We start from the raw sequence: 72,089 nt of genomic DNA, 5'->3' as shown, positions 1-72,089 counted from the left end.
ATGATATTCCTGTGCATGAAAACCAGGTTATTGCCCAAGGAATTGGGGATGCCCTGATATTTATATAATGGATTAGAAAAGCAGCTATTACAAATTATTAATTTTGCCCTTTCAACCATGAGTAGAAACTCTGAGTACTTTCCCAGCTCCAAGTTTCTTCTCCATCTTGAGATGACTGAAACTAAAGAGATCAAACACTCAGGGTTTCGGTTGATCTGGCATTTTTCAGGTGCCTCATGCTGTACACATGCAACCATGACTCACTTTTTGAAAATACTCTGGGATGGGAAGTACTTTCAAACCTCAGCCTGAATTCTGGAATACTAGCAGGGAACACTGCCTTCTCTTTCTTCACTCACCCTGGAGAAAGCAGGAAAAGTTTGCCTTCTGACCTGGGTGATACTGGATTGCTTAAGAGCTTCAAAATCCTGTCTGTGCCTTAGAGAAGTCTTTTTATCTTGTCTCAGCTGTGCCTCAACTCAGCCTCACCAGGCTGCCAAAGAACTGCCTGGGTTGTTGGCATCCCTGCTGCCAGTGCCCCAGTCTTGAGGACCCCGTTTGTCTCCCCAGCCCTGCTTTCTGGTGGCCTCTGCGCTCGCACTTCCACGGGGAACATTTATCCAAGGAAATTCACCAGAGCTAGAAATTACCCCATACTAGCTAGCAGTATTACCCCAGATCCTCTTACATTGCATTAGAGAGTTAGGCTGGATAAAAATCTTCCCTTAGAATCAGAAAAACAGGTACATTTTTATGCAAATATTTGGCCAAACAAAAGAATTACCAATTACCTTAGGAAGTACCAAAAGTACAAAAATAAGTGTCATCTTATTTTTTCAACACTGAACTTTGATAAACTTTGCTTAGCTCTCACAGAACTCCCCATACTTCTAACTTTTCACCAGCTAAGATTTTGAAGGTCATCCTTAAATCATCTCAACCATTCAAACAATTACCATGTTAGCACATATGATTCACAGCATGCAAGTTTGCAAATAACATATATGTTGATGTAAGTATTTATTCTGTATGGGATTTAAAATTCAAAACTATCTACGCATTTGAAAATGATAAAATTAATAATAGGACATGTGCAGTCATTTCTGTTTGCATAATAATTGACCCATAAAAAAAGAAAATTATAACCAAATTGAGTCAACAGTTTTGTACTAAATATTATTTTGTCACAAAATTGAGACAAATGTAAATATTCAGGCATTGCTAGATACAAGTACATGGCAGAAAACAAATAGCCTTGCTGTCAATGTTTACAATTCCTGTAACTTCACATACAATTAGTATTAATATAGAAACAACAGGCCAGGTCTCTAGCTGGTGTAAATCAGTGCAGTCCCATGGAAAAATTGCCTCAGAAAATTCATATTGCTGTAAACAATCTCGCATTGAGAAGTACAAGTAGAACTTTACAACAAGTACAAATAGAACTTTACAGTCCCTCTTTTAAAGCCCAAAATTTGTCATAACTTAACTTTGCACTGCTATGTATTACAAATAGTATAGAAATTGTTGGCAGAGTGAAATTTTCAACAAATTTTTTATCATAGCAAATAAAATAGCCAGTAGGGAAGTATTTCAACAGACCTTGTAATCAGATCTTATAATCTTTTGCAAATAGAGTTTTCATCCCAGAAATTCAATGGGATTGATCACAAAAATATTGAAGTGCCTTACAAACATACTCTTACAAAACATCTATCTTTTTATGGAAGATAGAACAGATGTAGAGACACAGGGATTTGTACAAGGTGACACCAAATGCATGACATAAATAAGAAATGAACTAGAATTTGTTGGGTTCCCATCCAGAGTCCGAAAAAGGACCACAGATTTCTGTCTCCAGCGAAAGTCAAGTTCTCATTTCTTTATAATTTCCAGTGACTCCATCATGTTAATTAGAATAGTTAATTGTGCTAGCAGAAAAAAAAGCCGCATTTATGGGCTCTGATATAATGCACTCTTACCACAGTGGTGAGAGACTTTCAAAGCTGATTTCCCATTCTCTCCCTTTTTGGAAGGGATTTGCACAAATACAATTTTTCCTCCATTTATACTCTAAATGAGGACACGACTAAATGCCTGTCTCACCAAACACTCTTTTTCCAATCATGATCTGTTTCCTATGCCCCAGGCATTCACAAAAAGTAAAGGAAGTTTGGACTATGCAGTCATTTACTCGCATGGACTTTTCAAAGGGTCTGCACTGTTGCTACAAAATGTTAGCTGTCCCTGAAGAAAACCAAAGCATTCCTGAACAATGATTCAACAGAGTGCTTTTTGCTACCTGAGGATGTTGTGAAGAATGTCTCTGCTGAGGGTTTTTGCAGGATCGTTGAGAGTGAGGCCCTCAGCTGGCCCTGAGAACACGTGGGGAAATCCCAGACCCACCATCTTTCTGTAACCATCTAAATGCTCAGAGCATCTTACATAGCATGGGCTTAGAAAGAATTGACATTTTAAACCTGGGTTTTTAACAGATGAGTTTTAAAACCTTGCATCAATGGTCTAACTGCAAAACAGAGGTTAAACTCAAAACAAAGAAACTCCTTGCTAAACAAGATGCCAAAGCTGTAAAGAACAGAGTGATAACTTTCCTCTTGATTCTTCACCAATAGAAGTCTCAGTATCTTCCTTATCATCCCACTGAATGTCAAAAATCAGTAATTTTTTTTTTAGGAATGAAATTATTATAAAATACATGGGTTTAAAGAAACCCCACCAAGCTCCCACTCTGAGAGTGACAGTATTTTTAGTCTTGACTGCTGTATCAGGAATTTTCAGCAGTAAGAATTCATATTTCTTCTCATTCTGTGAAATAAAAAAGGCTTACAATTCCGTGAAATGTAATGTACAGGTTTAATAGGATTGTACTCTTGCCTAATGTCACAGTAACAAATAAATGCAATAGAGAGTTGCTGACACAATAGAAAACTGCTAGTTCAACACAAATGAGTCTCTGTAAATAAATCTGAAGTAATTTCTCTATACATCTTGGCTACTGCTTTAAGCTCTGCTTACAGGAAGGGGTGAGGGTGTGGGGGGGAGCCTTACAGCAACTTCCTCAGTGTTGCATATTGCAACTCAAGGAAAGAGTGACCTGGTGGTTTGACACCAAAATACCTTGTTTAGGCACAAACTCCCCATTGCAGCCCACGTGTTAAAAAGCACAGAATGGCACATCCTGATCTGATGGAAAAGGGACTATAGAGGTACAGTGGTACTGCCACGCACTGAGCCACAGTCACATACTCAGAGCTGTTGCCAAAGGGTTGACAGCACATAACCCAGGTACAATAAATGAAAGCAACACCTTACCTCCATAGTCAGCAGGCTTTGGCTCTTTCTGACACCATTTCCTTTCTGGCACAGGCTTTCTTCTGACTGGCAGACCCTGCAACAGTTATACTGGGAAAATACACATTACTCCTACCCCAACCACTTTCCATCCTGCTTATGCTGAGTCTTTCCAGTGCTGCCAGTTTTAACATGACATCATGTCTACCACATGTTGACGAGTCAAGGGGAAAACATAACATAACATAACATAACATAACATAACATAACATAACATATAACATAACATACAAGCTGACAGGATTGTATGTTATGCATTGTATAAAACCATGAGAGAGCCTTATCTTCAATAAAAATAAAGGAAGGGGGAAAAAAAGACAAAAAAAAAGGCAAACCAACAAAACCCCAAACAAAACCACAAAAGTTGCTGTTGTTAGTATGGAATGGTAACAGATAAAATAACTGTCACCCTTTTCTCTCACCTTTCCTTATATTGGCATGTTTCTTATTCTAATTTTCTCATTAGTCCCATATGGGATACAGTTCTAAGTAGTATGTAACATTAAGCAAATTGTATACTATAATATTTTTCAATTCAAGGCGTCAGCACTCTATCCACTCAAAATGTTGTGCTAACAGCACAGATAGAAATCACCTTTTCTTTTTCAATATGCACGAGCACTCATTAAATAAGATGGCAAGTAACTCTTCCTAAGGGATACGTAAGTGTGCCAGGAAGATTTGGCATTTGCTTCAGCACAATATAATAGCTTACACACACACTGGATGGTTTATTCCAGTTATTTATTATAAACTCTATCATATAGTCATAGATTGCCTCCTGATATTCAAAAATCTTGTAATTGTTTTTGTCAAGGAAATCCTCTTATATACTGCTATCATGACTTTCCTTCTGTGGAAGGTTGGCCCTGGCCACGCACTCCTTTCTCACTACTCCTCCTCAAGAGGACAGAGATGGAAAGATATGATGGGAAAGTTTACCAAAAATTATCAATAAAATTATCAATGTTCATGGGTAAAACAGACTTGATTTGGAAAAAAGTAATTTTTTCATTAAAAATAAATTATTTAGTTATTAATTATTTATTGCCAGCTAAAATAAAATTGAAAGGTGAAGAACAAACGCAAAAAAAGTAAAAGACTCTCACCCTCTGATTCCCATTCTTAACTTCATTCCTTCATTTCCAACTCTCCTAGCCCCACCAGGGTCTCTCCAGTGGCTGCAGGGGACACAACTGGAGCAACTCTACCCTCCTCTCACTTTGATGATCAGGAAGCTGCTTCTCACACTTCCTTCTCCTCACCCCAGTGTTTTGCCAGTGCTTCCCACTCAAACACGTTTTGGCCTTTCTTAAATAAAAAACCAAAAAGCAACAACCCCTTGCCAGCAATCTTCAATGTTCTGCTTTCAGTTAATGGCCATTATGGAATATGACATGTAGGAAATAAGGAGCTGCAGGAGGACCTGGTCCTTGCACTGTTTATTGACAATCTCCCTGGGTGGTTTGATGTAGCAGATGCTACTTTTCCCCCCTTTCTTGGTCTATTTTTGTTTGGAAAACTTGAAGCTGATTGCACGTATGCTTGAAGTTTAGTTATGCAGATTTGGAAAAGTCTAAACATGTAAATGGGTTTCATGGATATTACCAAGTAGGCACCAAATATTTATTCTAACCATTGGATTTCTATGCACAAATGTTTAGCTGATACAAACAAAGGGACTCAATTGGTCAGATTCTCTTTAGGTTATGAAAGGAGTTTGTCTTTGTTTCTGTCCTGGTTTAATTATCTTTCTCGGTCCAGATGCCTTCATTGAGCTGCGTCTGCAAAATATTTCTCGGATGAGGTATGACTAAATCTTTCCTGTGATACGCCCCCGTGGCCAAGACCCAGGCAAGATGAACACCTTCACTGCTCTTCCTGAGGTACAAGTTGTGAATGCTCAGCACCCTAAACTGTTTTATAGGCAGGTTTGCATATCTCAGTGGTGCAAAATTTCACAACAGAAGAAACTGCTCGTGGATTGCTCCTCAGAACAGAAATATACTTACATACATGTATCCTTAATACTTCATGGGGTTAGACATGAAGTAGGAGACAAGAAGGGACAGGACATTAATACTCCTTGCAGGAATGGATGAGAAGGAGGAAGCAAATGCTGGCTAAAGCATCTGAGAGGACTTTGTAGGGCTGAGCTGGCAGTATCGTGCTGGTAGGGTGGCCAAAAACCTTCTCCACACAGGGAAAACACAGAGGGCAGCAACCAGAAGGAGGAGACAGAAGGACAACCAAAGGGGTCCCTACAGTGAGTTACCTCCTGGAAGAAAATATTTCTGACTGATCTCAGTTTTCCAGAGGACAGCAATTAGGACCATTCAGAAAGCAAGACAAAGTATCATCAAGGATCACAAACGACAATAAAAGTGTCAGAACTGGCTTGAAAGACAGGCTCCCAAGGTCATCTCACTCTGATTCTGAGTCACCATTTCATGTGACTCAAGGGTCTATGATTTCCACTGAACAAATGGATGCACACAGTCCATGTTTTAATGCCAGGAGGCAACTGCTCTTCTTATATAACAGTCTTTTTATTCTGGAGGGAAGGCAGGGCAGGAATATTTAATTGATATTTTTAATAAGAGGGATCATTCTGATATGAAAATATTTTTTCAAAGGTTTGTACATTTTCCAAATTACACCAGGAATTAGAATGACACATGATTTAGAATGATACATGTTTTATTTTGGTATCTCCTGGTCAGCCAAATGTAAGCAGCTGCATTTTCTTTCTTCCTGTGCTGTGTACACTGACCTGAGGGCTTACATTTTTCCAACTCCATATACAATGGAGAAACTGATGGTAGGAGTGTTGGCAACACTCACGTTTTTAAGTCTGGAACAAGTGATCTATCTATGGAACTAAGTCACAACTCAATTGGAGAAGTACTAAGCAGTAATATTCATTGGTAAGGAGCAGTACCAATTAGCAATTGGTAGTATTTATAGTAGTAGTAATTAGGCAGTACCTAAATTAGCAATTAGGACAATAAAATTTTGAGCAAAGCAAACAGAATTTGACCAGAATTGAAGATTTCATTTAAAAAATTATCAGTATTCATGTTGTACCACAGCACATCCCTCCATGGTGAGTCCACCAATAGTGCATTTGATGTCTGTCACACTGGTATTTTTAGATTAGAGTACTTTTTCCTTTTGGTGGGTCACACTCTTGTTTGCAGTGGTTAGTTCATCTTTTTTTATCCTCTTAAATTTCAGGAGGGAAATTCTGTACTCTAACCTGTTTCTGTAACACTGAATTACTAATAAACAGGAAGAAACTCTTAAGAACATATGTAATAAGATGCACTTTGGTTGCTACTAATGGCTGTTCGTTTAATGCAGACTTATGTATATATAATCATGGCATTTACTGTATCTTTAATAGTTACAGACATCAGAGACTTCAGAACTCAGAAAGAAAATTTGTGTCCAGAGTCTTCAGCTACCTGTGTGGCTGAGATCTGGCTGGATTATACACAGTGAATTTAAAATAAGAAGGTAATCCCTCACAGATTGAGTCAGACAAGCATTATGATTGGAGCTTTTTGCATTACCTTACACAGAACCAACTGCTATCTTATCATCTACTGATTGATGTTTTTGTCTCCATGGCCATAACTTTCTTTTCCTTTTCCAAAATTAATCCTTATAGAAAAAATGCTTCTTCTCATAATACTTTTGAATGCAGTTTTCTATAGCCAGGATGGCATTATATAGTTTACCCAGATGGTCTGAATAATACTGAATGATTCAAGCCACTCTAATTGCATACAATTTTGTTGTAGAAGTTATTTCGTAGGAAAAAAAAAAGTAACTCATTCAATTACATTTTTTTTTCCTTTCAGAAACAGACCTACTAAAAATTGGGACAAGAATTTAAAAATTAACCAGTAAATGTGGGTGCAGAGCAATACCCCAGAGAATTCACTCTCCTGGATGCACCCTGGCTGGGCAGACTGTTGAAATCATTGCTTAACACAGTCAGACAATGGTTTTAAATTGTGGTTTATGTGCAACAACATAGTAAGCAGCTATCTGATATGCCTACTCTGTTCTATGTTAAACATATTTAAGGCTGAAAATTACTCCATTTTTCACCCAAAAAAAAGAGAAAATTTGCTATTTCTTGCAAAAGTCTCCTTTCTTATTTTTTTTTTAACTAAAGATTTCGATTTTGAAATATCTGGGGTACTGATATTTCTGACTTCATTTCCCATGGGAAACCAATGGATTCCATAATTCATTGCAGCAGCTCAGCAAGAGGTGAAAATTATATGCAATGTAATCTGTTGGGGGAGAATCACACAGCAAGAACAATGGTGGGATAAAAATCCAAAATATAACTCTCATGAGCACTGTGGAAGTATTTTTCAAATAAAAGTATTCAGTTTTCAATTTTTGGTAAAAAGGAAACATATTCTAAAGAGCAGCTGCCTACTTGAGTCTGGTTAACTCCTGTGTAACTGCAACAGCAGACACAGACACCGGTTCATTTGTCTGTGTAATGTCTGCATACACAAACATGGCTTTTTTTTTATTATTATTTTTCAGTGTTGTGGCAGATTATGGCACTTTCAAAACATGTATCTTGTTAGCCAATACAAAGGGTGGTAGGAAAGACATAAACCCACTAAATCCTTCAACCGACTTAGCTTAATGGTAGTAAACAGAGGTCACCATTAAAATCCATCTGATTTTATTTTCCACTTACAACATATTCTGTAGATCAGTCGTGGACTATAAGACTCAATGGCCCCATCCACAGGAGGAAGGATGACTCCACATTTAGGGCATTAGACCTGAGTTTAAGAGACTTGGCTTCAATTTCCAGTTCTCCTATGGAATCTTGGGCAAATTATTTAATCTGTTGGTTCCTATCTCCCATCTGGGAACACAAGAATGCTTCTTTCATCGCTCTTGTGGTTTATTCACTTAAAAAACTCTTAGGGTCAGGAAGTGGCCTACAGTGGATGTCTGGGTGCAGGCTCAGCACTGTAGAAATCCAACCCTGCTTGAGGAACCACTGCGAGACCACAACAATAGCAACAATAATTTATATCCCAGGGGTATAAATACACATGCAGGTTAGCTGGAGCATGTGTTTAAGCTCTAAGTGAAGGCAGGCCCACCAGCCAAAATGGCATATGCAGTGCCTTTGAGGAAATCCCAGATTGGCCATAGCTGTGAGATAAGTCATGCTCCATTTTAGCCTTTTGCAGCACTTGTTGGAGCAGCAGCAGGGTGATGCTACCTGTCACCTGCAGGCTTGCGAAGCCTTGCTGTCTACTGTCTTCACCTGCTATTCAGAGAGCACTTGACAGACAGGAGCTGAGCAGTGTTTCACCCTGTGGGGTTCGTGACAGCCACAGTGTCTGTCAACACATTCTATCACTCTCTGCTTATTCAGACATTTTTTTTCCTTTTTCCTTTCTCTCTCTCTCTCCTTTTTTTTTTTCCTGATGTATTCATCACTAGGCTGCAGACACCTAGTTAATCCATTTAGAACCTATCAGCTCTGTTCATCGGCTCATAAACTCATTACCTCGGAGGCGCTGTGCTCAGAGACACAGGTGCCAGACCAGTGCACAAAACCCAATTGAGTTATGTAGCAGGCAGCAAGGCCCTCGGATTCATGATTCTGCCTGCATGGGGAATTGCACGCGTTATGTGGCAGCAGCCACTTTATTAAATATCGATTTAAATCACAGCCTTTAATCAAATCTGATAGAAGACCTTTCTCACCTCCTGTCTCTCCTCCCCCTCCCCATGTCTTCTCAATGCTTCCCCCTCTCCCCCTGCCCTCCCCAGTCCTCTCCTGTCTTACACAGGTCTGCCTGATGACAGCAAAGCTCAGGAATGAATAGTTAGCAAGTAGTTCAACAGCAAACCCTTATCAACAGTAATGAGACATTTGCGATAATCGAGTGATGAAATGTAAATGGGCAGTAATGAGCACAATTACATCCACTGGGGAACCATCAAAGCTGCTTCTTTCCTTGCAGATAGATGAGCTCTCTCACTGTCTCTGCCCATTGCTGCCTCCACTCTGAGCACAGTATGGATGCTGCGGGACCAGTGGGAAGGGAGGTGGCACTGGGAAGAGCAGGATCTGGTGGTGCCTTGTTGGAGGAGCCTGCTGTCCAGGTAGAAGCCAGGCTCCTTCTGTGCTTATTCCACCTTTGATGGTTAGCCTTCGCCTCTTTCTCCCCCACCCTCCCCCTGCCCTCTCCTCCCTCCCGGTCCTTAGGGATGATTTGATTTGCTGCAATGTTTGAAAACTGCCTCATTGTGCTAACAAGATTAACTCGAGCCTATGTCTGTTTGATACACTGGAAATGTGCAGGGTGACTCAGACTGGCTTTCAGCTGGAAAGAGCCAAGAAATGGGACGGTTGCCAGGGAACAGGCCCGACGGCAGATTATGTCATCCTCGCCGGCAAGGGACCAGTGGGGAAGAACACCAACATGTTCAGGAAAGGGGGGAACTCGGCGTTTCCGTAATCCAGCCAGGAAACATTAACAGATCCCAGAAACTGCTCACCCGGAAATAAACACATCAAACTGCGTAATCTGGCCCAGTTACTCAGTTTATCCTGGATAATTTGTGCAACTAAATAGTACTGGAGAAAAGGCAAAGGCACAGGCTTAAAAAGTTGGGTTGCAAGGAAGCTCATGAAAAATACTCTTGTGTCTGCTGTGCATTCACCAAGCTGCTCTTGACTCTTTACTTCCTGGATCTCAGGGGTAAACTGCGGCATTTAACCGAATTGTCAGTGTCCTTATTTCCCTGTTTCCCATGTTATCAATGGGGAATTATCACAGGAGTTTGTTTAAGAAGTGATCAGCTAAGGGAGGCTTATCAGTTGTGACTTCTTTTTCTTCAAAGTCACAGTAAAGCTTCTGGCGTGCCTAAGCTCTGACAGGCTGGCCAAAGTTACATTTCTGATACTTCCTTGCACTAAAATCCTCTTTAATTATACATTCATTGTATCCTATGAAGAATTCCTATGCAGAGAAATCTCCTCCCTGTGGATCACACTCTTGAAAGCCAGGCATAGGGCAGATGGTCTATGAAGAGCACACTGCAGGACTTTTGACCCTTGGCAGATCTGCAGAGAAGAGACAGTGTCACGTTCGGCATGGCCGGAAACATGCCAGCCCACTGTAGGTGCAGAAAGGGGCCACTGGCAGAGCTGGAGGCAAGGAAGAGAAGCTCACCAGTGACTGTGAACTGAATTTATACACTGTAAAGACATGGGTCTCATTTACAATAACACCATTTCATACACTGACTGAAAAGGGCAGGCTGTGTACTTTTTGTTTTAAAAGCATACACATTTTGCATAATTTAAATGGCTGCAAAGTCTCTGGGATGACTAGAAACTCTCACAGAGCTAAATAGTAAAGCATGCACTGGAACAAATTAATACTGGTAGATAGGGAGTAATGAAATAGAAAAGGGTGAATCTTTGGATTGTAATAGGTAGGATCTGAATGAAAACAAGGTTTGTAAACAGAGAATACAGGCCAGAGAGCAACAGGATCAGGGCAGGAAAAAAACTTGAGAGGAGACTGGCAATATTCACTAAGTGTTTTCATCAAACAAAGTCAGAGTAGCAGACTAAAGCTGAACATTCTGAAGGCTACAAGAATGAAACAGTTTTCAAATACAACTGAGTTTTTCTCTCAGTTCTCCCTTTCCAGCTCAGAACATGTCACTTTGTGGCAACGAATTCCATCAGTTACCACTTGTGCCAAACAAGATGGCCTCAAATTGAGCCAGGCGATATTTAGATTGGATTTAGGAAAAATTTCAAGGAAAAGGCTGTCAAGCATTGGAAAAGGCTTCCCAAGGAAGTGGTTGAGTCACCAGGCCTGGTGGTATTTAAAAGACGTGTGGGTGTGGCACTGAGAGACCTGGTTTAGCGGTGACTTGGCAGTGCTGGGTAAACGGTTGGATTCTGTGATCTGAACGATCTTTTCCAACCTAATTTATTCTATGATTCTAAGAAATACTCCCTCTCATTACACTTTAATCTGCTGCCTTTTAATTTCAGAGAACATTCCCCACTTTCTGTGTCAGAAGTGGCTCCAAATGACCAATCACTGTGCAGAAACCACATGAGCAATCCAAACCTTGGCAAATGAATTGCATCGACTCATCTGGGGACTAATTACCTAGTTTCTGCATCTGGAAATAGATGACCAACGCATGGGTTTAGGAAAGATCCCACGGATGATGCAGCCTGGTGTGGTAGTTCACCCACCCACCTGCTCTCAAACCAGGAAGCAGCTCAACCCTGGACAGTGAGAGGGATCAGGATGGTCACCCCTGCTGGCTGCCACAGAAGATCCTCATGATGTCCTAATGAGTTACTTAATATTATAGACTTCTATCACCCCCAGTGTTTTTGACTGCACTATTTTTGATGCACATTGCATTTAGAAATACACTGGGATCTTTTATTTGTTGGAGATGCAATAGCTGTTAAATTGTATTAGTTATTGACCTTAGCAGCAATAAACTGTAGCAAGAGTAGTCTGTGGTAAACACTGCTAAATCATAATCAGCTGGCATAATGTTGGCATTCTGACCATTGGTACCGTGCTCTGTAAAGTGCATTTGATCACAGTATATAAAACTGTGAGAATACTGTATACAGTTTTGGAATGGACTGGGTTTAAAGACGTATTCAACCAATTTATCATTTAACTTACAGCTTCACAAAAGCTATTAAACAACACGGTGAGCCTGGAGGCCACACATATGCTACAGCCCTGGAAATGTAAAGAAGTTCATTTGAATCCCTTAATAATGACCTTGACCTATCGAACAAGGTGTACTTCTTGTCAACAATTCATCTCACTCTTGACCCTGGCAAAATGCCTAACCTTTGAATACTTCTGGTGGGGGAGGAAAGGCTTGGGGTGTTTTTTTCCTTTCCCCTGGTGAAATGGGCCAATTTTTTTCACTGTTTAGCAAAATCTGGAACACAGATCATTAGAATGCTTTTGGCAGCTAATTTGAACATCAGTGACTCAACTTTGAGAAGGAAGCCTTTTTCTGCCCTAAAGAATCTCAGAGAGTTTTCAGACTACAGTAATTGAAAAATCCCTAAACACTCACTCACAGAGGAGATACACATTACTGCAGGAACAGTCTACAAATTGTAAAGTATTCAATTTACATTCTCAGTACCTCAGGGCAGTTGTGAAGAATTTATATCTTCAGAAACCTTTGAACTAACAAAAGATAACATTTCACAGCAAAGTCTACTTGCATAAAAGTTTTTTAACTCCCTTCATTCTTATTCTGAAGGAAGTGTCTTTTGCACTTCTGGAACCGCGGCTCGACACAGGTATCTGAGATGTTAAAAAGGAGATGGAAATGGAAATAGAGGTGTTAAAAAAATTTAATGGACATCCTGCATCTCATTTAGAACATGAGTTCATTATTCACCAGTCCACACATGATGTATTCTTGCTCTGAACTTGATGTCTTTTTAAATGATACTTTGGTTTGATCAATGTGCGAAGATTCTTAGTTATATTAAGGACCTTTATGCAAAGGGCTTTATAAAGTGCAGGTAACTGGCACAGCTACACCCTGCGTGGGGGCAAGCTACACCTCGGTGAGAGCAAGAGGACATCTTTTTGTCCCTCTGAACATCAGCTGGGGCTGTGTATAGTGCCACATCTAATGCAGTACACTGGCTATATCACCCCTCGGTTTACATTTGGTCTTCATCTGCTTGGAGACACTGCATTTAAAAACAAATTTTGATGACACTTCAGTAAGACTGAAGGGAGAGTTTTTGTCTTTAGGAAGTGTTTTTGTATTTATTTTTTTTTTTCATAGGGTCAATACATAGATTATATCACTTGGATCTCTATCAGCAAGCCAACACTTTCAGAGGTTCCATTGTGAACCACACAAAAACTTGTATATTAATTAAGGTACCTCAAAGTACCTCAAAGGCTTCATAGAATACCTTCAAGCACAAGTTTAATGTTGTGCTCAAGTCACACAGAAGAGAGGGTTAACATCCAGCTGACACTTGAGTCAAGAAGAAGACAGAGACTCATAAGTCGAAAGGGTTCAAGCTCACAGAATCAGGTCCTCCTTCTGTGGAGAAAATTGGTAATAGAAACAGGCATTGCATTTGCTAGCTAGGAAATGATCTTTCTCTTCCTCTGCCCCTTTTCTTGATCAAAGAACACTCAACATAATTACCAATCTAATGACATCCTTTTGCCTGACTTTTTTTTTCTAATTTCTACAGAAAAAAGAGAAGAGAAGAAGGACAAAAAAAATTTGCTTCAAGCCAGCCTTAAATCTGTGATTACCATATTCATGTCCAACACTAAGCATTATGTGGAAACATTAATGAAAGTTTTAAAATGCAATCATTGGTTAAAGTTTTTTTCCCCTTCTCTATAAAGAAATTGATAAATGTTTCTATTAACTAATAACCCAGGAATCAACAGTCTTATAAAACTGGTTTATTCAGCCCAGAAAATTAGGCAATCCATCATGACTGATTTGCTCACATTTTCCCCTGCAAATAAGTGAGATGAAAACTTTAAAACCAATAAGATAATGCACTTAACAAATTCAGCTGAGAGAGATGGATAAACTAAGATGCCACTGGCATCAGTTAAGGAAAATCTGTCGTGTTTCCAATTATTTGAGCAGATTTTGTATCCCAATTTGCTGCCAGACTGCCTGCATCCCCCACTCCCCTCTTTCAAACCAAATCATCTGATCTTAAATCAGAACAAGCTCATCATATCACACTATGGAAGGCCAACAGGGGATAAATGACACCAGATGTTATATGAGTTTTCTTTTAGGCTTTCATTTCAGACTTACTGCATTCCCCATGCTGCTTTTTACTTGTCAAAAACTAAAATGTGCTTTGATAGATAACAACCCTATTTTCTTCACTGCCTGAGCTTAGAGAATACCATTAAGTATTGATATTGATGGTGCTTAACTAGGGAATGCAACCTGGGACCACAGAAAGCAGGATCCTGGGATCCTGAGATATCTTTCGGTCCCACAGATACATTTTCTGTGAGTCCCAGGGTTTTTCTGTTGTTGCTGTTGGGGGTGGTGTCAGGATACACGCTGTGTGATTTTACAACACAAAATGTGAGCACTCAGACAGGAAGAGCAAGGAGGGGCAGGCAGGCTCAGAAACATAACTCTTAGGCCCATCTGCTGCTGCTGTCTGAGCTGCTGAGGGAGTCACTATCATACCAGAAGACTAAAAATGAACTTCTGAAGCTGAACTGAGGCCCGCTGGTGCAAAATCCAAGGCACATCATTTTAATTTACGTTGCTTATGGTTTTCCAGAGTCGTTGTGTGCCCAGACCAGTAGTGAAAAAACTGGGAAATGGCAGAAACAAAGAACAGCAAGGGGAGAACGAGGCATGCAGAGGAGATGACGCACACGGCTGCAGGGCACACGGTACCCAAGCAGCCTAGGTCTGAGCAGAGAAGCTGCTCTGTAAGTGAGAAACCTTGTGATTCTACCAAGGTGTAGGCATTTTAAAATCCAGCCCGGCCATGCAATGTAGTAGCTGTGGTCTCAGGCTTACAATGGCTGGCTAGAGCTGCAAAGAACCTGATATAAAGAAAATGTGAACCACCTTGGTAAAGGGCAAAGGAATAAATTAATATATGTCAGTCTCAATTATGAAAGAAAAAGCCATTTCTTTCAGAAGGGTCGTAAATGATTGTCTTTAGGTGCATTTATAAAGCTACACCAGCCTTTCACAACTGCCACAAATATTTTATTAAGAAAATCCCTGAATACTGAGTGCATTTTAACTCTCAAACCCACCATGACTGGTGACATCACATCATAGTGGTGTTTCCCATCAAAATGGGTACAGGTCTTTCCCAGTTGGGCAGCAACGAATGTTTGTATGGAGGCACTACCATGGCTTTGAGTACCTTAGTCTACTGCCTGGGAGTAGCTCATTTGTCTCATGGGTGTGAGAGGTGGCAACTTAACCTCATTCCAATACACCTTGCAGGTGCAGTGAGGGAGAATATTCACACATACTCTGACTGCAGCTGATGACAAGCAGCTTGCTCTACAGTGCACTGAAGTGAACAGGGTCAAGCCTCCAGAGAAAAGGAAGAGATAAGGGTACAATTAGCATGAATGACAGCAGCAGGAGCTATCCTTTGCAGGTCAGAAATGCTCAATCACAGATTCTGAAGCAGAATTCAACTCCATTTAAATATCAGAATAACTTTCACCCTTTACGGCTTTGTGCTGCACTGGTGCTCTGCTGCTGCCTGTGCATTTCTGCCATCATGAGTCCACTTACTACCACTGATAGCATCACCCTTGAAACTCATGCAAAATATGCTTGGTGAACAAAATACACCGGTAAGCCAGTAGCTGTCAGAATCCATGATTTACAGCATTAAAGAGCATCAGTTTGGTTTGGCTGACACTCTGCAATATCTACCTACCACAGCACCACTTGATACTAAGAACAAGCCGGTTTCTGCTCCCACCCCAGCAAACCTTTACAGGAAAGTAGAAATCCTCACCAACTGACTCCTGCAGTGAAGTGATAATGCAAAACGCCCAGGGAATGGGGAAGGGGCCTGACAGCAGATACATCAACATGTTTAGGCACATTGGTCTAGAGATCAGTGCCCTTTGGAGCCTGCTTTCATTCAAAGACCTAGGCGAAACATGGTGTGAAGAAAGGAGACAACAGCAACTGCTAAGTCTGTTGTGACAACAAAAGAAACATCACTGAATATCCCACAGCAGGAACATTGTGCCAGCCTTGACTTACTGCAGCCATTTGTACCACTGTAGGACATCTAGTGGCAAAGAGCAGCTTGAGCTGGTATCTTTATGGTCATCTCCTAGCATTTTTCAGTTTGAAGGGGAGCATCATAGCACTGGTTCATCCAGTTTCTTAAGTGTATTTTATGTCTTTCATAGAAAGCTAGCAGAACAGGGTAGAAGGTGACAAGTTGAGTACTACACTAAAAGCAATTAACAGTGGAAGTCATTTAGGCAAAATGATGACTAAATCCATCATCTATTCAAAGTATTGCCCCCCAAAAATATGGTGGAATAACCTTTTCATCTTTTCTAAACGTCTGATTGTTATAATCACAATCAGATTTGCTAGGTATCAGATGAAAGGAAAGATCTCCAACCATCCCATGCTCTCTCAATGCTAATTTATCTTCCTTCCAAGCATCTGCTCACATGCCTTGTGGAAGAGGGACAAATTGCTGCTTTTGGATCCTTGGTTACAAGCAAAAAACCCTGTGACTCAGCAATCCTCCAGCATCATCAGGAAGGGTCATCCCTACAGTCACCAGAAATATAAAACCTGTGGCCCCCTAGCAGCCAAGTGTGGTTCGGAATGGGCCATGTGGGGAGACACACAAGAGATGCCACCTCTGCTTCCCCTCCATGTCAGAACAGAACAAAATGGGCTTGGAAGTGGATTGTCCCGCACACAGGCACTTGGTGTTTTCAGTCAGCCTGAGCTGGCTCTCTTGGCTCCTCTGGGCATTCTTCCTGTAAGGGTTTTCTCCGTGTACGAATTTCTCTGGTGGAAATTTCTGCCTAAGATGAAGATTTTAAGTGAAATTGGAAAAAGTTATCTGTGGAAAGTGTTTCTGAAACCTCTGTTGGTGGGCAGACACCATGGAAAGCTCATTCCACAAACGAGGAAAGGAAATTGACCCTCATAACTGTGAAATCAAAACAGTTTGAGCTGCAGTAGCAAATGCTGACAACAGACTGCTCTCAACCAAACTCCAGGCTGAATATTACAAGCAGAAATCAGGCAGCTAACACTTTGGCATGACAAATTGATTTAAGAAAATCAACACTCTGATGACATATAAGTCATGAAAGAAGAGCAAAAGTAATCAAATCAATGTATGTAATCAATTCATTGTATGATATGCAACACAGCTAAATCCTACCTATCCTTTTCTTAGGCCACCAAAACAGTAAAATCTCCATGCTCTGTCACTGGCCTGCCTGCTTGTGGGAGCAAGCTCTTAATTTAGTTCTTGCATACATTCTGCTCTTACTGCAGAGCTATTTCCTTTTACATTTGCTCAGATCTAGGACATGCCATTTTCTGGACCAAAGATAAAAGAAACAATACTGCAATACCACAGCATTAAGCCTCTTAAAATAAAAGTCTGAGAATTAACAGCAGCTGCATAGGTATCTTTGGAGATCACAGGAGCAACTCCAAATTTCCCGGCATACAATTGTGTGAATGTTTGCCTTCTCATATCTTTCCAGTTGAGAATGAGGCAGCCAAGTAACGGGATTTGAATGCATATTGGCTTGCTGCCTCTGCTGTTTTGATTTGCAGACTGGCCAAGCAGAACGCAATTAGTGGTTATTGACACCTTTACAGGAAACACTCATAAGGGAAATGGGAAATTGAAAATGTCCTTTAAAAGATGGAAGCAAAATACTGCATCAAAGCTTGCTGGTAAATAAGACGAGCCCAGAAAAGTGCTCAGTCAGAGTATTTGTATTTCTGTATCATTTAGGAAAATCCTATTATGGCTTTAGCCACAGAGACATCCCTGGTGTGCAAGATAGAGGCAGTTCATAAAATACATAGCATTTTCAGCTTGAAAATAGGGCAACCTATTGCTTTCTGTAGATGGCTATGTTACACCCCAGTTCCCATCAATAGAACATAATCTCATTGCAGCAGGCAATACTCAATATCAATGAAACACTGGTATTGTAGGCATTTGCAGACTGCCAGTACCTAAAGGACAGAAAGGCTTTGTGTTTTTACAAGGGCCAATATCTCTGGAACACATTTATGAAACAAGGCAGCACACCAAGGAGGCAAATGAGTTATATGCGTGTGTCCACAGAGCTGTCTGCAGGCGTTCGTTTGCTCTTTCTCCCCTCTCTTTCTCTCTCTTCTGGTACTTTGCACTGTCCCTAGCTTACATTTTCTAAGTTTCACTAGCAATGTCAGTTATGCAATTAGTCCCCTGCCAATTAATGCCAAATAAGGTGCCTGCTGTCAGCGATCCCTAGCTCTGCAGAGTGTATGGTAATAATCTGTAACCAGGATAATGCTCTAAGGAGTCTGCATTGTTCTCTGAATGGGGAGAAAAAAAAGAAGGAAAGAAAAAGAGAGAGAAAAAGTATGTTGCACGTTCACTTATGCCATCAGTAGTCAGTGCAAAAATAAAATAAGTTTTGTTGTGCAGTTATCCCAATGATTAAAATATAATAGGCTAATGAGATTACAAAGCTGATTGTGAACAAGACCAATTGTGTTAATTGGAGGCTCCTGAATGGCAATTTGAGCTGCTGCCGCTGCTGAGTTTTGAAATATAATCAGTTTTACTAATTTTATCTGATTTCTTAATGAAGCTTGCCTTGAGCAATTGTTCTATGTGTTCTTTAGCAAACAGCGTGTGTCATAACTGCTGACATTAATCTTGATTACTTTAGTTAAAATAAATAGTTATACTTGGGCGGCTTTCAGAAAATATATCAGAGCAAATGTAATGTTAGGAAGAGATGAAGTTTTACTTATATTTGTTGTTTTTCCTATATTGTATTTGCAAAGTCTCAACTGTGAAACATCTTTCTTGTGTGACCTGATCTCTTTCAGACTCCCCTTTTGCCTGGCCTTCCGAAAGCATTTTTGACTTCAATAGAAAGAGGGATAAAGGCAGTGTCATTATTACAGAAAAATCTTTACTAAGACGGAAAAAAAAATCACTAACAAAACCCATCTCAGAAAAAAAAATGCAAAAAGCTTTTTCGTGCATGAATCTCAAAGTTGGCACACACATTCTCACCACCTCATGGTCCAGCTGCTAGTACTAACACTTGAGCCTTATAGAAATGCTCTGTCTCATATAGCTTATTTATTTTTATGGAGGATTAATATACTTGGGATGGCTCTTTGGAGCTTTCACGGTGAATTTGATGGGATGCTGTACCATATTGCTGCTTACAAAGGGACACATAAACATTAACAAAAAAATAAAGAGTAGAAAAAGGGAAATGAAAATATAAGTGCAGTCTGAATTAATGGTAAATATAGCTAGAGATTGTTCATATTTCAGAACTCCTATTATATTATGGCCTTGCCTTTGCAGTGATAATCCTTTCGTAATTAAGATAATGGCTAACTAGTCTGATAGGTATTATACATCTTTTTGTGCCAGTATGTTTATATGACAACATAATTTGCATGTACTTATTACTGGACTATAAAATCTGTGGATTTTATATGTAGTTACATTGATTAGGTACTTGGATGATAAATAGAAACCATTTGGGGAAAGATGATATAGGATATATTAAACATTTATTTCACCCCCTCTTTATAGCTAGCACTGGTTTGTTAAATTAAAAGTGTTTAGTCTGGCCTGAATAGTAATCTATGTCCAATTCAGATCTAAATATGTATAATAAACAGTCTAGCTTTTAATCCATATGCATGTAGTAATTTCTTTAGTCACGAGGTTTTAGAAAGAATTTAGGTGTTTTTTCTCTAAGACGTTTTCTGGAACAGGGGAGGGTCATGGCCAGAACTGCAAGGATGGAAAGGAGCTTCAGCACAGCACTGCCAAGGACTACTCTGAGTACCAAATAGCAGCAGCACTTTCTACTCACAGACATAGTGGGTCAAAGTCTGGATTTCCCATTCAAACCCTGCTTCCACAGTGCTTACATTCACTTCTGCTTTAAACACCACAGTTAGAAAAGGTGTTGTCTTTTTATGGACGGCTTTGACTTTTATGGAGAAGCTGACACCAGACATACAGTGTTTTTACTCCCTGCCCCTGAAAGTACTGCCTTTTATTTAAAACTGTTCCCCATCCTGGTTAAAAATAGAGCCAAAAATTTCGTGGAGAAAAAAAAAATCTCGAAAAACCCATGTTTCCAGAATGACCGTTCCTTGAAATAACTGTAATTTGTAATCATGATTCATAACCATGATTCAGGCCCTCACCCAAAAGGCAGTGTCCCCATCAGCCTAGGTCCCTCAAACACCAAACAACCTTTTCCAGACACGGTTTAAGTCTCCAGTGAGTAGGCTCATGGCTTCTTTAGAAGGCCTGCTTCACTTAAGGAGTAAAAAATATACGTGAATTTGAATTTGTGTATTCTCACTTCTTCTTAATAAATATGAAAATTTATATTTAATGAGAATCTACTTTTACCCCTCTCTGCCTTCCTTAATGAGAGCTAATTGAATAGAACAATCTGCATTTGGCAGGACACATCACGAGGGCTTGTCTATACTTAGAAATTTACTGAGATAACTAATCTGAAATGGTTGAGAAATATCCCTACAGCTTTTCTGCCCAAATAGCTGTTTCAGAGCAATTATTTCAAATGAGCTATTTTTGTAAATTTCAAGTGTATACAAGTCTCCAGTCTAATATCTGGCTGGCATTACATGCCCAACTAGCTTTTATGGATCAACCTATTTGATCTGGTGAGTAAGTCACACTGTAGGAACAAAAAAAAAAAGTAACTTTGGCTCTGATTTGCCTTTTTGCTAATGCATGACATGATAAAAAAAGAGCATTTCTGCCAGTGATAGTTTAACTATATATGACCTGGATATTGATTCTACAGTACCAGGGGCAAATTCTAGCCCCATATACTTTAAAGGTACCATACAGGCTACTTTTTATAGAAAACTTTCACCTTTTCATTTCTGATTAGGACTCAATAGTTTATTTCTCAAGTGCTTTCCCTGCAATTTAGAGACAGCTAGGCTGCTGTAACTTTCAGAGGTACCTTAGTGTGTGATAAGCCTTATTTTAGGTCCTTGCTGTGCTCAGTCTAACAATGGCTACGAAGTTTCAAAGCTCACCAGTGCTTCTTTGGGGTCTGGCAGCACACCAAAGCGGCAGACTCTGCTAAAACAGCCTGGATTCGGCAGATGTGGATTGATCCTTTCTTGTTCTGTGTGAGAAGCATTTCCCTCAGCATGACCACTGCTTTAATCTCGTATTTTAAACATAAACAGAATGGCAGATTTTACAGTATAATCTGTTAGGCACAGCAGCCGTTTAGAAGAATGAATCATTAACCTAGAAGCTATGTTTAAGTAAAAAGAACAGACAACAAGAAAGGGGGAGAGAGGGAGAGGGAGAGAGATTGGTTTTGTTCATGATTTAACACACAACTGTGATCCACTCGCCTCTAAAATGCATTGCTGGAGAAGAAATAAACCTCACTATAAGCAGGGCAGGAAAAAGTGTCAATACAAAAGAGCTTGAGGAGCATGGGGAGAGAGGGGGAGGAAAAATTAATTTTACAATTTTCTCTCCTGCTGTATTTTTGAAATGTAACACATACTTTTATGGTAATAATGTTCTTGTTGCCATGCTGGTGTAAAGAGACAGAAGAGAAAGCATGTTGAGAAAGGCAATGTCTCTCATTAGAGCAACTGATACAAGTGGGAAAAAAACAAAGAGGAAACAAAGATGTTCTCGTTTTCCTTGTATTCAAGTCAAGCCATTTAATAAAAACTTTCATTCCCATACAACACCAGGCCATTTCTGTTTAGAGGATAACTAAACTGCAGCTAATGCTGATATATTAAACAATTGGCAGAGAGAGAATTTCTAAGACATTTTCTCATTTATACTACTCTCCATCTTGTATCAGACTGGGCAGATTAAATGTAATTTTCACCCTTGTTCAAGTTTATTTTACATTGCAATGTTATCAGTGTAAGAAAGAATCAGACCTTTTGCTCTTACACTACTCCTGAAGGTGGCTTAGAGACTCAAATGTGAAACTGATACTACTCATTTACCCTCTCCTTTAATAAATTTTCCTCTCATGTATGAGTATAAACGTGTGTAAATGTATTGACATCACAGGTGCATAGGTGGACCAGGACAATCTGTTAACATTGCTGTAAGGTATTTATGTTTGTTCATCACGTGTACACATGAGGCTTTCCTCCCCCTTGATTACAACAAGAAGGGTGTTAGATTGACCCACTATTATCTTTAACCTTCTCGCTGTGTGTTGCATTTTCAAATTTGACCCCCTAAGAAGAAAGCATGGAAGAAAAGGAGGCCTTTCCACTTGTGGTTGGGGTATTTTCCAGCATATTACTTAAATCCTTTGTGTAATTTGAACTTGTTCAAGTTACACAATTGTTCACTGTACAAGTTACCAATCAAGTTACCAGTTGCTCACTGCAGTTGGTATTCCCAAATGCACATGTAGCCCATGGGACCAGCAGGTTTTTTCAGCCATTTCTTGGGAATTGTTTTACATACCTGAGTCACCAGAAATGACTGAGCTAGATCAAATTTGGGCGAGAGCGAGGTCATCCACTTGGGTGGCTGCTCTCATGTGTCCTAATATAATTTGATGATGCAGTGAAAGAACATGTTACTGTGACAAGATACATCAAAAGGAAGAGAAATATGTGTTCAGGGAGATGATGTCACCAGAAAAGCTTAGGCATGGCCAAGTGCATGTATTTACAGGGAGCTACCTGAAGAAATGTAGCTACCTGAAAGGCAGTTACCATGGCTGCCTGTAAATGACATCCTGCTGACCTGCCTGTGATGGGGGGACCATCATCAGATGGATTTCCTATTTGCTTGGGAGAATGAGCAATAACTCTTTTTTTTTTCTATTCTTCATTCAAACTAAGGCATTTGTAAACAAGAAGCAAACTCAGACCAGATGGGATCTTAATTTTCATGATGCAAAGACCAAATTGTTATTTAATCCTTCCAAATTGATTTACTGTGTCAGGCATCTCTTCTGTTGCTAATGGTAGGAACTAAAGAATTTGGGGGTTTATCACCCCATCCCACAACACAGACTGGCTTACTTCCCAGTTCTTATAATTTCTTTCACAAGCAGAAAGATAAAGCCACAGATCAATCATATTCTGGGCATTAGAAGTCTTTCACAGATGACATGCATGCCTTTACCTTCCCATCCTCCTTCAAGGCATCTCTACATTTTAGAAAAAAAGGTGGTATTATGATCCTTTCCTCTAGTTCTTCAGAATTACTTTTTTTATATGCTGCAACATTTTCATTTCTGAGATGCCTTGCTAACCTTTTCCTTTTTATCCTTAATTTCTCAAGTGGATTTGATGAAAACAGACAGCTGTTATTTTTTCAGGCAATATTTACTTAAATTATAAATCTACATATAGTATACATTTAGATTTTTATTTCACAAGAAAATATTGCCTCAGTCTGCACCTATATGTAGGTAAGGTGTCTTTGCATTTAGATTTTTTTTCTTCTATAGCTAGTACTTATATCTTTCCACATTTTCTTATATACTTCAGTTTCTTTTTATTAAGTTTTTAACATATTTTTCATGCATGACTGTGGCTTCCTCTGTAAGCTTTTAAGATATAAAGGAAGGTTATTTTACAACAAATAAGAATTAGCTAATTTCACAAAACAGAAGGGATAAAACCCCAAAAGATTAAGGTGGGCCCAAAGTCTAAAATTTCCCTACAGATGCAGAATAGCACTTACACAGATACATAGTTTTAACTGTATGAATAGTACCACTTAAATCTAGGACAGGTAAGCTGTATTTAGAACAGTTTTTAAGCACTGTTCTGACCAACTGGGGTTATAAATAGTTTGGCAATCACGCATAACATGACTAACAACCACGGATAGGGAAAAAAGTGGACTAAAGAGCTATCCTGGTCGTCTGTAGAGTGATTTTATTCCTGATGCCTTCTCTCAGTTGGACAAGCTGTAGTCAAAACACACTACTGCAGCAGAAGTGAGACACCTTGCTGGGAACCCAGCTTGAGACCTTGGTCAGGTTGCTTCCTCCCCTTCCTTTTCCTCCAGACTTAAATCAAAACTCACGGAGTCAGGAAAAGATTAACACGTTTGGAGCTTGGGAGCAGAAAGATTGACTCATTCTTGTTTATGGTGCTGTCTGGTTTGTGATTTGGAGCACAAGAGAGGTACCCAGCTAGATTTTTCAAGGACATGCCAAGCATGAAGTGATTCCAGGCTTCAACCTTCCTCATGGCATTATATGAAACTGTGCAATTCCTTGAAGAAAAATATTTATAGAATTCACAGCAGTTTTTCATCAGCTGAAACCTGCTTGCTGTCCTCTAAACAGTTTTATATTGGAGGAGGGGTTTTGATAGTTATCTAAATGAGGTATGGACCTCACAGGTTGTTCATAGATAAACAGTGAGGACAGCTGGGTACAGAGATTAATACAAAGGTGTGATCTGGTGGCAAAATGAAAGGCAAGAGTTTTCTGTAGATTGTAGATCCCAAAGTTCTCCTTTATCTTTCTTCAGAAAAACTTCTGATCTTGTGGAAAAGTAACAAAAAATTAACAGTTCTTTCTTTCAACATCCTGTAATCTTAAGGTACCTGTCACCTCAATGCTGCACAGATCTACTTGATCCCTGTGTCTTTAAAATGCTTATGTATTTTACTGCTGCTAGCCTCTTTCAGCTAGTTTGGGGAGCCAGCTGGATTATTCGCCTTGTGGAACAACAAAGTTGTTAATTTAATTCCACTCCAAACTTTTGCCATACTGGTAATGTGCATACATGGGAGAACACCTTTTACCTTTCAGATTTCACACCAAATGTAATAATTGACCTGTTTTCCTGACATGGAAAAGCTAAATGCATATATTTCCTCTGTTATTCATTCTGTGCCATTTCTTTTGATTTAAAGAAAGTTAGCAGTGACAGGAACTAATGAAAATTCTTTTGCATTTTGATAAATACAGTAGTCCTCTATCTTCAAAGTACAACTTTCAGATCTGCAGACTTCACGCTTGAGTAAGAAACTTATTTTTTTATTACTTTTGCATATGTATTTTTATCTCTGCAAGGTTGTGAAGATTGGAAGCAGTGTTAGTCTCACACTGAGGTTTTAAAAAGAATTCAAAACACTATCATGCGAAATCACTAATAAAGAAATAAAAAATAAATTCAGCAATTTTTTACTTCAGTTTAGAATTTTTGACTGCAGAAATTTTGTTTGCAGGAATTATAAACGTTTTTATCTTGATTTCAATGTATTCAATTAGTTCTTCTCAATGAAAAATTAAATTGGCATTCAAAAACAATTAGAAGCTTAAAAAAAGTCTTGGCTTTTTCTTTATGTTATAATGCATACAGCAGATATGAAATTAAGTGACAACAATATCTGTTTAAGTAAATATATTTTTTCCTTCTACACATCCATTGGGTTTAGGACAGATTTATTTACTTAGGGAGAGCTATTTTAAAGTGTTTTTTCCTTAAATTGTTTAAAGATTTTGTGAGGTGTTTATAAATATTTTCTAACACAAATACCAAAACTAAAATAGTATTCACCTAATGAAAAAGACTTACACCACTCACCATATTCTAACGTTCTGTAATGTAAAAAAAGAAGAAGTTAAATTATATTAAACTAAAACCCTGGCTAATTGAATGGGCAAAGATATAAAATATCTTACTGATCAGCAACAAATACACAAAGTGAGCAGCTTACTTAGTAGGATGCATTTAGTCACATATTTTAGAGTTTACCAACCAACTGAAAAAGGGAAAGCTTTCTAAAGGGCACAAAAATGACAAATGCAAACAAAAGCACAAGATAACGTAAACCAAGTTAACCTCCTTGAAGATTTAAATAATGATTAAAACAAACAATTTAAATCCTCAGATTAAAATTTAAATCCTCAAATTAAATCAGATCAGTGAAAGCTTTGGGTTTGTAAACTTTTCACAAGTATCACAGTGAGACCCTAATGTACGCCTGCAGTACCAGTGATGGTTCATCACAACTGCTCTCACTTTGGAGCTCTCTCCTGATAATCAAGCTTGACAGGCACCCATAGAGTTTAAGGAATGTGCAATCCTAGAGATTTTCAAGCTGTGACCCACTTTGGGGTGATAGGCGACACAAGGCTGGGAGCAGCACTACTACCATTGCTGCTGGCACCCAGAGAGACGCCTGCCCCTGCTCAGCCCTAAAATCACTGACCGGTGACAGTGACCAGCCCCCAGCCCTCCGAGCAGAGAAACAAGACAAAAGAAGTTTCTCCCAGGGTCTGTAGTGACCAGTCTTACAAAGATGACTGTGAAATTCAGGTTTAGAGCTATTGGCTGGACTTCTCACACTCCTCGCCCAGGATCTCCTCATAACTGGAAGGCAGCAAGTATCACAGAAAATATCAACTGGATTTTGATTGGACAATAACTAACCAGTATTTAGCCTTTCTCGAATATTTCTATTCTCGTAGGGGGCTGCTACAATGGCTGCATCGAGGGAACTTGGAGGTAATGGCATCCCCAGATTTTGTGCCTTACTTTCTCTTCTGTTTCAAGCCAGCCACTCCGCTGCAAGTTGAATTTCTCTAGCAAAGAGTGAGACCTTGTTGTAATAAAGTTAACCATGGGGTAGTTCTGGTGGAGATAGAGGCAATTTCTTTGATGCTCTAGATGTCTAACCTGCAACGTGCTGATGACGAGCTGTTTGGAAATTCCTTTTTACTATAAACCCACCAATTTTAACTCATTGCTTGTCTTGCTACACTTGAAAACTGAGAAAGAACACAATTCAGATCTCATAAAAGCCTCCAGTCAAGGGGCAGGTTTGATAGCTGACTATACAATAGAAGAAGTCTGTCTGGTTTTATTTCTGGTAGATGAAGTCACTTTTTGAGAAACTGGATCTATAAAACTGCAGGGCATGATACAACGATGATAAATGCATAGAAGCTTTCATATTTATTAATTGCACATATAATAAGATAGAAACCAGCCAGAGTAGTTTTCTAAATTGGGATCAAGGTTTTTTAAAGCAGCAGCTCTTTCAGCTGCAGATCCTCGTACAAAACCCACCAGTGAAGGTTCTGAGCATCAAGAGATTGAATACTGTGTGTTTGAGACAAGGTAACAAGACTATCATGTGAAGTGCATAGCTGCTTTAAATTATCTTGCTTATATAAACAAAGATGGACATTAAAAACAAAAAGGTAAGAAGTGACACTTCTAAAGTCTTTTCCCAAACCTGCCAATAAAAAACAACTTCTAGAGATCATTTCCTCAGAAATTACGTGCAAGTTTCCATTTACTGTTCTGAAACATGAATGACAAATGGCACAAAATCGCCTTTATTCCTAGCTTAGAAGGCAGAAACTGAGGCACTGAGAATTTATGTAGTTTCTTCAGAACTGAAAAAGGACTTGGGCATACAACTCCTGTCCTTGCTCTCAAGATCCTCCATTCATTTTCAGAAGTGGGAGATGTTACTATAATGACTATATTGAATCCCTTAGAGTGAAAGGCAAGTCCCCTCCCACATGATTTTGTTGATATTATTTATTAAATTCCTTCTTGTGGGTGTCAACAGGGCATTTAAAAACCAAAATGTATAAAGGAAAAGCTATGCCACATGGCAGGTATAAAAAGCAACAGTTCTAAGGATTCATGCAAATATTAAAATGTACCTCCTACAGTTAACCTACTGTTATTCATGTTTTTTGTTACACTGCCCAGAGGTGTTTCATTGTTTCCTACAAAAGGGATATTTGAATTTATTCTTTTTCTTTTATCCCAGTAATTAGTCATGACTGACATTTAGAGATATGCAGGGCTAGATACCCCAATGCATTTTCTTTTGTTGTTCCTTGAATTAGACTTAGTGCTAAAAGAAAACATTTCCCTGCGCCCCTTCCCTGTATTTTTAAATTAATGTCATCCAAATGGCATTGCCACTCAAATCTTACAACAAAATTCCTCACATGCTGATAGTGCAATGTGGGAATCTCTAAAATTGTCTCCCGTAGGTTCGAATTCAGCCCCTGAAGGTTCACTTGAGTTTAATTTCACTAATCACACAGGGACAGTTATTTTTTGCTCTTGCTCAGCTTCTCTTTCACTTGCGAGCATGCACACACACACACACACACACACACACACTCACTCATGCTGCATCCTTCCCTTTCTGTTGCACTTAAGTCCAGATTCGCTCTGACCATTCCCGCTCACAAGCAGAGAGCGACACAGCACCACAGTGCCCAAAGGCCATAGGTGGGTCCTTTGCTTCAAGCCAATTTATTCACATTTGCGATGGTAAGATTGATTTTTATCCTGCATTTCAGAGTTTATTTAACTGATTTCAGAAATTGCCACAGAGGTGGGGGCAGAGATCGTCTTCAAGGTTGTTGTCACCTGGAATTTTATGTCCTTCATTTTCTTTCAATCTGTATGCCTGTCACATCGGCTTAACTGTGAGTAGCGTACTAGCCAGTACCTCTGGCATACTGTATATTAATAGAATATTGATATAGCCCAAATACTGTTGTGGGATTCATCATTTGGTAAATCCTCTGCCGTCTGCAGTTTTACAGAGCCGTTTAATTAGCAATTTTACAACCTCCTATTCTCTCATTAAATTAATTAATAATTAAGTTCAAATATAGGCATCTTTAATGTCATAATTATATTTCAGTTTTATGGTCACCAGAGTTTAGCTCATTAGGCAAGGTAGTCATAAACCATAGCTCTATTTAGGGGCTGAGGCACTGATGTTCAGGTAGCTGGCTTCTGTGTGGTTTTTTTATCCTTCTCACTTTCTCCTCTTCTTCCCCTGTCCCCCTCCTCTGCTCAGTGATTCTCCATCTCCCCTCCCTCTCATTGCTCTCTGCTAACATTGACCTTTTTTTCCTGTGGCAGCTCTTTCTCATTCATATGTCATGTTAAAAAAAATCCCTGTCACACACCCTCACAGCCCTCCCCTCTCTGTTACTCTCTCTGAAGTGGTGCAGCAATGCTGACCTGCTGTGGGTCCTGCGTCCTTGCAAGCCCTAGGGACCATCACCTCCAGTGCTGAGCACCCAGCAGGAGCAAATTTTGTGTATCATCCTACTGGGGATGTTGTATTCCTTTTTGACTGTGAGATTTACCAAAGCACAGGATGTAGTAATGACATTTCACACAGTATGATACGTTGTGCGTTTTTTTGTATGTAGTGGATTTATTTCAGTCATTATCACTGATTAAACCAGCTTAGTTGAAAAGGCAAAACAAAACTTGGCTTTGAAATTGTTCTTATTTAATTTTGTTTGTGCTCACATAACCCAGGACAGCACTAATTATCTCTTTAGTGTAGCTCATATTTCTAATGTAATTCATATGTAAATTGTAATTTAAATCATATGGGAATGTTTGTGCTCCTTGCATATTCTCAGTAAAGAGCACAAACAGTGAATTAAAACTGTTTGGAAATGAAAACTTTATGTTGCCTTTTTTGAACTGTCTTTGATTTCTTTCGGCTTGCTTTTTCTCTAATGAATCATGATTCAATTGGATGGCTAAGGCCAGTGCATTTAATCTCCTCTCTCTGTATTTGTGCAGCTTGCTCACTGGCCTGCTTTTCCTTCTGAATTTGGAAGGCAAGGGGGAGCTTTCTGCATGCTCACTATCTTTGAAAAAGACATCATTAGGTGGTTATTGTTATTACTAAATAATATTTTTTATGACTAGAGAACCTACAAGCATAGCACGGTACTATTTGTGCTGCTTTGCTACTCAAACAGAGCTGTTCCAGAATGTTCTTTCTGGTAGCATATCTGAATGATATTAGGTTAAAATTTTAATCCCAACCCAAACTTTCAGTCTAGTGACCTTATCTTTTAATTTTTTTTTTTTTTTCTTTTTGCCTAATGCGATATTACAGTCCTCTCTAAAAGCCGCTGCTGTCCAAAACGAAGCAATCTTTTGACAGGGCAAGCCAAAATTTATTTGTGTGAGTAGAGCACAGCACAGTTAAAGTTGTTCACAGACTTCTGAAGCTTCAGGACAGGTTTGCTTGCTGGATGAGGGAATGATGCTCTGGTACACTCCAGCACCAAACAGAGCTAAGGTGGGTGCCAGAAAGGTGAGGGTGAAATCCTGAAGAGTCATGAGCAGCAGGTGCAACCATGCTACCAGCTCCTGCAGAAGACAAGATGAAGCAAAAGACCTGAAGGAAACAGGAAGGGTAAAAAGTTCCAAAAGAAGAATAATTAAACCTAAACAGCCAGCAAGTTAGTGAATGATGATGTCAGCTACAACTTTCTTCTTTGGAACTGCCCTTTACATTTCCTACACAAAACTGAACTCACCAGATAAGGGAGATAATGAATGCCTGTTTCTCATCCTGCCAACAAAGGTCTTTGCCAGGCCCATGCCAAAAGAAGTTGTCTGTGCTGCATGAACAGACACCTGTACCAGGCCCAATGTCATGGCTTTGCCCCAGCAAATTGTGACCTGACCTGCCACTGGCCATACAAGACTGTGTGTGCTTCCCCAGGTTTGGTGCAGGGGACTCGCGACATGACGGTCCTAGAAGCCTCTTCCCATGGACAACTGCTGCTCAGGCTGCTATGCAAAGCCTTCAAAGGGGAAAAACCCTAAACTCTCTGCCAGCCTCTCTGTTGTTTGTGGATATTGTTGTGGCCAGAAGAGAGATAGGGCTCTGAGGACACACATTTGTGTGTCAGTCCCTGCTGCTGTAATTCTGAGCTCTGGGACAGGTGACCCTGCTCACCAGTGGGAAAGTTTGCATGTGCCAGAAAGAGTAGAGGGGTCGCACCAGTGAACAGAAACACCTGCTTTGTAACATCCAATCTCCCCATTGGGAAAAGTGCTCCCTAATTCACAGCAATCTTTCTCTGGCTTTGAGAACCCCTACAGATAAGCTCAGCCTGTGAAGGTACAGTGTCAGGACACTCTGTAGCACAGCTGAACAGAGCGTGGGCACGGCAAGCAAGAGGGACCACTCGTCTGGTTTGGCTGTGATCACAGAGCCCTCCAGGAGCCAGGTGCCCTCCAGGGAGGGACACTGCCACATCTAGGGCACACATTTAAAGCACATGTGAGCACACACACACACGCACACGTACACACTCTCCCTGTGACGACACCAGAGCTGTCCGAAACTATTTTCAATAATTGATTTGCTGTTTAATTGAACATCATGACTGACTAACATAGCTCATTACTTTACTCATTAGTTAATTATCGAAGAAAGTAGGACAAGTCAATAAAATGAAAGGCTGTAAATTCCAATACTAATTAGCACCATTTCCTCAGAGACATATTTAAGGGCAGATTGGCTACCCAAATGTCCCTGGACCTTGTAGATGAAGGGAAAGGGTAGACTTACCATAAATCTAGATTACCGGCAAGCAAGGCTCCTCAGCAGTAAGTAGTCAAGTACACAAGTGCTGAGCTACCACCAGGCACCCTATTTGAACTGGAATATTGGAACGCAAGCAGGACAAAAATTCCTATTTTTAAAAGAAAGAGGGGGGTGGGGGTGGTGAGGGAGGGAGTGCTCACACACCAGAGAGGATCCATATTTAAAATAAATTATGCAAACTGAACTACTTCTGCAGAGCACATTTTCTTTCCTAAGCTCTCTTTCCTGGTCTCTCTCACAAGCATCTTCATCCTCTTTTTTTGGCAGTCCAAATCCTATGCAAAACATCAGAACCACCCTTCAAAAGCGGACACATTTTTAATGTGAGGATTCTAATTTATATCTCTTGTTTGTGTTTTGTTTTGGTTTTTTTTTAATAAACTATTCCAGTAACAGAAATTATATTCTCTTGTTATTGCTTTGTATTATCTTTGTATTACTGTCTTCTCTATTACCTCAAAATTATTTTTTGTAATTTTTTTAATTTAAAGCAAGTTTGATATACCATCTGAGGCAGAATTTAATGGGTCCAGCAGAGCCTTAAATGAATCAAAAAGTGATTTAAAACAAAAAAAGAAAAGCTCAAAGGAGACTGGGAGAAAAGTTGACTAAGACAATGCATGTATGTGTATGCACGTTTGCATGTATGGCATGTATTTTATACATGCCTGAGCGTATATATAAATATATATACACACACACACATATATGTGTATATATTAAATAATAAGTGTATGTATGTATACAAAAAACCATGCAGACACATACATACAGCCAGATACATACACACTGAAATATGCCTGTTCTTATTGCTCAGTGTGGGGAAATTAACAAATTCCTCGAGTTCTGAAGTTTAAAAGCCCCCAGGTCTTTCTGGCTCCCATTTAAAAATCAATACAAGATGACTCAGACTATGGAAAGGCTCTGTTGATATACTGATACACTGTTCAACAATTTGTCTAAATTATTATAAACAACTAAGGGATCAAGACAAATATATTTCCTTAATTCCTTTTATTTGGAGGCATATCTTCTGTGTCTTCCTCTCAGCAAATATCCACTTGTGAAAAATTAATTTTCAGTTAGGTGAATGGAAATGGAGATCAAAAGCATTACCTAAGCTCAACTTAAGGGAAGAAATCACCCTAAGAATAGCTCTTGGTCTGGAGCTTTAAATATTTAGCATTTCTAAAAATATATTAATGGATTAATATAAAAAAAGTTAACAAATGTCTGTTACTTGACTTACTATATTTTGTGCTTGCAGTTCTGATTATTAAGCCACAAGTTCTGACTTATTTTCAAGTGTTTTTAAAAGTACCTTGCCAAAGTGTTCTAAAGATTGAATGAATTTTTTAATCAGCAGTTTTATGAATTTGACTTCTGGTACTAATAAAGCAAGACTGACATTTAAATTTAGGGAAGAAAGGGGAAATGCAGTTGCCTTGTTTAACAGAAAGGTCCTGGAAGAAATAATGCAAGGAAAAATTCACTATTTATTTTGGTAAAATAAAATATTTTAAAAAGTGGTATTTTATTATTCATGTTTGGGAGAGGATATTTGTTTGCCATGTTCTCTTTGCATTAGTGATGGAATGAAGGAAAAAAAAACCACCACCATACAAAACTGACCTGTGAAAGAACAGAGAGGAAAAGATTTCCACAATTAGGTGTTCATTCAGCATAGGCTAAAGCACAAGGTACATACAGCATACCCAAGCACTGCAGACTTGGTAGGAGTTGGAAATTATAAAGGAAAACATTCAGAAAAGCAGGACCTGTGATCCATCTCTTGTTTCCAGGCAGTGCCAAGCACTCTTTGATCCTGATAATTTCTTTTTTTTTTTTTCAATGGCTCTGATTAGGTCATGCTGGATCCCTGGTTATACTTGAACACCTTGGCTACAGGGCCTTGGGAAGAGCTCTGAAACTGAGCAGCCAGCATGCTCAGCCTGCAAGAGCTCAATATGCATGATAGGTATGGGAATGGGGAGAAGGCTATGAGAGGACCCAACCTCAAGATTTAAGTTGTGCTTTAGAGCCGCAAATGGCTCTAAATGTACACACATATGCAATTCTTGCATTTTACACTGCCGTTTGTTGCACATAATATAATATACATACAAAAAATAAGGTGATCCTCATTTGCATTTTTAACTTATTTTCTCTATTGGTTTTCAAATACTCCAAAATTTGAGGCAGAAATTGATTACTGAGTGCAATACCTGTAGTACTCTGAGCCAGCCAATGAAAACGTGCAGACTGGAAGTGCTCTGGTGCATTTGCAGAGGTCCTCTTTCCGAGATGGGGCCCCCACGCCCCTGCAGCCTTTAATCAGCTGAAACTGGAGTGAAGTTGTCAGCTCCTGCTTGTATTCTGTCAGCTTCAGTATCACTTAGAGCATTTCTGACAAACACACAGCGCACATTTAACAGTCAATCTGTGGGCAAGCTTTTGATTTTGCAGGAAACTTTCTAAAGTTCCACTTTCTACTAGGGAAAACTTGTTAAGTTATTAGGGAGGTAAATGGAGAAATGCTTCCTTCAATCAAACTCTTTTGTTTTATGGAAAAAGCCAGCTGTTATCTTTTCTTTAGCAGGATGATGGATTGGCTCACTTCAAGGTGATATCCCAGTCGATGCAAGACAGAGCAAAGGTTATCATGTGATGGTGACACCTCTCCTCCTGTCAGTCAAACAGTGCCAGCCATCCCACAGAACTCCAGCAGCCTGATATTATGAGGGATATTGTCATATAAATTATTCACACTGAAATATTTTTTCAGCTCTGGTATGTTTATAAGTTTCCCATTATGAATTCAAATTTGAAGATATTTTCCAGCTGCACAAACTTTCCCAAACACCCTTCCCCCCAAGTCACAAGCTTCAACAACATACAAGTGTTAAGTGTCACTCTCTGGGATGAGTGTCTTCAAGAGAAGCTGTTCCATTATTTTTAAAATAACAAATGTATTTCAAAATAAAGCAATGCCCCAGACACAAAAAAGAATTCTTTTAATGTGTAAATTATTTGAAGATTTTTGCTTATCCCTTTCCTTTCTGATGCCTGGTGACTTTTTTTTTTGTGAGTAGTTTATGGGCTAAACCTATTATTTGCTAATTAAAGGTCCTTCTTTCTCCTCTTGGGAGTTTAAAATCTCTACTATTATTTCTTCACAGAGCTCACTCCTACAATATCCCTGCTGTAAATGCAGCTGACTCCTTCCTAACAATTATAAAAATAAGGCCATTGCACATCTGAGCAGTCTGGAAGGGTACACAGAGAAGGAGGACAGACACAGTTTCTTCACAAGTCAGATCAGTCCCTAGCATTCAGTTTCCCCACAATCCCCATGGTAATGGCATTGCAAGAGGGAAATTATTGTAACATTGCAACACTGAGCTCCAATAACCACACTGGTCCCTGGGGACTCAGCTATTTGCTGCCCCACAACATGGAATATTTCCTAAACAGGCTTCTTCCCTAACCCCATTAAAAACACAGTCTTTCCAAGAGAGAACAGAAACTTCTTTGAGGACACTCTAAGAGTTAAGAGTCCTCAGAAAACAGTTTTGGATGCCTTCAATGCCATTCCTGTAAAATGGGAATGAAAACAGTTCTGGTCTCCTAAAGGCACCATATGAAGGTTATGGCAACCTCATCCAGACAGAAATTAGGAAATTAATTCTAAATTAATTAGATTTTAAATTAAGCATTGGGGTAATTAATATGTATGTGGCACCAATATGTAACTATTTATTACTACTAGTATGAGTGTTGTTGGTATCACTTTTACTATTTTTTTTTATTGCTGTAGCACTTAGAAGCCGTCACTACAGATAAGACTACTGTTGTACCTGCGAAACAGAACAAGTCATGGTTCGCTCTTCAAAGGATGCAAGACCAGTGGCTGTACTTACGGGAGCAGTTCTGGTCCTACCAATACAGAGAGTTGCCTAGTGAAATCTGGAAGATTACTTAAAGAAAAAAACTTTTTCATTCTTGTTGTTTCCCATGGAAGTTAGGTGCCCTATATGCATTAAAACCCAGGCCAGGATTAGACAACTGCAGCTAGTGACAAAGAGCATACACATACACTGGCAGACTTAATAAACTGAAACAGAACGCATAGCTTTAGGAAAAAACAGCAGCAACAAACTTTTGCAGACTTCAATGAAGGAACATTTCCAGTCATCTTTAAAAAGAGAAAAGGTTTCACACAAAGTCAGCCTACCCATCTTGCCAAAAAGAGTCAAAGTAAAGCCACCCATCTCTATTACACATTAAGTAAGAGGCAGACAAATGAGAAAATAAATAAATGTTTATTTATACATATATTTGAAGAACCCTACTTTCCTGCAGATGACATTCATCAAATTCTCACTGTTTCTCCCAGTCAATTCTCCCCTTCAATTAACCAATAAGTCAATTTGTTCCTTCTCCGTCAGAAAAATCCCTGCTCAGCAAAAAATGCATCATTTCACTATCAGATCAATTTACCCTTCCTTCTCGCTGCTCGATCGATAATCTCTGCATGTCCTAAACAACAAACAGGTCACTGGAAAGAAACCTGCCTAGGAAGTTTCTCTGCTATTATTTGGCATTCTACCTACATATGGTTGGCTTGCCAGGCCCTTCCTGAGCACACAAACATGGCAAACATTCAAAACAATACTGTAGGGTATTGGATTTTAAGACAACAGAAAGATCTGAACTGAGCTTATATGCCCAATAACAGTGCAGCTCTTTGGATAACCGGTGGAATTATATGTTAAACCAGAAGTACATGCAAAATTTCACAATATCATCAAATTAAAAATTAAGAATGTAATAAATAACTGCACCCCTTTTAGGCAGTATAAAGCTTTTACAAATCATTCTATCCCACTGAACTATTCTGATTGAATTTGATAAATGTAACAATAAGAAGTGCCCATAACCAAAGCTCTAGACATCCAGAGACTGCAAATAAAGACAGCTATGCAGAAAGAAAAAAAAAATTGTCTCAAAATAAAGAATGGCTGTAAACCAGGCAATTTCATTTGACTTCACCAGAAATTATCATTAAAGTTCAGTACATTCAAGACGTGTTTTCTAATCCAAAATATAAGGAAATATGTCATTAGAAAAACACAACTTCTCCAAGAGGTTGCACCTTCAATACAAAGCATATACACAGGTACAAACCCAGCCCTGAGTGAAACACAAATACCATATAACTAGACAAAGTCACAGTGCACAGCAGATTATGGTGCGAAGAGAAAAATAAGAGACATTTAGATTACATAAAATGATGCAATTAGCTAAATTGGTTATGATGCTGGTATCAGTGCTTGCAGCACAGAAAGGGCAAGGAGTTCACAGATACCAGAACTTTTGGCAAAGTACAACAAGCACCCTATTTGATGATCAGGGAATACTTTTTTGTGAGATTATATTTTGGGGGGTTTCTCCAACATTTAGAAATATAAAGATTTAAAATATGCACTGCTAAAAGCAATGGGTATTCATTTAATTTTTTTTTTTTTTAAGTTCTGCTGAGTGGTTTTTTACTTTGGGTTTGAGGTTTTTCTTCCTACTTCAATTGTTCGATCTCTGTAGCAGTGAGACAGGATATGGAATTTGTTTTATACTTCCAACTGTGTATCAAAGCAAAAGTGAAAGTTGCACCTTTTTCTCTGAGATCTATTAAGGTTTGTGAATATTTTCATAATTAGAACCCTATTTGAATATTATGAATAAAAATACATTAAATACTAAAGAGTTACCGTTCTCATTCAGTAGCTGGTTTCTTAATCTGTTTTGCCATTAACTGATAATCTCAACATAGTAGTCCAAGTTAGTCTTGGGCAAAAATTTCCAGCTGAATGTTTTATTTAGGGAAGAATGCAAATTTGGGACAAGAAAAACTGTTCATAAACTTGTGCTGAATTTTGTTAGTAGGTCACCTGAAACTAAATAGAAAGAAAATCACAAAAGTCAAACCGCCCCTTTCCCCTCGTTTTAAACAGTGTTTCCAGTGATTGACTCAAAATGATTCTTTTCCATTCTAGGGAAAACCAGGTCTCAATTTAACCCACTTAAATATTTTCTGAGCAACTGTAAGTTATAGACACCAAAATTTCCCTAAAAACACCCAGGGAACTGCGGTCTCCTTTGGGAGCCCAGCTGTTTTTTGAGTGCCTTGCAGGGAACATCATTTGCGTCAAAGAGCTCCTGGTGCAAAGGCTCCTCCCTGCAAGGATGCTGTGTCTTCATTTACGCACTAACAGTACCTTTGCAATGAGATGGGAGATCCCACAGCACCTCCAGTTAAACTCTCTGGAGGATAGGGGGGACCTTATTGCTCTCTACACTACGCAACGGGAGGTTGTAGCAAGGTGGGGTCTGGTCTCTTCTCTCAGGTAAAAAGTGACAGAATGAGAGGAAATGGCTACAAGCTTCACCGAGGGAGGCTTAGATTGGATATTACAGACATTTTTTCACTGAAGGGGTGGTCAGGCACTGAAACAGGCTGCCCAGGGAAGTGGTGGTATCACCATCCTTGGAAGCGTTCAAAAGATGCGTGGATGTGGCACTTGGAGATATGGTTTAGTAGTCAACATGCTGGGTGCTGGGTTAATGTTGGACTTGATAATCTTTTCCAACTTTAGCAATTCTATGATTCTGGAAAAGAGATGGAGATTACTGTTGTAAAAGATGCTACAAAACATACAAACATTAGAAGCCTTTTCAACTGAAAAGCTAGAATAAGATACAGCTTCTTTGAGACAAAAATATCTTCACTTTTGAGACCACTTAAGTCTACATTTATAGCAACTGGCTCACAAGTCAGCCACAATGTGTTATGGTGAATGGGGTGACATCAGACTGGTGAGCTGTCACTAGAGGGGTTCCCATTAAGCCCCATCCTCAGCCCTGTGCTCTTCAAATGACTTGGACGCAGGACTGGAAGGGACACTGAGCAAGTTTACAGATGATACAAAACTGGGAGGAGCTCTTGACTCCCTTGAAGGCAGAGAGGCCCTGCTGAGAGACTTTGACAAACTAGAGATGGGCAATCACCAACAGGAAAGATCAACACGGGAAAGTTCTGGATTCTGCACCTGGGACAGGACAACCCTGGATGTACAGACAGACTGGGGAATGAGAGGCTGGAGAGCAGCCTCATGGAAAGGGACGTGGGGGTCCTGGTCAATGGCAAGTTGAACATGAGCCAGCAGTGCCCTGGCAGCCAGGAGGGGCAGCCGTGTCCTGGGGGGCATCAGGCACAGCACCTCTAGCTGGGCAAGGCAGGGGATTGTCTCTCTCTGCTCTGCACTGGGGTGGCCTCACCGCGAGTGCTGGGGGCAGTTTCGGGTGCCACAATATGAGAAAGCCATTAAACTACTAGAGGGCATCCAAAGGAGGGCTACAAAGATGGTGAAGGGCCTTGAAGGGAAGCAATATGAGGAGCAGCTGAGGTCACTTGGTCTGTTCAGCTTGGAGAAGAGGAAACTGAGGGGAGACCTCATTGTGGTCTATGACTTCCTTATGAGGGGAAGAGGAGGGGCAGACATGGATCTCTTTTCTCTAGTGACCAGTGACAGGCCCTGAGGGAATGGCCTGAAGTTGTGTCAGGGGAGGCTTAGGTTGGATTTTAGAAAAAGGTTCTTCCCCCAGAGGGTGGTTGGACACTGAAACAGGCTCCCCAGGGCAGTGGTCACAGCACCAAGCCTGACAGAGTTCAAGAAGATTTTGGGCATGTGGTATGGCTCTTGGGGACAGTGATATGCAGGGTCAGGAGCTGGATTTGATGATCCTTGTGGATCCCTTCCAACTCAGCATATTCTTTGATTCTGTGATTCACTGATTCAGTAACAAGTGGGACTGCTGGACACTCTGAAATCCATAATATATACACACATATTTCACTTTATACAGTTCATACAGTGAACATGTATATATTGATTCTCATTTGAGACTGAGATAATATAGACGTGAATTTATTTTGGATCACAGCTGATTATATGTACCTTAAAAGCCCAGCATAGTGAAATAATCTCTCCTTGAGCTGCCCTAGGTTGGATAAACATGGGTTTGGCACTGTTACCCCCTGACTGTAAGAGCTGCGTGGTGAGGAGGGAGGGACAAACCAATCTTGCAAGATTGCACAAGATTATGGAGGGGAGAGAAGATCCCAGGACACAGATTGCACCTACCACACTTTTTGTGATCATCATCCAGTGGCTGTCCCTTAACCTGGGAGGAGAGAGAGAAAATGGAGAGGATATTTTTTTCTATTTTTGACTAAGCAGTTTGCTTGCACATTGTGTGGTAGCAGGGAACAATGCCCATAGATCACTTGACCAGAAAGAAGTTTTTACACTATTGCCCTTGAAATCCTTATTTTTGTTATCCACAGGGCTTATGACTTCACTCCCTTTCTCCTCCATCCCCTTCCCTTCCAGCTCCCAGTAGCAGGGGAGGTTGGGCTAGCCCGCTCCTGGCCCCAGAGAGGAGGTGGCAGAAGGCTGGCCTTATTTACCTTAGCCGTTTCCCCGTGTAATCTGGGTAATCGTGTGGCTAATCGGCGACGCGGAGGAGCCCCCCATGCCGCAATTCACAATGCCAACCTATTCATATTTCATACAATAGGGTATTTAAGTCATCCCAAGCCTTGCCAAGGCAATTGCGCTCCCTTTGTTCTGATGTTTTCGGCAGGGGTGTTCGGCTCTACTCCCTCTTTCACACCAGCATATGTCCCAACTCTTGCCTGCTGCAGCTGGACAAGGGTGGTTGTTTTTGTTTTGTTCTTCAAAACCAATGAATTGATTATGGCGGTGTGAAATGTGGGTTAAAACAGTGCCCACATGTATGCATACATTAGCCATTTGCTACATTGCAACTTCACAGCAAGGTGACCGACGAGGCAACAGTGCTCGTGCTCTTCCATTTTGAATGGGCAATCTGTTAAGCATAAAAGGAAATAATAAATAAAAGACTGGCTGAACATATTGTTTGAAAAATGGCTCACCGTGCTATATCAAAGTGAAATTAAAAGTACCTCTACCCCAATGTACTGCAACTGTAAAGAAAGATCAACTCTGGTTTGTAACAGAAGATTACAGGGTTCACATGTATGGATATAGAATATTAAATACAGACCACATTTTTGCAATAAAGATATTCACCTTTATATACTGCCTATCTCACATTCAGCATGTAGTGAACTCAACAGCCTTATAAATTATACGATCTGATCCCATCTTTGAACAAAAAAGCCCACAGTAAACTCCTGTAGTTCAGTATTTACCTCTCATAAGGGTGTGTTGACAGTGGATAGGAATTGGCAAGGAGACACTGCCTTAATCTCCTAGGCTGGACCATCAGCTCTCTTTCATCCCTGGCTGTTAATGGCAAAAAGTCAATTCTCTCCAGAAACTCTTTTACAGCTTGTACAAAACAGGTCTTGTGGCTCCATTTCTCTCCCAAGGTGTAAAGAAGTGACACATCATAGCAACTGCCTCAAAATTAATACTACAAGCTTAGGCTAAGGTCTGCCACAGAAATGACTTTTTTGGTTTTATGAATAACCCTAAATGTATTATAAAGTAATTTAGGTAATTAAAAAAAAAAGTCATATGACACGCTAGAAGATCTCATTCATTCCTAGTTCAAGTTCATGATACTTCATGGATGTATTACTGGTGCTGAAACGTGTCAGTCATGACTTTTCTCATAAATGCCTGAGCCATGTTCCTTGGCTTGTGTTCAGTGTAGGGAAGTTTACACCTGTGCTCTGTATTACAATCAATTTTCATTTTTTACTCCTAAAATTGGGGAAGAAACCAGTTTTGAGCCAATTTTCCACAGAAAGCTAAGCTTTCTAGGAAGAGTTAATTAATTAGCACACGTGCAATATTTTACAGTCTTATAAATAGTACTGTATGGTGTAAAGTACACAATAGGAAAAATATGTACAGCATGGTCAGCTAGTTTTTTGAGTGCTTAACTGTAAAATTAGAAACCAGAAAATTCAAAATCTTGAGGGAAACAGAAGGCATGACACAGACATATTTAAAATTTTATTTTGATTATCAAAGAAGTTACAATACCTTGTTTCAAAATACAACTTTTTAATGTTAGAATCTTGAAACCTCTTTATTTCCCACTCACACACACACACACACACACAAATCACAAAATAATTTAAACAAATAAATCTTCTCAAGACTAATCTTTCAAGACAAAATCTGGCACTAGAATGTGCAGCAGCAATCTATCCATACATCTCCCACTGAAGTCAAGCAGATTTTGTTCAAATTGCTAGCAGTAGAATTTATACCACTTGAAAATGATCCTAATACAGCTAAATTTTCAAATGGTTACCTCCCCCTGCACCCAAACAGCAGGGACACAGCAACAGCAATATAAATGTGCTAATCCCAGCACGATGTATTCCCACATCTCCCTGTATCAAATCATTCTAAAGGGTTTTCAATATACAAGTTAATTAGCTACAATGAAGCAGCAGAGTAACATCTAATGAAGACCGGGGTTTAAAATACCAGAATTGGCCTGTTGTACCCTTTTCTCCATCTTTAATATCAACATATTCTTTCGAAATGGGTTACAGATATGGTTCAAGTATAATTTAACAAGAGACAGGTGGCATTTAATGAACAGGATTATTTTGATTATACGTGAAACATAGCAGACATTTTAAAATATGTATTTCCAGCAACATCTACTAGAACACCATTTCATCTCAAAATGCTGCTGCCACACAGTATCTATCTATCTATCTATCTATCTATCTCTATCTATCCACTTGTAATGGGGAGCAAGAAGGTGACACCATTATTTTGCTGAACACATGACATTATACTCTAATTACATACTCTGTTTCTCATTTTTTAAAACAATCAGTGCATGGAAAAGCAGTTGTGTACATTCTAAAGACATAAAAAATTAAATCTCTGTAAAACTAATTGCACAAAATTAAAATTATGCAAACACAAATATCTGCAACATACAACTTGCAGAGATAAGTAAAAAGCAACACAGGAGAGTAAACTTATTTACCTAAGAAATATCTACTACTTTCAGAAAACACCAAGATGCATGTTTCGGATTTAACTAAGAAAATAAAAAACCCTAATTAATTAAATTAAGGTCCTGATCCTGACAGGAAATGGAAGTCAATTAGAGTTTATCCATGTGAATCTCATAGCTGGAGTGGGACGGAACACTCCCTTTTGCTGTCTGTCAAGGATGAAACTCATCTTGTAACCCCGCCACTTCATTAGCACCTTTCCAGCACATTATCTTTGCCCTAATCCTTCTGTCACTTTGGGGATTCAGGGTCATTAGAGCATTGAAGGGCCGATGTTATTGTCGTGGAGGTGTGAATTGATCACTAAGATGACAACTGGTGACAAGTATACTTTATTAGTCTGCTACTTTGCTTCTTAATTGCTACTGATTAGCCTGTCTGTTAAAAAGGAAATTTGGACTCCTTCTGCCATTGCCAAAGATTACACTGATTTCTAATAGGACCACTCCCCCTAAAGGAGCCCATTTGGACACAGTATATTTGCCCTACTCAATGGAAGTATTTATCTGAGTAAAATCAACAAGGTAGGGCCTGGGCCCTTTAACCCGCCCATTATATTTTGTTTAGCTTTTGATTGAGAGAATTTCTCTGTTAAAAAAAAAATCAAGTACTTCTAATTGCTTTGATTCCTTTCCAAAGTCATGAATAAGATAATCTTTTTTTTTTCCAAAAGTCCCATTCTAGACATGGCTGTGCTTACTATTTGAATGGATTTCCCAGAGGAAGAGCTGGCTCTCCAAATGTCATATTGCATTTCAGCTACACATTAAGACAAAACAAGAACATAAAAAACCCCAAAAAACCCGAAAAAAACCAAACCCAAACGTCTGCATCTTGCCAGATTTCACATGCTTCAAGTCTTAATTGCTGTTGACCACAAGAATTACACTTATTATTCAGTTTTACAGAACTCCCTGTTTAAAAAATGTTTAAACAAGAAAAGGAAAAAAAAAAAAAAAAAAAGAAAAAACTTTTCAAACTAGAAAACTAGCCAGGATAGTAAACAAATCTTAATGCAACATAAATGTACTATCATACTTGCTCAACAGTGACAACCTTTGGATTATCAGTGATTTTGTTTCAAACCTGGGGGAGCATTTCTATTACACATCATTCTTAGTAGCAAGGAAAAATGAATGCAGAACTCTAAAAACTCTCTGTTCTCTTTTTCGACGTTGATTAAAAAATAACAAGGACAACGAAAAGAAAGCAACTCCCAGATCTCCTATTCCTACTCCTAAACCCACATAAAAATCGGTCTCTGTCTTAACACTCCCTTCCAAAATCCAGTGCTAAACCTAAATCAGCAAAAAACAAAAACTTTAACAAATGTCTAATCTTGGATTTTGTACTAGAGACATTATAATATGAATCTAGGTGCTCAGGATGGATATTCGACCTTCCTGAGTCATCTGAATTGTTCCAGGTTATTTTACAGAATCAGTATTTCACATCCTAATTTTCAAGGATGACACATCTTCCAAGAAAAGAAATTGCTACATAAAATGCAGATTGGCTCTTTGACTTTAATTATGGTCAAAAGAAAACTTCAAACAGCTTGTGCAATAATCTGATCCCTCCCTTCCTCTTCTAACCATGACTACATAGAGCTTTTGCAGAAGGACTTGGTTTGCTTATTAAAAAAACTTGAAGATGATGGGAACCTTTAATTAATTCTTTATTTTATTTCACTAGAGAAAAATAACAAATACCTATAGTGTTAGTTGTCCAAGAGTAGCTTTACATGCATGGTCCTGTTCAAGAAAAACAAAAGTACTTTCATTTTATCTCCACAGGTTCATACAAAGCACATCTGCTCCTGACTAGAGTGTTGTTTGGTCCCTTCTTCAAAAAGAGAACCCGATCTTGGTATTTGGATGGAAGTCCCTGTAGACTCCATTTTAGACTGTACCTACTTCAACTTCACTAGTTTGGGTTTAAATATTTTAATTTAACTAACAAATAACCCATAAGTGGTCAACGCAATTTCAGTCTCAGTGACTCACCTTAGTTTTCCTTAACCAGTACCTTAACAGCTTGGCTTACCTGAAGCAAATGGGCCTGTATGGAAATAATCCCCACACCAACTGCAAGAGCTATGGGGTTGATGAAAAAGAGGTTTGGAAGACAGAACATTTCTGTGAAGTAAATGGGAGAAAGTGAGCACTGTCGAGGTCGCCCCTGAATCCAGTGTCAGTGCTTGCTTTACACAACCTGCCCTAACAAATGTAACCGTAGGGAATACCTGTTACCTGGCAGCATTTCTGGAAACAACCACACCTGGATATTCATGCCTGAAGATGGGTGCTAAGAAACAGAAGACACAGTAAGGGCATTGAGACAGACTGGTGCAGGGAGATGCGGCTGAGATATTTCCTTACCATCGCCATGCTGATGACTCAAAATTTGGTTCCCACAGAACATAATTACCTTCCTGCAATACAAAACCAGTGAGCAGCTCTTTCTGGAAGGACAGTGGCTGAATAACCATAATCTGCTCGTTATGATTTAGGTAAATCATAAGGTCATGTAGATTTTTGGTTCAAAAAAAAAAAAAAATTCAGGTAAGTAATCCCTGTTTGTCTGAACAGCTTAGGGATTTGAGATCCTTCTATTTTACATTAGAAAACATGGACTCTCTGTCGGACAGCCTTTATGCTTTAGTGGAATTAAGTGTCAGACAGCAATTTCTGTGTTTTAGCCACTCCATGTTGTTGAGTTCTTCGCCCCAGAACTCCTCAAATGCCAGAGTGGTATTGTCCTCTTGTGGAAATTTCCACTCTACTGAAATTTAAAAAGTACACAACTATCTCTATTGAAAAAAAAAAAACCCAACAAAACATATATATATATATGTATTCCAAGTCAGTAAAAAAATTCACAGAAATATCTTTAAGGAAATTTCTCTCAAAGAAGGTAGACCTTACATGATGTAGGAAAACAATAGCCCAGAAAAAAAGATGCTGAACACCCTGGAGAGGGGAAACTCAGTGTACTGCAGTGGCTAACTGTCCTACCTTGATGTCCCAGACAGGATGGCATTGTGGAGAAGCAAATAGGTGATACTAACGCTACATCTGGTAATGAGAAAAGTGCTACTGGAATATACTTTGATGTCCATACATAAAAAAATGGGTCAAGTAATCGGAAAAATTTAGAAGAATCACACAAATAAAGGACTGAAAAATAAGACAAAAATGGGAGAAGACTGTAAATTTCTCCTGGAGGAAAAGATCTAATATCAAAAGGGAAATTAAGACCTCCCAGCTAAAAATTGGGAATAGTTGTACTTTGAGCTGAAGAAGGGCATATATTTTTCAGGAGGGTATATATTCCTTTGCAATGACTGAGAAGAGACTGTTCAATAACAGCTGATCCACTCTCACAGGCAGAGCTGACCAATTTTCTGAGAGACTTGCTCTTTTCAAGCAGAGCATCAGCAGATGATAACGCACCAGAGCCAGCTCCGGGGTCCCTGTGGCAGAGGCCACAGGCTGATGACAGCAGAGATCAGATCTAGACATAGCATCTCTATATGAAATATCCTTAATACTACAGATTTTCTTCCACTGCCTGAATAATTCTGGGGTTTCTTCCCTCCCATATTCTTGGCTCCCCAGCCTATTGTTCCAGTGTATAGCAACCAGGCACAATGCAGCTAGTACATATCCAAGGCCCCGTCACGAACAACCTTACTAAAAGAGCCTAAGGATGCCACAGCACACGTTCACTAAGAAATGGATGTTGTCTTTTCTTAAAAAATACACGGATATTATGCATGGGTGTTAGCAGGACTTCTAGTTCAAGAAATGGCTGTTTGGATAGGTAAAACACATGAAGTCCTGGTCAGATTGATAGATTAGCTCAGACCTGTGGCATTTGGATTAAAGCAGTATAGAAATGAATCTTATATTTGACATTTAAAACACTTTCAAAGGGAACCTTTTCCACTGCCTGCACTTTCTTAAATCACAGCAGAAAGAACGGCCATGGCAGAACAGTGTGAGAAATTACTATCCAACTGCTTCTCTGTTTTCCCCTGTTATGACTGAAGACATTAGTCCCTGAATCATTTTACATCCTGGCATTATGTGCAACAACACTGTGTGTAATAAACAGACAATATAACAGAAAGAAAATTTGAAAATTCATTTCTCCTTTCTTTCGGACAACATCTAGATCATATATGTGGGTTGTGGCAGCTCCAGTTGAAAGAGAAAAAAGAAAGAAAGAAAGGCTGCTTTTGGAGGGGCATGACTAAAAACTTTAGATTTATGTAGTCTGACTCCCATTTCCCGCATGACCTTGGCAAAGTCACTTATTGTAACATTTTCAGAAATGGATGCTATTTCCTCAGGCTTTCATTCTCCTTCTCATCTCCAGAGTATATGACTGTTTTGCATGTACAACCAATAGCAAAAGTAAAAGTCTCAAGGGACTTTATGGAGTCTCTGGATCTTGATCCTTTCAGGGCTTCAGAGCTGTTTGATGTAACACACATATAGCATGATTTGTTAGCTGTTCCAGGACCGCTCCCACAAAACTTTGGGTTTATGGACTGCCAGAGTTTTCGAAGCCCAGTTTGAGACAGCTAAATCAGCCAGATTTAGTGTCAGTGAGTCAGTGAGAGGCGTAGTGGTTCTAAAATATCATATCTTTTCCCAGCTAATTTCTTCCTACCACATGACATGAAGCATTTAATGACTGAAGGACACAAAACTGAAAAGTAAGCGTTCATCTCTCCCTTATTTCTCAGCTCTCAAATCAGGGCTCTAGCTATTTTTGAATGGTTGAGGCAGAAGAAAGGAGACAACCACCGAATAAGTTGAAGACCTTCATACTTGGAGGAAGTGAAGGGATATGTTTTATGCATATGCTTTATACATGAAGGGCTTTGTATATTTGCTAGAAACTTGCATTGATTCATAAGAAACATTCTCTCAAACCCAGATATTAAGGTTAAATTGGCAACTGCAATCTCACTCTCCTGCAGGGTTAAATAAATAGTACATACTTTAGGACTGAAAGAATCGATCAGAAAGGAAGGACTATATCAGACTATAAATACACACAGACTGAAGTTCTGCTAATCTGCCTAATTAACTATTGTAGGATATTTAAGTACAGTGTGTATGTCCTCTTTATTGTCACCAATCACTCTCCTGCTCATATTCAAGCTGAAGTGGGCTACCAACCTTCACAATCATCAGAAATCACATTTTGGTGAATATTCAGGCAAGTCTGGCTGAGCACAGGAAGTTGAAGTGCCCTAACAGGGCTTGGGAAAACATCAAACTCTCTGCTGGTGTTCATCCCACTAGTTTTAGAAATTCTCTTATTCTTATCTCAGGACAGTTCCATTGATGCCACTTAGGGTTCTCACTGAACTTCATTTTACTGTGCCCATAGGAAATGTCATTTCTCATTGCCATGGCTTTAACTTTTATTTCCACTTTCTTCCTTTCATTTGTGTGCACATCAAGCATTCACTAGCTAACATTTATTCTCTTCTACTTATTTTCTTTTTTTTCAGGAATATATGTAAGCATGTTATCACTTAAATGCTCTACATAGTTCTTGTTAGAGGTTCTATTAAGTTAAAACTATGTCAAGGTGAAGATATACCTTGCTTTATATGCCAGGTCATAAAAACATCTTAGCTTTTCTGAATATTCTGGACTGAAGATTTTCTCATAAAAGTTCTGATGAACCTATTCTTTAGTTCCTTTGAACAGCTCTAACCACCAGCAGCAGGACAGGGGACTGTCTGCCACTCTTACCAGCAAAACTCCACGGGGACAATAATCAGCAAAGAAAGGAAAGTGCACACATTTGCTTCAGTAGTTAAACCAAAAAGATCTGCAGTGAAAGTCCTCTGTACAGCTGACTATAATATTGCACACCTGTAGTGAAATACTGGCAAGTAACTGCATCAGTCACTGCTTTCACTGCCTTTTACACTGGAAAAATCCAGTTGTACCAAGATTAGCCAATAAAAGTAATTAAAGCAGATGAGTAAACCATAATGCAGGCACAAAATACATAAAATTAAACTAAAACATTGGAAGGGGGAAAAAAAACAACACCTGGAAAAAACCAGGAACCAACAAAACCAAGATATTAATAGGATCAAAAGAACCACCTGTGGTATTCACTTGAGATTCCCTCAAAATATGATGAAAGATGTCACTGTTTGTTAAAAGAAAAACCAAAAAGGTACTTGATTCCAATAGCTTTCTTAACTGCAACCTTCTAATATTTTGGAAACAAAGAAACTGCAGTACACTAACTGTTTGCGATGAATGCGAACACAAACTTTTTAACACCTCAGTAAATACTTGAGAGAGAGCATTACTCTAATATCTGTAAATCAGGGCACCTCAAATTAACCCCACATTCGTTAAAAAGCTTGCTGATTTTATGTTTTTGTTATCATTCTGATACAACCCTGAGAACAAAAGTGCTTAACAATTCCAGTCAAATAGGATCAGGGCATTAATTCTTGTTTGGATGCAAGAGCAACATAAATCATCTGTTCCAGGCTAACAATTTAAAGAGTGCACAGCACATTATGTTAAATAAAGTATTAACACTGAGTTAAGGACTCTTATTAAGGGTCTTTGAGAGTTCTGGCTCACATTACCTTACACCATTTTTTTAAATAACCTTATTCCAGCTTTTAAATCCCATAATTATTCCATAACAGTTTTGTCAGAAAACTCCAGTTGCTAACCATATATAGCTGTATATAACCCCTTCAGTTAAATTCTTATTCATATTAGCAACCTGACCCACATTAATGACTTTTACATTTCAATATATATATGACTTTGTAATTGCAAGATGATTAAATAAAGTGTACTTGATAATCTAAATTTCCGTGGTTTTTGAAACAAACTGCTGAAATAGGGAAGAAACAAATCAACTTTATTTGTGCATGCATGTATATGCATTCACATGTATACACACACTTTAATACATACTTGTGGTGTGTTTTCACTCAGTCATTTAGCAGAATGACTTCTTCCCAGTCACTTTCAAAGTCTGTCGATCAACTATCTGAGGCTCTTCTGTCATGAGGTCTATTCCTAATTTCAGTGGATGTGCTAGATCTGCTGTTGTGCAGACGCATGCTAGACGTTGCACAGAACTAATTGAGATCTTTAGATGCTGAGAGTGTAAGAATTCCTTAGCAGTGAGGCTGAAGTGGTAGCAGGAGGGAATGGTGGGTGATGCATTCATGAACTTATACATTGGATTGTACATCAGGTCAGACAGGCCATACCCATCACTTGTTCTGAGCAGAAGAGACACTGCTGCCCTAATTGCCTTGCTCCAAGATGTTTTTCACAGCCTCCTTTAAGAGAGTTTTGTTTTCCCTCAGTGACACCTGTGATCTCTTTGACTCAAAGAGGCAGGATTGTGCATGTCCAACATATCTAGAGGGCATATGACAACTGTATTTGTTTATATAAATACTTATCTACAGAGAAAGAGCTCTCCAATAGTACAGATAATTGATGTTTAGCTAGAAATTGGAAATTGGAAATTTTTCCAATTGCTAAATATTCAGATGGTCTAAAGTCAGCAGTATGGAACAAATCTAGCCAAAATAACTTTATGTTACAGTAGCTGTTAGAGATGGCAAATAACAACTTTGAAAAAGCAGGTCTCTTACTGTCTCTACTTTTTGGCCCTTCAGTACAAGAAAGACAGGGCCAAACTGGAGAGAGTCTTGCTGAAGAGCATTTGCATGGGCTAAAGATTGGAGCTCTACATAGGAGTTGGACTGGATGCCTCCAAAAGTTCATTCCAGCCACCATTATTCTATTACTGTGATAGTCTTTCCAGCACATCTCTTAATTAGAAATTATTTGAAATATAACAGGAATAATTAAGGAGATAAAAAGGTCCCAGGGATTATTCTGGTCTATTCCATTTCCACCTTTTCCTTAGCCAGATTTTCCATCTGACATAACTCCATAAAGCTTTAAGATAGCTAAGAATGTAGCACCCAACCCTATTGGATTTAAGTACATTTGTCACAGAAATTGATTGGAACAATTACCTGAATAAATAGATATAACATATCTTTTAGTGCCATAAAAGTGACATGACTGCAGGTAAATCATATGAATAATTACAACCAGGAGCCCAGGTTTTCCAATCACTTTCCATACATACTTTGAATTGCAGGGCCTTCTGGTGACTAATTTACCTCTTTTTGTAGAGAAATTAAAGAACAGATTTACCGTGATGGTCAAGCTGCAAGGTACCAGTTAATTAACAGGAAAAATAAAATAAATGACACTTTTAAGAAACACTGAATTTTGCTTCATCGTTGTTACTTCTCACAAGTATTGGTGCAAACACAGTGTCAAGAGAATGAATTTTTATGTCTGCAGCTAAGATTAATTCATTCATGAAATGAAAATAATTTTGTGAAACAAATAAACCTTTCTTCAGGCAGAAGTGAAAGCAGCTTATAAAACCTTACCCAATCAGAGAAAATAAGAAAACTGCGTGATTGAGATAACTGTTCTGATAGATTGTATGAACTATTTAATTTTCAAAGGAACTTTCCAAGCAGAGAATCTGTGGGAAAATCAAATATGAACATTGTTTACATGACATATAATTGAAATTTTTTCATTTAACATTTTAGACATAAAATTCCATTTTAGAAAAAAATGATCAGTTCTATTGGAACGGTCTGTTATCAATTTAAAACAAAAGCTAAAATGGTCAAGAAAAATAAATGGAACAAAGACAATGTAAAATTTTTCCCCATTTTAGTACACAGCTCAGTCAGCTTTAGAGCTGGGAAGATTCCGAAAATGTCTGGATATACTTTTAAATACAAGTAAAGAAACTGTTTTCATGGAAATTTATCTGACTTCCCAACCAGCTCTGCATTTCACAGAAATGTTTAAGTTTCTACAAAGTAAAATTTGCACTGAAGAGGCTAAATATTACTGAGAAAAAGAGGACTACATTTTCTGAAAATAATAGCCTGTTATTATGGACACATCATCCATCTAAATAATTTACCAAAGCTGTTCTGTCTCTTACATCCTGTAATAATTTAATTTTTGATTTCGGATTTTTGATCTCAACAATTTTTCTTTATATTAGCATAAGTGTGTGTATTTGTGTCTTGCTCACTCTCTTTTCGTATATTTCTATAAACGAGACAAACTCCAATAGATAAGAAAACTTGGTGTGACAGTTTTGACTGACCTTTTCTTTCTCCCATTTTAGCTTGTTTTATTTTTGATTAACATAATTATTTCCCAATTCACCATAATTACGTTTGACCCTGTGTTTTCTAACAATTTTGGAAAGGTCTGAACTGTACAAGTCATGACTCTATGAACATGAGCATGTTCTATTGTACAGGGTGGTGTCTAACAGATGGTTTGGGAAACATCAGGGTAGCGTTTTTGCACCTTTCCTGTTTCAGCTGAAAATTATTATTGTGAAATGTAGCTGAACCTCTGCTTTGAAGACCCCAAGGGAGAGCATGCAAATTTTTATTTCAGAGCTCCGTCCCAGTTTGGCCAAGAAATCCTGAAGTGTGCCCCATCACTGCTGATTCTGTTCCCTCTGAACCGGATCCTCCTCTAGTTGTGTTGAAAGTCCCAGCTGTGAGCAAATCCATTTAGAAATGCCAGGGGAAGTAAAAGACAAAAAAGGGTTTCTGCATTTGTCTGGTCATTATTTCACCAGACTATGAACTAATGTTACTGATTCAAAATGCTTTCTGACAGTTTATATAAACATGCAATGTCTGGTGGAGTACCTAAGGATTGTCAGCCTGGAAAAATAGTGAGGATTCACTCTCTGGGTCACTAACTCCAGCTTCCACCCACATTCATGTCAGGCCCTCAGCTTCTGGATGAAATCAGAGCAAGTTGCCAAGAACAACACACGAGAGATAGCTACATGTTTTCCAGCCTCAGGAAAAATCTAGTTCAGATGGGTACACTCTGAAATTCGGACCACAGTGTAGATCTGTTCTTTTTTTTTCTGGTCTCTGCCTGTGTGAAACACGTGAAGAATTCAGACTCTTACATTTGCCAAAACAATGCTAATATCAAGTCAAACATGAACAACTTAAAATAAACATCACTGAATCTTGGTCTAAACTGGAAAAGAAACCCCAAACAAGTAAAAACCAGTAAGACTAGCCATAAAGCAGATGGATAGAGTTACTTGAGCAGTGTAATATCACTGATACTTACAATACTAATCACAAAGATTATGGAGCTCCTTTAGTTTCCAGAATTTATTCATTAGACCCACCAATTCTCTTTATTTTCATATGCCAAACACTAGTCCTTGGAGTCAGGGAACTTATTTATTTATATAGACTTCTACAGACTTATAGTGGAGTTCTTCCTGTCGGCTGAATTCTACATGTTAGTTTGAGAGACCAAAACACTCATATGCCGTGGAACCCCAAGGAGATGAACGAAGATGTCCTTCCCAGACCCTTCCAGTCACCGACAGATTTGACAATGACACAGAGGTAACAACACTTCAGTTAAGTTCCCTTTAGCTATGTGGAGTTGAAACTACTGTTTAAAAAAAAGATAAATAGGCAGGAGTGGAGAAGAAAGAAACAGTGCTTTTTTTTGCTGAGATAGGAATTTTCCAAACATTTGCATTTCTGTGTATCAACAGACACATCCATGTAGTTTCCCTCTTTGTCAAATAATGTCACATAATGTTCTCAGCTTGGGTCACTTGCTAATACAGGAAGAGAAGGGCTGGGTCTTTCTGAGAGTGTGTTCATTCGAAAAGGTGTTTATTCTGTATATTACTTCAGTTTTCCACTGGGGATGGTTTTGTTCTCAGCATTCCTCTCCCTGAACCAATTTGGAATCAATGCCTGATCTTCTGCCTCTCTTGCAGCTTGCTTTCAGAGTGTTCTCCTTAAGGAAATTATGCATGGAAATTCTTTTTTAGGAGCTTTCACTGAAACCACAAGTCTGTAGCTGAAATGTATACTACCGAAAAATTTTGCCCAAAGCTTTGTCTTGGCTATATAACAAAATTATAGGTGTGGACCAATTTTTGAATTAGCATGAAAACTGCTTTTATGTGCATATGAGAAAGGCCTTTTGAAACATCTTGCCAAAGGCTTTTTTGTCTTCTGGTTGTTATAAGAAAACATGGTTGCCCAAAAGAAAAACCTGATCATGGTTCCACCTTAATCAGATTCACGATCGTGTCCTAATGCAATTTGTCCTAATCCATTTCTAAGGAAGACAACCATTTAAGATTTGGAAAGACGTGTGGGAATAAATATGGCTATATGGAAATCCCCTGAGTCCTTTATTTACTATATTTTGCCAGTTCATAAAAAAACCTGATTACATTTCAGAGAAGAAGCCATTATAAATGCGATGTATATTCTAATACAAAACTGCTCTACCCGGGTGTCCTGCAATCAAACTGTGCTCAGTTTGCAGTCTCACAGTGCATTTTATATCTCTGTGGCTGGTTTTAGAATAATGATGCCATGCTTAACACACTATAATACTGATCTAACATTTCAGCTGAAAGTGGTGCTATGCTTGTTTTGTTTGGGAAAAGAATGCCTTCTGCTTAGTGTGGTAGCAAATTGCCCTTACAGCGAAAGAGATAATTACTTGATACTCATGGAATAAATTAATTAATACCTGTGCAAATATCTGTACATTCATCCATACACAAACCCCTATATATTTATTTAATTAAAATTATATGCTCCAGAGAATGAAGAGACAGTTCAGCGTGTTCAGGAATATGTTTAGACATACCTACCCCACCCCATGCACATCAGGAAGAAAACACTTAAGAGAAGATTTAGCTTTCTACATATGAGTTGTCCCATTGGAATTGTGTGAATAAAGTTAACCATAACTGTTTTGAGAACTGGGGTCCTAAAATAATACAGAGGAGTTCCAAATGCAAAAAGGTCTAGGTTTGTTTGCGCTGAAATTCTTTCATGTACTATTTCCATCCGTACACACACATTAAAATATTATAAATGTTATTGTTAAGAAAAATTTTGCTATAAACATTACTGACTATAATAAATGCCATAAACCTGGGGCAAGTCAGCAGTGTAAATAATCAGAGTCTTTCTATTTACCCATTTGTAGTAAGTAGGAGATCATGTAACTCATGAAATTATAATTATCCAACATTTAATCATTTGTTTTTTACTTGAAAAGTTTGGGAAAGAATGTTTTCCTTTTGCACGCTCGCATCTGTGGATGATCATTTGTTCTCCAGCTGGTGAAAACTGAGGTCCTAATTCAAAGCTTATCATCTGCGATAACATTTTTATCAGGTGACTGGTTTGACGTACTGGAAAAATCGTGCTAATGAAGAAACTATGGTTTTACGTGGACCCAATAAAGGTCTTTTTTTTGTTTGTTTGCCTGATGAAAAATAGCCCTCCATTGAAGTCAAAGTTTTGTTTTACACAGGACTGCAAGATAGAAAAAATTGACTCAGTTCCAACCTGGAGCTAAACCTAAAATAGTGGAAAGAATAGTGAAGGAAAATTCCATTACTTGTTCAAAACACATTGATCTTATTTTGTGCAGCTATAATGTTAAATAAGACAAATGGGAAGAAAATAAACTGAAAAGCTGACAAAAATTAAAAATCTTTTTGAATCCCAGAATATCAAAGCAATATTTCAATATGAAATTATTTTTAAGATTTTCTGAATAAAAGCCATATTGGAAAGAGTTTCAATTTTTATAAATCAGCATATTGAAAAGCAAAGTTTCCTCAAAGTGTCTAAAAAAATAGAAAATTAAGTCCTTCTTCATAAGATAGAATGTTAGGTTTTCCTTTTATTTTTAAACACACAGAAGTGAAATATATCCCTTTAATGTTCTAATGATTCTCTATGCAGTGTGCCATAAGACTGAAAAAAAATTGATGTACCCCTTGAAATCTTTTAGGTGGTGTCAGTATGAATTTTGACATTCAGAAAACTTCATGCCTTAGCAGTATCAACAGTCAAGAGACTCAAGAAAAACTTTGGGTGTGAAAAAGGTGTGTTATAAGAGGAACTTTACTGGTAAAACAAAAGGACTAAGATTAGATGCCTCCTGATGCATAAGCAGAATTTGAAGTAATTTGTAATAACTGTGGGAACTTTAGTTTCCAAGAAAATACAATCTCCAACACATTTACAGTTGAATAGAAAGGGAGACACAATACATTTTTGTTTCAGTACACTGCACTAGTAAATCTCCAAACTGAAGTCCTAATTAATGTATGCACGAAACATTGCAGCAACTAAATCCGTCTCCTTTCAAATTACTACATACACAAAATGGAGAGTGCTCTCCTTTGCTTTTTGTTGCTCTTATCACCTTGGTTTGTTGTGGGATTCCTTTTTTTTTTTTTTTTCCTACATTGGACCTTGCTTTTATTTGAAGAATTATTTTTCCCTGTGTATTTGGTTTCAGTGTTTGGCATATGTTTCTTATGCACGTATCACACCATGTGCAGGCCTGGACACCATCATTGGTCTAGACAATAACACCTTGTACTCATATGAGAAACTTTGGCAAAGTTTGACATATGGCAAACTTTGTACTCATATGACAAAAAGCAACTTTTTAATGTTGAAGAATATTAGAACTAGTACAGAATTGCTGTGTTCTGAGCTGACAGGCAATGAGCATTCAAAAGTAACAAATCCAATCAGAGAGGAAAATAAACATATTTAACTTGAGACATTTTGGAAAGAAAGGTTGTCAAAAAATGGACATTCAACACTTTCTGAAATACTACCTTCTTTGCACTTGATACCAAAAAAAGGCCCAGGTAACCAAAAATCTTTTTTTTTTATATTTATTTTTAATATTTAATTTTAGATTTATTAAATCTGAAAGTTGCAGACATAGTTTTTGCAAGCTCAGCATGCTCAACAAGTAACTTTGAGTACCTTTAACAAGACAAGACTGATTTTCCTATTGGGAAGATTAATTTCTCATTGCTGTTGTTGTATAAGTACAGACCTGTTTTCCTTTGTAATAAATAAAGCTGAAGTCAACACATGTAACCACCGGTATAATACGTGCATGTTGTGAAACTTGCCCTGACTCAAATCTGTTTAATGGTTTTCCACTGAAAATTCAACATCTGCCAACACCACACAAATCTTGATAACTGATGTCATCATGAACCCATTAAGCCTTGGTTTTTAACATGTTAGGAAAACAAAGGGTTTATGGAAGACTGCTAACAGAGGGCTAAATCCTGGAGCCCTTATTCAACAGTAGGAATTGTTCTTTAAGTAAGGTGTGAGTAAGAACATCTTAAGCCTGGCAGAATGTAAGCAAGCTCTTGTTCCACATTAAATTTAATTAACAAAGCCATTCATGAAAATGACACCATAAGATATGAAACCTGTCACTGCAAATCAGCTTTCGTCACTGAGGCTGATTTGGGAATGCATGTCCTGCCACACCAGCTACTAGCTTTGATGTGTCACGGGTGTGATACTGCAGCAAGGAAAAGTCATTTAAATAGAGGGGGAGCTTTGGAGGAGTTAGGCATTTTCCCCTAAGGATCTGAAACTTCTCAGCAGTGGCCATCCAGAGATACACATTGAATAAGAAGGTCCTCATACTAAAATCTCAAAATACACCTGCAGGATCCCTGTAGCTGTAGCTAAGGGAAAAGCTGTGTAGTGTTGAAAGAGTAAGGAGAATCTATCCAGATAGAGGAGGAACCCCATGTTATCTCTAACATCCATACACCTGCAAAACTGATAGTGCCTATCCAGCAGTTTGTTTCCTGGGCACAGAGGTGGTTAATCAAAGTTACAGCATAAGACCTGTGGGGGAGGGAAAGTAATTTAATTAATGTGCCAGCTATCCTTGCCAAAGCTTTCACCAAGATTAGGTTCAGATTGTAAAGAAATCTCCGAGAGAAGGATAATTCTCAACACCTGCGGGGACTTTTATTAGCTGCCTGCACAGAATAGAAAACCTTATGTTAAAGTATTTTGTCTCTGCTCTACCAAACTGACCTCACATGCTTTTATCTGGCCATAACCACAAGCAGATTTTAAAGCAGGCTACAGACGAGATTGCTAATGGGCGAGTGTTCTGTGACAAATCAACTTGAATAAAGTAACCTGTGGATGGAAGCAATCATATAAAGCTGTTCAAAAAGGGATGCCATCAAAACAAGGGGAGGTTTGGGTGCGCAGAGGAGGAAGAAAGTGAGGGAGATCACTAGGATCTTTAACACATCCAGGGGAGGCATCTACCTAATGCAGCGTTATGCTAGATCCAGGTCCAGACCACCAGGGCAGAACCTTGGCTTTGTTAAGGTGAATAGAAAAATACCTGCAAACCTCTGGATCTTTTTCTCCTGACAAAATTTCAGCAGTGTTTTTTGTTTGTTTGTTTTGGAGTTTCTGGTTTGTGTTTGTTTGTCTATTGTTGCTTTGGGAGATTTTGTTTGTTTGTTTCTTTCTTTTTTTTTCCAGAGCCAGTTAATTCTACAACATTGCAGAATAAGGTTCAAAAGTTGAATGCACAGCCACAATGCTTCTAAGGAAACAAAACCTCAGTAAACACCTGATGTGTTTAGAAACATATTGCAATAAATCTAGGAAATTATTATGTTTTGGTACTGCATAATGTAACTCCTCACTAAAAGAAATTCAAGTGAATTTAAGGAGTGTTTTTCCATATTTAGTTGTGAAATCATTTGTTTTCATCTGAAAGGAACAGTTACAACTGTCTGGTGGAGGCTTATGAAATTGTTATTCACTCTTGATACAGCGATATGTATTTTCAGCACATATAAACACAGACATGTGCATGGACACGTGCAACGCAATTTCTGCAAAGATTTGTGGCAGGAAAACGTGAATTCTTAAATGTTCATCATTCCAAACACTTTTAAAAGTCTTTCTTTAATCTGTTTTATCCATTTAAATTTTATTTTTCTGTGGTTCAAAACACTCCTACCTTTTTTCTAGATAGAAGAACAGCAAGAGGGCTCTGATTTCCATTCTTTTAGTGCTAACAAAATGAAAGTACTGGCAATTACAAAAAACATCTGTGACTTTGGAAAATATAGTAAAAATCTTTAGATTTTTCCAGAAATAATCTTGAAACATTGCCATGGGCTTTGGTGGTTGTACTTTCTGGTTGCATTTTCTTGCTCCTGTCTCAGTTGTACCAAAATTCTTTAAAATAAAATGTTAATGACCATTCACAGCCCAGTAATATCAGGTCAGATCCTCCCCTCTTCACTCAGGCTAACCAGCACCTCATTCTGCAAGAGGCTTAGTCACCTAAATGAGTGATTATGATGATAATGAGTAAATGCCATGTATATCAGAAAACTGCAGTGACTATAAACTTTAACTCATTTCTCCTTTCATTTTTTCCTAGCAAACATTGCAAAAACAGTGAGTCACCCCAAGTATTGATTGCCCTTTACTTGAGGTGGGGTAATTTATGACACTTACCACTTACTGTGCAGGTGTTGCATTCTATAAAGAGCTGCAGGAGGTAAGGAGAGCAGAATTGTGACAGAGCCCTGCCACTTGCACACATTTGCAGAGGAGTTGCAGAATCAGATGCTCATGTCATGATCCTAAAATTCAGGAGGAAATGTCCTCCCACAGCTTCTGAGAGTATTTCCCACTGATCTAACAGCTCACAGGCCAAAGAAATTCCTGGGCAAATAAAATATATGAGTTCAGAGCTGATACTGCTTTTAACTTTCAAAAAGATGAATGCAGTCTTAGTTTCAACTAACTGTGCACACTTTAAACACTATAAATCTCTAACATTATTAGTTTTTGCAAAGCAGATAATGCAAAAAAAGCAAATGCAGTGGGATATTCCTAAAGGTGTTCATGCTTGTCCAGCAAGGTAAAATTGCTGGTAGGGGTCTGAGCCACAAGCAAAAGAGCATTCCAGCACTCTCCACAATCCATATTCAAGATTATGGCCTTCTCCTGCCATTATGTTACAACTTACAATCTTTTTAAACCTATCCCTAGGATTTTACTTTGAAAACAATTCTGTGTATGTATATGAAAGAGTACAACTATTAATCACCTTTTTAAAGACTGTACTTAATGACTAACACATCATTTTCCGTACAATAAGTATCAAAGACAGCTGTGCAGATATCTGTTAGCATTGCTGATACACGTTTCTCTAGATAAGACCTAACTGTTCGTCTTATTATAGACGATGGAACTTGAAATGATGCAGGGAGCTGTAAAACGTAACACACTTTGTGTTCTGTGGAATTTGCTTGGGCCCCAGCCCTAAAGAGTACATTCATCAGAGTTTTACACCTGACTAGTTCCACCAGTTGAGAGAGGGTTACTCATGCGTATCATGTTAAATGTGAAAATAAGTGCCTGCAGGATTTTAAGGAGAAACACAGGCACTGAAAAGACAGCGTAATCTTGATGGGCAAATCACAGGAATATTCCTCTACCAAAAAAAAAAAAAAAAAAAAAGTGGGCCTGCTGTAATAGCTTCGTCAGTGCAAATTTGGCAAACAGAACCATGGAGGTTGACTGCAGTTTTTCCACTGTAAGCCTGACCTCTAACTCATTAACCTCCCACTAAAACAGTATTCACCTCATATTCAGTTATTCAAAGAACTCAAAGGAAAAGAAAACTGGAATGAAGTTTTATTCCACTTCCCTGGAAAAATGGCAATCCATGCCATATGTGTAAAATTTCATAAACACTAGAAAAAGATTAACAAAGAAACTATGAATGAATTATTGAATGTATTCATATAGCACCTGGATTTTATAATTTTTTAGTCCACATTAATACCATTGGATGGTAACTCTATTTTCATATTTCATTGTTCTCACATAAATGTAAACCAATCCTCCTGAACACCAAAATTGCAAAGGTTCAAGACCAATGATAAGACATGTTCATTATTTCCCTGGGTACTCACCACCTGTCCCATTGCTAACCCTGCACTCCCCAATATTTCAAGGTATTTCTGCAAACCCCACAATTACACCAAAATCACTTTTAAAGCATTTCCTAGAACCTGAGTTGATGAACAGCTGTTAGTTTAGGAAGTCTTAATGGGAGCTACTTCACCAAATACTAACATTGCTTTCTATTTCATGGGATTGTGCAGAATTCAAGACAACCTAAGACTTATCCCATGGTGGTTGTTTTTGCATGGGTTTATCAGAGTCTGTCTAATTAAAGACAGTTCTATAAATAAAACATCAGGCCTTTTTTATTCTTCCTGTTATTACCCTCATTAAGATAGGATAAGAGCACAGAAAGGTCATAGTATGTGAAAAATTGTGAAGCATTAAATTAGATCCCTTACACAGGAATAAAACCAGTACTTCCCAAGTTCCTTCATGAAACTCAGATGGGTGGCTCACTGGGAAATATCCAAGCAACTAGATGAAAAACTTCACTCCAACTTCCCAAACATGTATTTGTCATTTGTTGAAAAATTTTAGGATGATTTCTTTCCTCTAGTCTTTGTATAAATCTTCTAACTAAAGCACTGAAACTTCTAAATAAGGGAGGATAGGTCCCTGCAACCTTGGAAACAAAAGATTATTTTTACTTTCCTTGATACAATGCAGTTTTTCTTATCTTAAATTTGTCTATCTCATCCTTTTACTTTAAGGTCACTGAGTTTTCAGGTTGCTCTTTGACAGTAGCAAAAGGCACCTGTAAATTGCCAATGCACACAGACTAACCAACCTCTTGCCTTTCCCCTGGTCTGAAAATTGTCTATGTAATACATCACCACCAAACTCAAAGATTTCTAACCTCTGCTTTGCTGGTTTTTGTTTAATTTCAGACAAGAGAAGACCCTGCTTGCCTTAAAGCCTGACTGGTTTCTTCCAGCCTTACTAGCTGATGTAAAGAAAGAAAATGCTTCTTCTTACAGTTCTGGACAGTACTCTGCAAGTCGTCTTGGAGATTGGAAAGACTGTGAAGCCTTCTGGGAAGAATCTTTCCTCAGCTTTTATTTGCTCACTCCAAACAGATGTAATTAATTCTGCACAAACACAGATATGCACAACTCTTACAAGTGACTAGTTTTCAGAATCAATAGCAAAAATACAACCTATTGTGATTTGTGTTTTTAAAGCTGCATAGCAAAGGCTGATCAGCAGGGCATTCACAGTCTAGAGGCAAACCCCTTACACAGGCAAATTATGGACTGGATGGACAGAAACAGGTTGCTACCTCTTCGTTTCTGCAGGATTTTCTCTACTGCCAGGTCCAGTTCCATAAAATACAACCTTCAAATGGAGGGGGGACTAATCCTATTCCAAGTTACATGTGCCTAATTTCAAAGCTTTATGCCTGAGTGCTATCCACATTCAGATGAACACTGCGTGTTGCTCACTCTTCATATTCATACACTTTTATTGCTTTGATTCAGTTTACAAAACAGTTTATAAAAAGTTAGCTTGAGATGCTGTATTCCTGTTTCCTCCAGTAAGGTGTAGTCAGTCAGTAAATATAAGCAGTATAGTTTCTTTTTATCTTTCCTCTTCTAAGAAACGCTGGTTTATAATGGGTTAAAAATCTGCTGCTAAGCACTGGCCATTTTAAGGTGTATTCTTCTCCCCTGCTGATTTGCCCTCTGACCTTCTGGGGGCCAGAGTGGCTGCAGACTTCATTTTTACTCTATTTCCTGGTCTCTCTCCTGGCTGTGCTCTCAATGCTTCCACAGCAGATTAATGACAGCTAATAATATCTGATATATCTGGACATTGCCACATAATGAGTTGCAGTCCCACTGGGTGCCCGAAGTGTCACTACTAACAAATTCACCAGAGCAGCACATAATTAGCATGTAAAGGGAGTGATCATGCAGTAAATCTGGAGGGGAAGATGGATAGCCCATGAGGAAAAACTATAAGGGAAAACTACTATTCTTAACACTCATTGGTAAATGTATGTTTCTTGCCATGAATATTTTCTTGATAACAAACTGTGGACAGGTTACCTTTACAGTAACATTATTCCTTCCACGGCTGATAGGCAGAATTTCATTATGCCACTGCTAATGTTACAATATTTCTGCAAAATGTCACCATATGTAAATTAGAAGAGGTTAGGGTTTCCGTCTTAGTTTTCTTTCAAGATGCACTGTCCCTTTCTGCTATGGCCTAATTCCCCTTTCTACTAGTTTACAGACATGTTAACATTGATCCAACCTTGCAAAATAAAATTGGCACTGGACTATCTTCCTTCTCCAATAGCTAAATAAGAAGGATGAAACTCCACACATGATGGAACAAAGATAGGAGAATAGAAATAAGCTTACTTGATGAGGTTTTATTCAAAGTATAACCTCTCCTGATACATCAGAATATACCCAATAAAATAAAATGGATCCATGGACAATGTGAGTTACCTGACCTCATCCAATCACAGGTCTCTATCTTGTGACCATCTGGCTGACCATCACACCCCAAGTGCTGCCTGTAATTTGGGTGTGGGCAAAGAGGCTTTCCCAAGAGGAGGAGGTCGAGAAGGAGCAGATGAATTGTCCTGATGGGCTGCATTCAGCCTGAAGAGACCTAAATGGGACAGCTCTGCTCTAGTTTCAGCCATTTGTCCTCATTAGAAACCATTGCTCAGCAGTGTTAAAGAGTTCATTTCAGTTTGAAGTTGTGTCATTTACAGGCCTTTTGCTTCTTTGACATCTGTGTGGGAACACTTGCATTTAAATCTCCAGCTCTGAGGTTTATTTGAGTAATTGACCAAAATGTGATTAATTCCAAGGGCAAGGGTTCAGGTTTTTTAATTATTATTTTGCTGAACAGAGAGGCCTTTGGCCCTGACGGCTTCAGACTTTAAACTGTTCTTGTTCACGAGGCCCTTATGTCATTTGAGGGAAAAAAAAGTTAACAAGGAAGCCTCACTTAAAAAAGCAAACTGAAATCCCAAAACACAAACAAAAGATGCTTCCTATAACAGAGATATTTTACCATGACAAACAATTACTCAAAGATGTGAAAAATGCATGTTAGTTTAGTTATATAAATTTATATAAAATTGACTAGATTTATATAGCTATATAAATTTATAAAACCATTATAAACAAATATATCATTTATAATTTTAATAAATTATAATCTATAGTAAGTTATAATAAGTTATCTAAAGATTGCGGTTATATAAATTTATATAAATAAATAAAATCACAGTTAGTTTAGCTTAGTTTAATCTCTACAGCCTGCTTCTGCAGAGAGAGTGCTTGGCTAGGAGAGCTCTGTGATCCTCAGGCTGAGCAAGCACCAGCTGACAGAACCAATTTTATATCCAAGGCAGAAATTACACAGAGCCCAGGTACCAGCCACTGTTTGTGATGCTGGTGAGCACTATTGATAAACCTTGACACTTTTAAGAGTGTGAATGGCTACTCAGCAGTGCAGGGATGCACCCTGGAAATAACAGCAGCTGCTCCTGCCCACAACTGCATTCCTGTTTCTGTCTTTAGCCAAGTGTTCATGAGCCGCACAGATCAGCTCATAACCTCCAAAATTTTCTGTGGGTTATATCTTTATGGAGTTTCATGCTGGTTTGTGTTCTGCTGAAGAATCAATTTTTGGAGTCATATAACTTTAGCTTTAAATTCTTTTTTCTAAAAGGTAGGTTTCCAAACTGGGCATATAAACCCTAGGGAATTAAAAACCGTACAGTTAATTAAAAAACAAGCACTTTTTTTCCTAAAATCCAGCAAGTTTTCCAACTCAGAAAGACTATTTAATTGGATATTGGAAGGACAGAAAAAAGAAAGAAATTAAAATTTTTAAAACCTTTCCTGACAAATAACAACTTTAATTTTGAATCCCTTGTTCTATTTCCTTGTCTCTGCAATCCATATGATAACTCACAACAATTATTCAAGATTCACCTTTTCACATAATTTCTTTGAATACAAAAAGATCCAAATGAATAAAACCAAACCAAAACAAAATAAATAAAACCAAAAATTAAAACAAGGTTTATATTGTTTATCTTGTTTTTAATGAAAGAATGAAACAGCCTGTCCAACTCCCACAGGGGCCTTTTTTTATGCAATCTTAATGATAATTAACTGACAGTGATTGATGGCTAGTACTGAAGTAATAGTAGATACAACTGCACAATTCCATCCAATTCGCTTTTCTATTTTTTACCAGTCCTTGTTTATTTCTGAATAATATCAAATGAATTATTTGTCCAATTATAATTTCACATTTAAAGTTCATCAGAAATGCATTTGCCCAATTGTTCTGTCACTTTGCTGACGGGGATTTCATATAGTCAGATTTCATTCTGTGTCAGGTTTAAGGAAGGCAACTACTTTTGCCTTGGAAATACATGAAAACATTCACATACATTTCCATATATTTTGTAGGCAGAAGTATTTCTGCTGGAAAATGGGCCCTGGCACACTGGGGCCGTACAGAATTTTTGAATGTGTCCATGTGGAATTATGTTGAAGGGAATATGAGTCTTTTTTAGCTTCATTTCAAAATGTTGTTGTTAGCATTGTAGTCATCTCTAGGGGTGTTTTTTATATGCCCTGAACTGTTTTTCCACAAAATCACCTTTGCTGAGAAACTCCCAGAGTCTCACATTCAACTTTGGTTTTGTTGAAACTCACAGCCTCTCATATATTGTCTAGAATGACTACGTGAAATTACTACAATTTATTCTTTATTCTTCAAATCTACTGTTTTAAATAATTGTTGCCATTATGCTGGTTGTGTCACCCTTAAAATTTTGTATACATATCAGCTATTTTAAAAGTTTTTTGCAGAGGTCTCTTGCTTTACCAGGAAAATGGTCCAATTTGAATTGTGTATGTTACATAGAAGACCTCACGTTTTAAGTTTCTTCATCTGACAGGTGAATTCTCTCTAGTATTTTATCACTTCTTGCCTTTAAATGATATTATTTTAAGTGCTTTTTTGAAAGACTCTTTCTTTCTTTTATTGGTTGAAAGAAAAATAAGTTCTTTTTAGACATGCAGCGTTCCCTTAACAGCTTCACTGCCCTTTCAGTGTGTCATTACATATAACAAAATGTACACACAATGCATCCCTTGGGAGTTGAAGCTTATCACGGTGCAGTACTTTCAAAGTGAGTGTTTTATACCATTTGGCACCCTGAGGACATGTGAGGTGACACCACTGATCTCTCAGGAGAGACCTCACTGATTTCTTACTGCTCTTGCTGATGAAGAAATTAGTCAATAACTATATTTTGTAAATTCGAGCAGCCGTTTCTTTCTTTCTCTCTCTCCCGTAAGAGAGAGGCTGTGGTAAAACTGCATCTGCCTGGGCCTCAAGGCATGTTCAGTTCTTGCCTACCTTTATGCCCTCCTTGATGAGAGTAACAAATCAAGTTCAAGCATCCTGTACTGAGGGATCCTTCACTAGCCAGACACTGCTAAGCCCTGACTAGTAGGTAAGACTTTCATGGAGGTCTATCAACAAGTCTCAATCATCCATACAGGTTATTGCTCAGGGACAAGGGACACCTCTTTCTGCCCAGGGGCTGCCTGCTGTCACTGAAGCATCCTTTTCCAATACAATCAGTGATCATTTGACACACAGGGGACTTCCAGACTTCCAGGATTATGGCCAATAAACCTTCCCCACTAAGAGAAGAACAACCAGTGGCCATGAATCATGCATTTTTCAAGCACTAGAGAAGATGGGCAATACATAAATACCTCCTTATTTTTGAGGGATGCTTTCCTTAAGAATAAGCTGGGAAGTGTTGGTCTGTGCACAAGAAAACATATCCCTGCCTCGTGCAGAAATGACATAGTTCCACTGCTTCAGAGACAACTACAAATGGAAAAAAATTATTGCAAGAAAACTGAAGGTGTTCTGTTGGGTTTTTTTCCATTCAACTGAAGGAACAAAGCAGCAACAACAAATGATTTTGTGTCAAAAGAAGCCTTCCTTCCAAGTCACCTGAAATTAAACATTTCCTTGTCACACATTGTGAGCAAAGTAAGGGACACAAAATCATAGAATGGTTTCAGTTGGAAGGGACCTTAAAGACCATTAAACTTTTTTTACACAATGAGAAGCAGTACAAATAGGAAAGGCTGAGGGGCTCCACTCCACTTCCCCCAATTTAAAACATTAGAGCAATTCTGAAATCTCTGAGCAAATGGGTGACTGTGGTGATCTGTTTACCCACTGCTTCTCTTATCCCGTACTGTTCCCCCCTGCTTTCCCTTGCCCCTAGCCCTGGCCATTCCCTCCGGTTCTCCCTATTGGTTCCTGTACCCCAACTCCGCCCATGTACCGCCCCTGCGATCTGACAAAACCCTCCTGCGCCCAGATCACGAGGTCTCACTGCCTCTGGAAGTCACTGGGACAAGATGTAACCATTAAGGGTCCTCTGAAACCCTCATTGAGACACCCTTCTCGCCTCCTTTGCCATCACTGAGTTGTAGAGCTGACAGCTAGCCAGAGTAAGAGAGTGGAGCCGTCCGAAATGGACTGCGGGAGGGCAAAATGGTCGCACTGCCCTAAGCAGCTCTGCTGAGCTCTCAGGGAAAGCTGCAGCCTGCTAAACCAAACCTAGCACTGCAACACGTGACTTAAGTTCAAAACCCATCAGGTAAAGATAGAAAAGGAACTAAGCACTTCCAAGTCCTAACCTCTGTGATGCTGGAAGGGTTGAGAGGCCAGGCCAGCTACATACTCTGCACTCTGCACATAAGCAGTTTCTTCATCAGAGAAAATTACTCATGAATATGGCACAAATCAGTACTTTCCAACGGGCTTTCTTCTAATTTTATGCACACCCACCTATCATATCTGTGTAAGTAACATCAGAAACATATAGTAATGGAGACACTCATCTGATTATAAATAATTTATTATCTGACACAATCTCAAGTTTCTTCACAACAAGCAAGAATTATAAAATGCATCCAAGACTTATGGAAAGAATGATATATTTATATTCCATGGTACTTCATATATGACAACACCTGAGATTATTTTTAGATCTGATGCCACAGGGTAAAAGACAACCTTAATTTTGTGCTGGCAGGCCATTATAAAACAAAATAGCAGTTAGACTGACCTTCCAGATCCTATGTTGTACTATCTCTTGATCTCCCAAAAGCATGAGTATAGATTTATAAACTTCTGTCAGGACCACCTTCATGTTTTGATACTTTCGGCTTCAAGTAAAGCCAGTTATCAAAGTACTTCTTGGTAAGATATGGAGTTTACAAAAGGCTTCATGGGTTTCAGGACAGAATCTAATTTACCTATACAAGTAGTTGTTCTGCTGCAGAACCTAGAGAGACCATCTTATACTGCAGAATCATGACTGTTCTCTTCACTGCCTAAATCAGACTTTAGCTTTTCTGTTCAAGTCTTAGGTCCACAGAACAAAGAACGATGAAAGACAAGGGACTTAATCTCACTGTGTCTTGTCTGTGGGTAATTTAGAGGAAAATGTTTGAAAGTAGAAAGCAGATACCAAACCACACTGGAAACAGTAGCATTGATGTGCACTAAAGAGCAATGTGAAAGGAGAGCAAGAAGTTAGATATTCCAGTGCCTAGTTTTGGACTTTCATTTCAGAAGATTTGGACCAGGCCAGTTCTCCTAGTTCCTGTTGCATGTTCCTGCCATGCAAGCAGTGGAAAATGAACATATCAGCTATGGACAACCTGAAAGAGACCAAGAACTCTGTTGTGACCCTAGTTCAATTTGCAGAGCTGAGATTTTACGGATAAAAAGAGGACAGTCCTCCAACTCATGTACCAGAAAAATGAACAACACCCAAAGCCTATGTCATTTTTCCTGGGAAGTTTCTTTTCAAAACAGAAGTATTAGCTAAAGGCATTTCCTTCTCTTTGAATTTTTGATAGGTCTGGAAGAGAACTCTCCTATTTGAAGCAGAATGCTCACAAGATCACAAAAATGTCTCCTCCAATAATGGGAACAGAGTTTATTTCTACTTCCCTTTGTCCCATGCAGTTTCAGGCCAGGTTTTCTAACAGTTTGAAGGTTGTTATAAGGCAAGCAACCAGCCTCTTTCCAGAGTGGACAAATTAACTGATTAAAACCCCTGCTGCTGTCATGACTCTGTATACACAATTCTATTCTTACTGGAAACTTTGCTTGCCAAAATAATATCTAGGTAGGTACAGAAGTTCCAGGTTGTATTCTGTTATACCCATCTGTACAGGCACCCATGAATTTTGAGCCACCATTGCTTTACCATCACATTATATGGGGGAATTGGAAGAATGGAAAACAGCCTCTACTAAACTTGGTGATTCATTTAAACAAGCTTTGTTTCAGTAAAGCAAAATTTGTACCAGTCTACATCCCAATTACCTCAGACAAATCTGCCATGATTTGTAATTACATTATTATTTTAAATTAATCCATCCATGAATTACAGTTGTCTTTTGTTTATTCACTTGTTTAGGCCAGTCTAAAAAAATGAGCAAAGCTTTCAACCATTCATAATAAAGGCAAAATGACCAAAAAGACCTACTTTTTTTTTAGTTTGCATTAATGAGTTCATCCCAAAATATATATGCAATAATAGAGGAAATTAAGTTATAAATGTAGGGATGTGCTCCAAGACACCATGAAAATCTGCATGCAAATGCATAATAATCACAAATCTACATTATTACAATATTAAAAAATACCTACAATTAAATTATCATGTGGAAATAATCATAATATTATTGGAAACTCAATTATTGTGGCAACCCTTGTCGGGGAATTAGCAGGCTATGGCAAAGGCAAGTCAGACCTGAATTCATCAAATATATATTATCACAATATTACATGTTCACTTCGATTCCATGCAAAGACAAACATCCTCACTCACTAGTATCTGCTCAATGCATTTGTATTATTCATGAACAACTCTGTGATCTATTATACATACAAAACTGATTGTACGCTGCTTGCCTGAGGCTACAATGCAGAGACACAGAATTAATTTTATTATATACACATGCATGATAATTGTGTAGAATTCGGTCAAATATCAAACTCTGCTCCTGTGCTCCATTATTTTACTTTCCAAAAAGAGGTCTAAGGTCAGCAGCAATTTCTCTTTGGTGACAGTGAAACTCTTTGTCATTTAGAGTAGAAAGTTCCTGGGTACTAACGAGCCTGGTGCTGTGATGAATGGTCACACATTCCCTTTCCTTTCCAACCCCCACTCATCAAAGGGAGAATGGAACTTTTATTGAGATTCTCAAGAATTCCTTGCCTCTCATGCACACAGAAGTCACTTTGGGCTGTGGATTTGGAGACTTCATTTGTCAGAGATGGAGGAAACTTTTTCATTTGTTTTGTAGACTTGGCTAAAATTGTGTGAGAAGATGATAAATACAATTAGGGAAACTTACTTGCAGCTGTGAGAACCTTTGTTATTTCAAAACATTTTAGTAAAACCTCTAAAAATGTTTTCACAGAACCCTCTCCTCTGCTTCAAGTTTTCACTAAATTATAAAAAAACAAACAACTAATTCCCCTTTCTTTAATAGCACAAGGGATTTATGGGAAGGCCTTCTCAAAATGTAGAAAAGCCAGAAAGACAAAGATTAGTGCCATACAAGACATTTGTAATTGTTTGAAGACACTAGGAGAGAAAAATGCATCAAAATTGAGAAGGAACATGTACAAGGCATACTTCAAAGTCCTGACATGGATTCAAATGACATTGGAGGTCAGCGGGACACTCACCTTCAATACATTACAATTTAGGTAAAAGCCAGAGTTAGGGGAGTAAGTTGTGTGTATAAATTTTGGCAAAAATAACTACCGTCATTCAACTTCAGTGATGGGTATCAGCTCCCACAGTGCACAAACAACTCTTAGTATGCATCTAGCCTAATGATCCAAAAGAGTTTTTTCAGGAATGAGAAGAAGTAAAAGGTTATCCTTAACTGAGAAAAGAAACTGTTCAGTGTGACATTCTCCATGCTGCATTAAAATCAAACCCTGAAACATCTTGTCCTTGTAGTTCCACTCCTATTCTCCATCCACCATCCAGGCACTTAGCTATCACACTTTGAATCTCTGAGCTTTAAAAATGAAGAACACTTACTCCTTGCCCAGTGCATTTGGAGTATGGTCCCACGCGAGCATATCCCAAATCCATCTTTGCATTACTGCCCTGCTTTCAACAGTCATAAGCAAAAGGGGCTCTCCAAAGCATTTATATTCTAGATTAATAACATTTATAGAAATAAACTGTGACAAGGACTCTAAAGAGTTTCTTCAAGTCTACTCATCATCCAGGGATGATCTAAACAACCTCATCTTTAAATCTATGTTTTGTATGCTTATGTCATCACCAGAGTCCATAATTTTCACAGTTCCAAGGACAAGGCAGGGTGATCTGCATTTAGTAGTATATGACTTGTAAGTTTACCACAACATCATTAATTTACTTCAAACCCATCAAATCTTCACTGTCCTAATTAAAAAATATGACAGACGCATAAGAAAATCTCAGGAAGGGGGAACTGAACAAATCTATTGCATAGCTACATCACAAAAGGTAGTAAGTGAACGTGTTAAGGGGACTGTTTATCTTGGCTGACTCATGGCCATCAACAACCGAAACAGCAAAAACATGGTTCTGACCAGTCTCCAGGGCAGCAGTTTAGCTAACTGAAATGCTGGAAATGCAGAAGGAAAGCACTTGTGTTAAAGAACATCTCAGTAATGCATTTTGTCCCTTAAGTATACATAACTCCATTCTGTTCTTGAATATTTCTGATTTTAAGTTGGCACAAGCTACAACTTTTTTAGTGTTAGCAACTATTCCAAGAGGGCTGACACCTTTTAAATATTCCACTCTTTCACAGTAAACCCATGATTATTTTCTGCCATGTCAGAAATAGGTGAGCAGCAGGACCTTACGGTTCAGGCAGCATCATTTACCTTCAACCTTTGCTGTAAAAGTACACAAGTTGTAAGGTTGCAGGGAAGATTTCTCCCGGAGATTGTTCGTTTGGCAGGCTCTGGAAGTCAGTAAGGTAATGGAGAGAAAGGCCCTACTGAAAATGCTTGTTTTGGCATCATTACCCCAGTTCCTGTGAGGGCCATGAGTTGAATTCAGATAAAAATACAAATTCTAAGAAATTTCATTGGACCTCACCCAAACTACCAAACCCCTTAAGAACATGAGGAAATCAAATAATATGAGATGAACCACTTTTGTTCAACCTGAGACTGTTGCTCAGTCTGATATGCCTGAAAAAACCTCCATGAGTTACCCATGGCATTCTGAAACTTTCTCACTGGGCTTCCACTCCCAA

General features: G+C 38.6%; 1 long non-coding RNA gene across 1 annotated transcript; it reads right to left on the bottom strand.

Annotated features, from left to right (window-relative positions):
* Positions 1–35,942: 35,942 nt before the first annotated feature.
* Positions 35,943–61,669, bottom strand: LOC121674648. The gene is made up of 3 exons (XR_006019736.1): positions 59,248–61,669; positions 39,841–39,880; positions 35,943–38,305 (listed from the first exon to the last, which is right to left on the bottom strand). It is a non-coding gene; the product is annotated as an uncharacterized LOC121674648 (long non-coding RNA).
* Positions 61,670–72,089: the final 10,420 nt, after the last annotated feature.

The sequence above is a fragment of the Corvus kubaryi genome, unplaced genomic scaffold (assembly GCF_017639235.1).
Source record: "Corvus kubaryi isolate FWS band 111438036 unplaced genomic scaffold, C.kubaryi_AGA036_p1.0 69, whole genome shotgun sequence".
Taxonomy (NCBI): domain Eukaryota; kingdom Metazoa; phylum Chordata; class Aves; order Passeriformes; family Corvidae; genus Corvus; species Corvus kubaryi.
Note: the sequence above shows the minus strand (reverse complement) of the source record. Positions and strands in the feature narration are given on the sequence as shown.